Source organism: Enhydra lutris, unplaced genomic scaffold (assembly GCF_002288905.1).
Source record: "Enhydra lutris kenyoni isolate GAN:26980312 unplaced genomic scaffold, ASM228890v2 scaffoldscaffold37, whole genome shotgun sequence".
Classification (NCBI taxonomy): Eukaryota; Metazoa; Chordata; class Mammalia; order Carnivora; family Mustelidae; genus Enhydra; species Enhydra lutris.
Window position 1 is genome coordinate 14021464 of NW_019154121.1, and position 52808 is coordinate 14074271.

General features: G+C 37.3%; 1 protein-coding gene across 2 annotated transcripts; it reads right to left on the bottom strand.

The window, feature by feature from the left end:
• Window positions 1-5514: 5514 nt before the first annotated feature.
• LOC111154531 (Hikeshi, heat shock protein nuclear import factor) lies at window positions 5515-45822 on the bottom strand. Of its 2 annotated transcripts, none has more exons than XM_022514191.1 (5): window positions 45592-45822; window positions 41351-41588; window positions 13777-13928; window positions 6340-6398; window positions 5515-5594 (listed from the first exon to the last, which is right to left on the bottom strand). In XM_022514191.1, the coding sequence occupies exons 1-5, from the start codon at window positions 45619-45621 to the stop codon at window positions 5540-5542; spliced, it is 534 nt and encodes a 177-aa protein (XP_022369899.1). In that variant the 5' UTR covers window positions 45622-45822; the 3' UTR covers window positions 5515-5539. The 2 variants fall into 2 exon arrangements, with proteins under 2 accessions (XP_022369899.1, XP_022369898.1); XM_022514190.1 differs by having other exon boundaries at window positions 6340-6458.
• Window positions 45823-52808: the final 6986 nt, after the last annotated feature.

A 52808-nucleotide genomic window follows, 5' to 3' on the forward strand; every position in this document is an offset into this window, starting at 1 on the left:
AATCATGTATCTGACAAGGGATTTGTGTCCAGAATATATAACTCAACAGTAAGAAAGCAAATAATCCAATTTTAAAATGGGCAAGGAATTTGAATTTTTTTTTCAAAGAACATAAACAAATGGCCAATAAGCACAGGAAATACTCAACACCATTAGTCATTAGAAAATTGCAAATCAAAACCAAAATGAGATACCACTTCACACCCACTAGAATGGCCACAATCAAGAGATAATAACATTGTTGACAGGATGTAGAGATATCAAAATCCTTTTACATTGCTCATGGGAATGTAAAATGGTACAAATGCTCTGAAAAAAGGTCCTTTAAAAAAGGTCCTCTTTAAAAAGTTAAACAAAGTTACCATATAATCCAGTAACTCCACTCTTTTTTTTTTTTTTTTTACTCCACTCCTCCATACCCAAGAGAAATGAAAGCATAAATCCACATAAGAACTATAGATGAGGGCACCTGGATGACTCAACTGGTTAAGTGTCTGCGCTCAGGTTCCAATCTCAGGGTCCTGGGATCCAGCCTCATCTCAGGCTCTCTGCTCAGTGGGAAGCCTGCTTCTCCCTCTGCTGCTGCCCACTCTGTGTGCTTGCTCTCTCTCTTGAATAAATAAAATCTTAGAAAAGGAAAAAAACTTGGTAGATCAATGTTCATAGCAGCACTGTTCATAGCCAAAAAGTGGAAGGGAGGGGGACATGGTAGGGAATGTCCATCAATTGACATATGGATTATATGTGTATATTCATACAGTGGAGTAACATCAGCAATATAAAGGAAATAAATACTGACATACTATAACATGGATGTATCTACTGATGGGTATGGAACTTCTAAGGAAATTGAAAATGTTCTAAAATTAGATTGATGGTGGTTGCACAAATATGTGAATATACTATAAAACACTGAATTGCATACTTTGAGTGAATCTGATGGTACATGAATTATATCTCAATAAAGCTTTTTTAAAATAGGCAAATGCTGAAAGTAGATGTGTCCACAAAAGTACAGAAATAGAAGACAGAGAATGAAAAATTATTTTATCATTCTAACACGTAGCTATAAATCTAAAAATGAAAATGTCTTACAACTATGGAGCTAAGAAGACAGCCACTCTCTTTTCAACAAAATCATCTGCTGTCAGTTTTCAAATAATTCTTCAAGTATTTGCGTTTTGCAGATTTAAGTACAAGAACCAGAAAGTAATGTTAAAGTAGACCCTTTAGTAGAGGCATTTGAAATCTAAAATCAACATTTACAAGATGGACACGTTCCAGATTCATACATGACAACTGATAATTACATTTAGAAGACAATGCTCTCATTAAGTACATGTCATCAAATCTATGAAAATACGAAACACGGTTTGCTTTCTCATTACTTAAAATTCTGATTAAGTTGTTTACCATCCTTTTACTTGTTCAAGTGACTTAGAAGCATTTTAAAAAAACAGATCCATGGGGCACAGATGGTAAACGGTGTTACTTTTTCCTAGTATACTGAATATAGATATTGGCTGAGATTATTTCTTGCCTTTGGATATTTTTGATTCATGTTCATATCTTGTCTCCTCTGACATCTCTTTATGATTTTGCCCTTCCCAAATTGAGGCATAATAAGATTGTTAAGATGTCCTTTTTGTCTGAAATCTTTGGGTTTCCTTCACTTTACAGAAGAATAGGAAAAATTAAGTTTATTTTACATTCTCCAAATTTTAATTAATTCAAAACTATTGTTAGGAGCTTTTAAAAATCAAAAAGAAAAAAAACTTGGAAAATCAAAAGTTCAGCCTGCCTAGATTAAATTATGCATAAGTAAAACGTGTTAATAAAAATGTTTCAATGTTTCTTATTCCATTCAAGCTGCTATAACAAAATACCAGAGTTTAGGTAGCTTATTATCAACAAAAATTTGTTTTTCACAGTTCTGGAGGCTGGAAGCCCAAGATCAAGTGCTCAGTGTGGTCAGATGAAGGCCCTCTTGCAGGTCACAGACTTTTCTACATATCCTCACACAGTGGATGGGGCATAGGAGCTCTTTGGGATCTCTCTTATAAGGGCATTAATCTCATGACCTAAGCACTTGACAAAGGCCCGAATACCATCACACTGGGCATTAGGATTTCAACATATAAATTTTGCAAGAACATACACATTCAGACCATAGCAAATGACTGTGTACATTTCAGGTAAAAAGAAATACACTCTGCTTACATAAAGACTAATACAATAACTGTCTCCAAAAAATATATACGTTATGGGATAAATTACAGACCTAGAAAACTGTCACTGTCCACAATACCTTTGTCATCTAATAATAATTTATAATAATCTTACAATTGTGCTATACCTCAACAGTGAATTCAACTCTCCTCCTCTACAAAAACATCAATGTTGGTAACATCCTCAATCTTTGGCAAATATAGTCTTCTGGAAGAGACATCAGAGAAATGAAAATTGCCTTCAATGAAAAATAAGCTTATCAGATACTGTAACTAGCATGGCAGTGAAAGTCCAAGACAATGACTCCTGGATTCATGTTTCCCAACTAAATGACAAATATCTTCTCCAAACAGCTGGACCACCACTCTTGTCAGGAGACTTTCAGCCAGTGATTCTCAGGGATTCTCCAGAAGCCATTATCTTTTTTTTCTTCCAAATTTTTATTTAAATTCCAGTTAGTTAACATAGAGTGTAAAATTGGTTTCAGGAGCAGAATTTAGTGATTCATCACTTACAGATAAGACTCAGTGCTCATAAGTGTCCTCCTTACAGAAGCCATTATCTTTGAAGCTAATCAAACCCACAGGTCCAGCGGATAACAACAGAAAATGAACTGCCTCTGCCCAAGGCCAAAGACATGATTAATTTTTTTTTAAAGATTTTTTATTTATTTGACAGAGAAAGATCACAGGTAGGCAGAGAGGCAGGCAGAGAGAGAGAGAGAGAGAGAAGCAGGCTCCCTGCTGAGCAAAGAGCCCGATATGGGGCTCAATCCCAGGACCCTGAGATCATGACCTGAGCCGAAGGCAGCAGCTTAACCCACTGAGCCACCCAGGCGCCCCCATGATTAATTTTCTGATACCTTTGCTCTTTACCCCGTTTTTGTTTATTATAGCGTGGCACCTCCTAGAGATAACCCTAAAGGTTTCTCAGTATGTTCTTACATATCTGTATCATTAAAAGATTTTATTCTTAATCCTGTATGGTCTTTTTTGGTCACCTTAAGAAATGCAAAACTTTTCCATTTTCTCAGACCACAGCTACCCTTTGAAACTGTCAAATTCCACTATAAAAGATGTAATTATCTATCCCTTTAAACTCCTGAGATCAATTTCCTCCTAAATATCTCTTCTGATATTTGAATTTTCCTCTTCATCAGTAGCCCCAGCCTTCATTCGTGTAAAAACTGAAAAGTTTTCTCCAAGTCAACAAAATGCTTCTACTATAATCATAACAGCATTGTCACCAGAACCAGATTCACCAGGGAAGAGAACGAATGCCAGAGCTATTCTCACTGCACTAGTCATTTTCTCCAAAGGTCTCCCAAACTTCTAGGCCGGAACTAAACTCCACCGGCAATGTGCTCAGCTCAAGGAAACAAGTGCTGGCTCACTTCGGTCGTAGTATCATTTATATTCCTAGCATTACCTGTAACTCACCAGGGATTACTTAGGTCTACTTCAGGCTTTTGCCTGCCTCCTAAACCCAAACCTATCTTGCGCACAGAGTAATTGTTAAGAAGCTTTCAGATATTTAAAGCCCGTTTCTATTCCCGGTAGCATGTTTCCTTGGGAAGGATAACCAGAGACTTCCAAACGAAGCAGGAATTGGCTACATACACAGGAGAATTCTCAAAAGTGTTAATTCTTGAATACAACTAGAAAAGGTGGTTCAAATTTTGACGCATGCTGTGTAAGCCCAACAAACCAGTTTAAATTCACTACCCAGGACTGTCATGGCAATGACACAGTCTTCTATTTCCTCTTGGCAAGCCAAAGGGCAGTTCACATTTATTATATTATATATAAAGGTCTATAAAAATCACTTGACGGGTACAATAGTCTTTGACCAAGCTAAAGTCTTTCACGGACTCTAGAGAATAGACTCACCTGGACTTTGGGATATGTTTTTGTAGCTTGGGTTTTGTAACCTAGGCTCCTGGTGTTGCATTCTAGTTGAATACTCATTTTGCTTGAAAATTTTATTACAGTTGGTAGATGCTTTCTGTTCTGAGCCTTAAATCCTGTTGTATAGCCACTGTCAAGTCACATGATTCAACAACAGTCAACAATTACTAACATGAAGACCTAAGACTATGTTAGAACTACCACTGGATACTTGATATATAATTATAACCCAGTGAAGAGCAATACTAACCTGGCTTGACCACAACTCCAAAAAATAATGGTCAATCCTTCAACACAGACTGAAGAAAGACCAGAAGAGAATTGAGAAGTGAAAAAGAAACTACAATTTGCAAAAACATACAGCTTGCAAAATGCCAAAGTCTACCAAACTTTGACAACACAACAAATTGCCTAAGCTCAAACTCTTAATGCTAGCTCAATCAGATTTGTTTCAAGATAAAACCATAAATTGATGTAATGATATTCTGCATAGGCTCATGTGTTTTAATGATATTAACTGCACCAGCAACTCTCTAATTTCCAAATTTTCACCAATCCTTGCCAAAATGTTTTAAAACTAACCAGAGGCCCCAAACTCCTATATGTACCCTTCCTTTATGATACCCCACAGTTCCTCTGGTATTTGTACTCTCTTGGTGCAGCAAGCCAATGAGCCTAGCTTTGCTTACTTGGTTTTTTTGGTCAATGAATGTCACTAGTATAAATAAGTCAAAGACTCCCTTCTGAATGAGACACAATGGCTTCAACTTAATAAGCAAATGTACTAAATCCTATATTCTACACACAAATGCCTCAGAACATTACCACATTACCAGAATTAAATAAAACCTCATCAGTATTTAGCCATGGCAATTTTGTCAAACAAGTAATTATGTATGAATTTGCAGATATAAAACTGACAGCCAACCTGTGTTAATGGAAAAACTTGTAATCTTAAGAAATACAAACTGAAAATCTTTCTGTACATAAAAATGTATATTTGATATGTTTTTCAAAAAGTCCCCCAAATTTTGATATAGCTGATTTTAAGTTAATTACTCTAGCAAACCACTATAATACTAAACGAAATATTATGAATGCAATGGCATTTGGCACATTATTGTGAATATGCTTTATTTTTAAGTAAAAAATGAATCCTAGCCAAAACAAAGTGTTTTGCCTCTGAATATTTTAAGCTTAAGGGAGAAAAACTCATTAATAAGGAACATATTTTCATTTTTCCATGTTTTTAATTTTTTATGAAGATTTTCATTAAGCTTCAGTCAATAAGCAGTTTTTAAACTTTGGCTTCATGATCCTTTTGACTTTGTACTTTTAAATGGAGGCATTTCTCTTCAAAACATGACAAATTTCAGAATCCATTAAAAATTATTTTATTCAAATTATGTTTTCCAAAAGAGAGGGTTCTGTGCTAGTCGTCTTTGAAAGTTTTCATACCTACAAAAGAAAAAAACGTATTTTTACAAGAAAATTCTATCTTTCATAGTCTACCAAATGACTTATCAAAAAGCAAACAACGAAGTATCACTTCTAAAAAGCTAAGATAAAAAATAAAAAAGCTAAAAAGTTAATCTCATAGATGAGTAGATGAGAGAAATTTGCTCAAGGTCACATACCTACATTTTAACAAAGCTCAAACCTAATACCTTCCAGAGCTATCCAAGCTACACCATGCTACCACTGCTCAACAAATTCTCATGTATCGCCCACCACTGGGATATTCAACGTGACAAGAATACCTATAAAACAGAATCATGGGAAAGCTAACCATTTATGTACAGGGTGCAGTAAAAATCATCCTGACGCCTTATGCATATTTACTTCAGACCAAGACTTTCTAAACTTACCAAAAAATTGCTTTGTATTTCAAGACTCATATATGGTTACTAATAAATAAAAATATTTTAAAATTTACAGCCTTAATTGTGGTCTCTACACATAGGCAGTTGTATTTTCTTGTCTTTATAAATTCAAAATAGCTACTACATAACAAGACTATTTAGGGTAAGAACATTCCCTGATGTGAACTCCATAATATACTTTTTAATGGCATGCCACTGTTAATGTATGCTGATGTTCACAATAGAAGAGTATGTTTAAATGTCAAAGAAATACATTTACCAGCAAAAAATATGCATGGTTACTAAAAGCCTTAATATTAGAGATACAAAATGTCCCATACCATTTCAAAACCACATTTGCTGGAATGAACATTTCAGATGGACTTGGTGTCATCTGGGCCTGAGAGACAGCAAATGATGAAGCAAAATTATAGAAGTTGTCCAACATCTTTTGTGTGAACTGGAAAGTAAATAATGAATAGATTAATGAGTTATATTGAATATTCCACTTACACCTTAGTATTTTTAATTTAAAATGTTCCTGCAGTGTACTTGGTTTTAAGTACTGTGAGTTTTAAACAGTCTAATGCTGTAAGTTAAAGAAAGTCATAAAACAACACTGTGGCATAAAATCTTAACAACCTGCCTTTAGTACTGTCTTCATATCTCAAAGAATTTCTGTGGTTTTTAAATTTTAATTTCCTAAGATATTCATTTGGGGGGGGGGAAGGAAGAAAATGTTTTTCCTTCAAATACTCTCTTTTTTCTCTCCCTCACCATCTACTATGCCCCTCTCCTTAAATCCCAGCCTACTTTCTCATATAAAATAGTAAGAAGTCTTTTTCTTGCCAGAAAGATAAAAGCCTAAATACAAGGAGAGGAAATGCCTTATTAGCTTTTATCTTTTTGCTTAATAATATCAAGGCAGTTTAATCCAGGAGGCTTAAGTTACTTGGACTAAAATCCAGAGTTCAGTAAAATCACTAACTAAAAAATCAGTATCAGAAAGAACAAAAATCAACAGCAACCCTTAACAGTAACAACAAAATTTTAAAATGCAACTTTTTATTTAAAAGATTTAATTCAGGGTCGCCTGGGTGGCTCAGTTGGTTGGACGACTGCCTTTGGCTCAGGTCATGATCCTGGAGTCCCAGGATCGAGTCCCACATCAGGCTCCCGGCTCCATGGGCAGTCTGCTTCTCCCTCTGACCTTCTCCTCGCTCATGCTCTCTCTCACTGTCTGTCTCTCAAATAAATAAATAAAATCTTTAAAAAAAAAAAAAAAAGATTTAATTCAGAGGGACACCTGGGTGGCTCAGTCAGTTTAGTGACCTGAGTGTCTAAGCTCAGGTCATGATCCCAGGGTCCTGTGATTGAGCTCCGCATCAGGCTCCTTACTCAGCAGAGAGCCTGCTTCTCCCTCTGCCTGCTGTTTCCCCTGTTTGTGCGCTCTTGCTCTCTCTGACAAATAAATAAAAATCTTTTAAAAGATCCAACTCAGAATAAAAACAAAATCTGTAAATACCTAGGAAAATATTTCAAGACTGTCTTGAGAGATAGGAAAGAAAACAAACTAAAGGATCTATACACCACATTCAGTGAAAAGATACATGTTCACAGATGGGAAGACATGCATAATGGAAGCAATTCTCCCCAAATTAAACCTCTAAGACCTCGGGGCGCCTGGGTGGCTTGGTGGCTTAAAGCCTCTGTCTTCGGCTCAGGTCATGATCCCAGGGTCCTGGGATGGAGCCCAGGGTCCTGAGATGGAGCCCTGCATCTGGCTCTCTGCTCAGCAGGGAGCCTGCTTTCCCCCTCTCTCTGCCTGCCTTTCTGCCTACTTGTGATCTCTGTCAAATACATAAATAAAATCTTTAAAAAAAAAAATAAAGCAACTATAAGACCAATGTTATTTCCAACAAAATCCAATAAAGTTTTTCATAAAACTCAGTAAGCTGATACTAAAATTAGTATGCAGAATACATAAGCTTATGTTCATAAGTAAGAGGAGGGACTTAGGCCTAGCAGATATTAGTAAGACTTTTACTGGCAAAGGGACAGGCAAACTAATTGGAATAGAACAGAGAAACCAGAAACAAGTCTAAACATATGACAACATGATATATAACAAAGATGCTATTAACTCAGAGTTTAAAAAAGAAAAAAGACTAGCTTTCAATTAAAGCTTTAGTACCTATGAGAACATAACACCTTCACACATTAGGATAACATAGGAACGACTTAGCCAATGCAAAAATAATAATAATGATAATAATAAAAGAAACAACTGATTGTCTACACAAAAATATAATGTCTGCATGCAAAAGATATCAAAAACAACATTAAAAGACAAGCAACATGCTAGGAGAATTATAACATCTAGAACAGAAGACTATTACCCAGAATACATAAAGGCCTCTTCCCAGAAAGTTAAAATTAAGAAGTGTCAAAAAATACAATAGAAAATTGGGCAAAATATATAAATGGTCAATTCCAATTAAAAAAAAAAATACAAATGAGGTCAAGATGAGAAAAGATGCTCAACTTCACCAGTCACCAAGAAATACAAACCAAAACAACAGTGACATTCAAATTTCACCCAGCAGTTTGGCAAAAATTTAAGGTCTTAAATATTAGTGAGAATATCTATTAATAGGGAAATGAAAAAACTGTCTCATTCATACAATGACATACTATACAACTATACAAGTCAATTAAAATAGACTAGATTTATTCCATGTATCAAGACAGGTAAGTCTTAAAAATAATGCTGAGTGAACAATACCAAGTTGTAGAAATCTGTACAGTATACCATTTATAATCATTTTAAAAACATGCAAAGGGGTAGTAAGTCAACAAGAATGGAAAATAGAAGAAAAAAAAAGACTGCAACAGAGAAGAGAAATGAAAAGAATTTCTACAATAATGGTTAAAGAAAAGAATACCTTGACTACAGTTATGCAAAAGACCCAGAAAATAATCAATCCACAGAAGAACAAAGAAGAGTTTCAAGAGCGATGTTTCCAAAACAAATTTAAAATTGCTTTTTAAAAATATACTGAACAGGAATTTATATTGTGGATATAGCAATCGACACAAAGGAAAAAAATGAAGCATTTATTAACCAAGGAAAATAAAAAGTCATTCTAGAAAGGAAATGTAACCATAGTACTACACCTGGTTCAGTTCTGAAAAATATTTACCTGATCATAATACTGAAAACTCTAAATATTAATTTAGTGAAAATCTATAATAAGAAGGTGTGGGGACATCTGGCTGGCTCAGTCAGTAGATCATGCAACTCCAGGTTGTGAGCTCAAGCATCACAATGGGTGTAGAGATTACTTAAAAATAAAACCTTTTAGGGGCACCTCGGTGGCACAGTCAGTCAGGTGTCCGAGTCTCGGTTTCAGCTCAGGTTGTGACCTTGGGATCATGGCACCGAGCTCCCTATCAGGCTCTGCCCTAGGCCTGCTTGAGATTCTGTCTCTCTTTTCCCTCTCCCTCCCTATCATTCTCTCTCTAAAATAAATAAATAAATCTTTTAAAAAAATAATACCTTTAAAAAAAAAGGTAGGGAGAAAAGACAACTCTGAATTCTGGAAAGCAGAGGAGTGAGAGCACTAAATCACATTAGGTATGGGGAAGTCGATGGAAAACACCTATAGCAAATAAACTGGTTGAAAAGAGATTAAGCAAGTTTCTTCTGAAACATGGAAGTAAATACAAGAAGAAATAGGTAAAGAAAAAAAAGTGGGAGAGGCTGAAGGTGACTGCTTTTGAGGAACAGAGTAAGAGCAGAATATAAGAAGTATTAACAGGACAACTGTTCTGCATGTAAAACCATCTGATGTTTTAAGCCATGTACATGTACTATTAGTAAAAACTAAATGAAGTAATAAGAGTAACTAAGAGTATATATTAGAAACATGTTTTAACAAATAATGCCATACATATTTTGTGGATACTTATGAATGTTTCTTTTAAAAGTACTAACACAGGATGGCAAAGATAATTTGGTTAGAAGAGTAGCTAACTGGGGAAGAACTAGGAAGAAGAGAAACATGCCAGCAAGCTGTATCAGAAATACCTTTTGTTTTCTTTTTCATTAGTAGCAAATATGGCAAATATCAATTAAATCTAGGTAGAAGACATTCAGAAGTCTTCATATATACTGCATTATAAAGCGAGCTCTACAAGGACAGCTATTATGTTGTCTAGCTATTTGTATCTGTTCATGCTTAGAAAATTCCTGGCACGCAGTAGGCATACAATAAATACTGGAGGAATGTACTTTCCTACATATGTAAAATATTTCATAATAAAATGTTTCATAAAAATATGTATGATTTTAAAAGCTCAAATATCTTACATATATATAGAATAAAAAGTCTCCTTGCCCGTTTCCAGGGATAACATCACTTTGGTATGCATTTTTCAGACATTTTTCTAACACAGTCTATATGGGATACTACTAACTCCTGCTTTACAACTTGCTTTTTCAGCATAGCAGTTTATTTTTTTAATTACTGGGAAGAAAAAAGAATTAAGACCCAGACTCTGTCATTCTTAACTCACCCTGTTCTCAAGAAATCATGTGAGAAGTCTGACTTTAAATTCATGGCCACAACCCTCAAGAGTATGGGGCCCAGCAAACTCATAAGGGGTTCCCTAGTCCATTCACCCTTCTCCTCTCCTAGAGGACTTGGTTAATAATCCTTTTCTTTAAATTTCCAATACTCCTTTCCCCTCAATCTTAGCTAATGACCTTGTTTCCGGTTTCACTGAGCAAAGTGAAGGTATCAAGAGAAAACGTGCACAAGTTCTCATCACATTTAACAACCCTCCTGCACCTGTATTCATATAGCCATGCGTACTATGCATACTATGCATTATCCAATCTAATGTGCTCTCATTTCTATTCAAGGAGTTCAGCAACTCTCTCCACTCTCCTGCAACATCAGCTTTAATGCTTCATTCTCATCAAACATGATGTAATTATCTCCCATTAAAAACAGTAAAAACAAAAAAAATAGTAAAAACAAAAAAATCCTTGTCCCACTGCCCCCTCAAGCAACCAAACCATTTATCTGCTACCCTCTATAACCACACTCATCAAGAGTCATCTATATTCACTGTTCCCACTTCCTCCTCTCCAACTCACTCCAAACTCCCCTTCTACTCTCTAAACTCTTTTCTAATTTTTTAATGACTTCCATCTTGCTGAGTCCACTGGATACTTCTTAGCCCTCATCTTAACTCATCAGCAGTGTGATACTATTGAGGCTTCTTGCTTCTTAAAAACCAGGCTTTGCTTGGCTTCCAAAACATCACTTTCTGGGTCTCCTTCTACTTCAGGCTGCTCTTTTTGTCTTCATCTCTTCAGCTTCTCAAATTTGAAATGGCCCCAGAGCTCAGTCAATAGCCAATTTTTCCATTTAATTACTTCCCTAGTAATCATACACCCTTCAAAACTTTGGATATTATCATTACACTGATGACTCTCACATTTTTATCCATATCCCAGAACTCTTTCTTGAACTCTACACTTGTCATCTCCAGCTGGATATCTAACAGGTATCCCATAGTACAACCAAAAATCCAACTCCTGATTCCACTCCCAGCCCATACTTGCTCTTTTCATAATATTCCTGTGTTCAAATTCCTCAAGCCAATATCCTTGGGCTATAATTGATGTCTCTCTTTAATCTCAGACCTTTCATGTGATCCACATCATGAAACACTACTGGCTCCATCTTCACATTAGTTCCAGAAATCAATTACAGGCATACCTCAGACATATTGCAGTTCAGTTCCAGACCACTGCAATAAAGTGAGTCAAATGAATTTTTTGGTTTCCTAGTGCACATAAAAGTTCTGTTTACACTATACTGTAGTCTACTAGGTGTGTAAATAGCATTATGTCTTTAAAAATGTACATACCTTCATTAAAAAATACTTTATTGCTAAAAAATGCTAAACATCATCTGAGCGTTCAGCAAGTCGTAATCTTTTTGCTGGTAGAGCATCTTGCCTTGATGTTGATGGCTGCTGACTGATCAGGGTGGTAGTTTCTGAAGGTTGGGGTGGCTGTGGCAATTTCTTAAAATAAGACAACAATGAAGTTTGCCTCATGGATTGACTCCTCCTTTTACTTGAACCCTTAAAGGCCATTGTAGGATAATTAATTGGCCTAATTTCAATATTGTTGTGTCTCAGGAAATAGGGAGGCCCAAGAAGAGGGAGAAAAACGCAGAACAGTTGGTAGGTGAAGCAATCAGAAAACACACTTATCGATTAAGTTCTTCATCTTATATGGGCTGTTTGTGGTGCCCCAAAAGAATTACAATAGTACTAAAGATCACTGATGACAGATCACCGTTACAAATACAATGAAAGAGTTTGAAATGTTCCAAGAATTACCAAAACATGACAAAGAGATACAAAGTGGGCAAATGCTGCTGGAAAAATGGCACCAACAGATCTGCTCCATGCAGGGTTGCCACAAACCTTCATTAGGTGAAAAACACAATACCAGCAACGCGCAATAAAGTGAAGCGCAATAAACGAGGTATGCCAGTACTTTTAATTACCTTCACTTCCACCTCCCCAAACTTCCCTGGTTCAAGTCATCATCATCTGTCATCTAATGTTCACAAGAGCCTCCTAACTGACTTCTTTCTTCCCACAACAGTGTCTACCCAAAATGCGAAAGTGATCCTTTAGAAATAGAAGTTAGATCCCATTACTCTTCTGCTCAAAACTCTTATTTCTTCTCTTCCAAACAGAATTTGAGTCAAAGTTCTTATAGGGGACCCTGGGTGACTCAGTCAGTTAAATGTCTGCCTTTGGCTCAGGTCATGATCCCAGGGTCCTGGGATCAAGCCCGGCATTTGGCTCCCTGCTTAGTGGGAAGGCTGCTTGTCTCTCTCCCTTTGCCCCTCCCTCCTGCTTTCATGTGTACATGCTCTCTCTCTCTCGTAAATAAATAAAATCTTTTTAAAAAATTAATCAGAATCCTTATAAAGGCCAATGAGGTACCATATGATTTTATCCTGCAGCCCCCTCCCCAATTATCTCCCATCTCTCACCCTTGCTCACTCGACTCCAATCACAAAGACCTTCATATTACTCTTCAGATTTCTACCTTAGAGACTCTGCATTAGCTACACCTCTACCTCCATTATTCTCCTGTTCAGGCCTTTGCCTTAAAGAGGTTAAAAGTCAACCATCATGGAATTATGTCACTTTAAGCTCCATGAAGACAAGGATCTTGCTTATCTGGTTCACAACTGTATACCCACAGCCTAGCATACTAGCTGGGAGGGAATAAGAAAAAGCTAATATTTAATCCCATTTTTAAATCACTTTGAGCTATTTCACCAGCATAAAAACAAGTCTCATCAAAGCATTTACAAATTTTAAAATACCTATAGAAGAAAGCAGGCAAACTTAAATTATCCATGGAAGCCAATAACTTACACCATACATGTTTACCTTCTTTTTTACATGTTTTCAACCACCAGGTTAGTTTTTAAAGTACAGAATTTGGAGGGCACCTGGGTGGCTCAGCTGGTAAGGTGTTTACCTTCAACTCAGGTCATGATCCCAGGGTCCTGAGATTAGACCTCTATCAGGCTCCCTGCTCAGGGGGAGCCTGTTTCCTGCCCCTCCCCCCTGCTCATGCTCTCTCTCTCAAATAAATAAATAAAAATCTTAAAAAAATATATAGAATTTGGTTTAAAAACTTTTTTGGAAGATAATGTGTACTGCGTTACCTGAGTGAATGAGTCAACTGAGGATACAGCAGCATTGCCTACTGGAGTCTGCTGAGCCAAACTGTCCAATAATTCCACTGAAATTCCAATCTGAGCAACAGATGGAGTCCGGACAATATTCATGGCTCCAAAAGGGTGTTGGCTTCCTTCTCCTGAAAAAAATTAACATGTACCACAAATTTCAAATTTAACTTGTAGCCATAAAAATTCCTTTGTTAAGTATGTGGAAAACCTCTGATCTACATTCACTAAAAAATTGTTATATGAACATTTGTCTCTTTTCAAAAAAATGTAAAAGGCTAGTTTTTATCACATTAACAAAGAATAAGAAAACTAAAATTTTCCCCACCAGAAAAACAGCTGTTACTTTTCAAAAACATATTATAATTAATGTAGGTAGAAACAGAAAGTAACAGAATAAGAAAAATAAATAAGCATTAATTACATTTAAAAATTCTCAAAGCTAACTCCAAAGAAAGGATATTTTTAAAGATTTTTTAAACTAGTTTTAGCATTTTCTCATTATTCCACTGAAGAAAGATCTTAAATTACTACTATTACTGATAAATGACATGTCATATTTTACTAAATGTCATGAATCACCCCATATAACACCTGATGCTATCAAACAGGCAAGAAAAAAGCTTATCACAGAAAATAGTAACTTTTTCCCTTTAAAAATCAGTGTGGGGGCGCCTGGGTGGCTCGTGGGTTAAAGCCTCTGCCTTCGGCTCAGGTCATGATCCCAGGGTCCTGGGATTGAGCCCCGCATCAGGCTCTCTGCTCAGCGGGGAGCCTGCTTCCCTTTCTCTCTCTGCCCACCTCTCTGCCTACTTGTGATCTCTGTCAAATAAATAAATCCCCAAAAAAATAAAATAAAATAAAAATCAGTGTGTCATTAAGTATACACCTGAGCCTGTAAATGCCATCTAATTTCTATGGGGAAAATAGAAGCCAATTTCTTTAGTCTACATAAGACTATCAGAAAAGTTAGTCTAAAGGAAAAAAAAAATTATAAAATAGATTTTTGGTTATCTGCTGTTTTCATAGGACTATAAAATGTTTAACCAAATACAGAAGAACAAAAACACATATTCCTAATAACTAGAATACACCTTACAAATATCAAAACTCTCCTTAAATTTTCAAGCATATGAATAAAAACTATTTATTCTTCTGTGATTTAAAAATACACACACACCTGTCACTAAATAGGACTGGTTTAAAATAATTTTAGTATTTTTAAATTAATGGTTTTATTATATTTTATATTTCCATGTATTTATGAATTTTCTAGATTTGTTACTTCTATCATTGTGTTTAGAGAACATACTTTGTATGATTTCAGTCTTTAAATATACTGAGACTTGTTTTACAGTAACCTAACATACGGTCTATCCAAGAAAATGCTCCATGTGCATTTGAGAAGAATGTGTTCTGCTGTTGTTGGGTAGAAAGTTCTATGTAAGTCTGTTAGGTCTGGGTGGTTTATAGTGTTCAAGTCTTCTATTCTTTTTTTTTTTTTTTTAAAGATTGTGTTTATTTATCTGATACAGAGAGACAGAGCAAGAGAGGGAACACAAGCAGGGGTAGTGAGAGAGGGAAAAGCAGGCTCCCTGCCAGACAGGGAGCCCTAGGCAGAGCTCAATCCCAGGACCCAGGGATCACCTGAGCCAAAGGCAGAAACTTAACAACTGAGCCACCAGGTGCCCCTCAAGTCTTCTATTTCCTTGATGACCTTCTGTCCAGTCATTCTATCCATTAATGAAAGTAGGGAATTGAAGTTTCCAACAATTATTGTTCAACTATTTTCTCCCTTCAATTCTGCCAAGTTTTGCTTCATGTATTTTGAGGTTCTGTTGGTAGGTGCAAACAAGTTTATAACTGTTATTAACTTTCCGATAGATTGACCCTTTTATCATTATATAATGTCTTTATTGCACATAATAATTTTTGTCATACATCTATTTAGTCTGACTTTAGTCCATCCACTCAAGCTCTTTTAGTTACTGTTTGTATGTATCTTTTTCCATCCTTTTTCTTTTTTTTTTTTTTTAAGAATTTATTTATTTATTTGACAGAGATCACAAGTAGGCAGAGTGGCAGGCAGAGAGAGAGAGGAGGAAGCAGGCTCCCCACTGGGCAGAGAGCCCGATGCGGGACTCGATCCCCAGGACCCTGAGATCATGACCTGAGCCGAAGGCAGCGGCTTAACCCACTGAGCCACCCAGGTGCCCCCCATCCTTTACTTTCAACTATTTTGTGTCTCAATCAATAGTTGGATTATGTTTTTTTATCCATTCTGCAAGTTTCTGCCTTTTAATTGGAGAATTTAGTTTTGTGTTAAATAGACACTTGCTAGTGTACCATTTTAATTCTACCATTTCTTTTACTATAGATTTTTTGTTTTCCCCTTAATGGCTATAGTAGGGATTAGTATAAATTTCTTAATTATAACAACCTAGTTTGGATTAATGCCAACTTAGTATCAGTAGTAGACAAAAACTTTGCTATGTAATTTCTCTCCCTATGTGTTGTCATAAATTATTTCTTTATACATAGCATGCCCATAAACATAGGTTTACAGTTTCCATTTTTTAAGGTTTTGTTTGAGAGAGAGCAGAGCCAGTGAGCGAGAGGGAGAGAGCAGGAATGGGGGGAGGAGCAGAGGGAGAAGCAGACTCCCCACTGCGCAAGCAGGGAGCCCATTGCCGGGCTTGATCCCAGGATCCTGGCATCATGACTTGAGCCAAAGGCAGACACTTAACCAACTGAGCCACCCAGGCACCCTACAGTTTCCATTTTACAAAGTTGTTTTTTACATCAAATAGGGAGGGAAAGAGTTATAAACAAAATGTACAATACTGATTTTTATGATTAACTAGTTACCTTTACCTGTATTCCTTTTGCCTTCATGGGAATTCAAATACTATCTCATACCCTCTCTTTTCAGTCTGAAGAGCTGTCTTTAGTCTCTCTTATAGGCTAAGTCTTGGAGTAATGATTTTCACAGTTCATCTGACAATGTCTTCATTTTTTTTTTTAAGATTTGAGAGAGACAGAGCACACACACACGTGGCAGGAGGGGCAGAGAGAGGGAAAGAGAACCTCAAGCAGACTCCGAGCTAAGCATGGAGCTCAATGCAGGGCTGGATCTCATGACCCTGAGATCATGACCTGAGCCAAAATCAAGAATCAGACGTTTAAGTGACTGAGCCACCCACGAACCCTTCTTCATTTCTGATGGACACTTTCAAAAGAATTCTTGACTGTTTTTCTTTCAGTGCTTTATACCATCCCACTGTTTTTGGACTCCGCTGTTAATGGAAACCAGCTGTTAATCTTACTAAGAATCTTGTCATTTGATGAGTTGCTTCTCTTGCCATTTTCTCTTTATGATATGTTTTGGTATGGAGTTTATCCTACGTGGAGTTTACTTAAATTCTTAAGTGTGTAATGTTTCTCATCAAATTCAGAAAGCTTCAGAAAACTTTCTTCAAGTACTCTTTCCACCCCATCTCTCTCCTCCTTCTGGGACTGCTAATGTGCATATGTTGGTATACTTGACGGTGTCTGAGAGACTGTTCATGTTTCTTCTTTTGCTTTCAGCTTTTCAAGTTGAAAAGTTCACGTTCTTCAAGTTCACGGATTCTTTCATCAACCTACTCAAATCTATTGAAAACCTGTAGTGAACTCCATTTGCTACTGTACTTTTCAGCTCTATCACTTATATTTAGTTCCTTTTTATAATTTCTCTATTAATATTTTCTATTTGATGGCATGTTATTCTCCTGGTTTCCTTTAACTCTCAGTAAATGCAATGTTAAACATTTCCTAGGGACAGATTCTGTTCATTTCTTCTCTGAAAGGGCCATATATTCTTATTTCTTTGCATACTTCCTTTTTGTTGAAAACAGGATGCTGAATATTGTAATTCAACAAATCTAGAAATCAGGTTCCCCCCCCTCAGGGTTTATTGTTAATATTTGTTGTTTCCTCAATAACTTCTAAACCAATACTGCAAAGTCTGTATTTTTTGTCATGTGCAACAAGTGAGTGACATTTCTATTGGCTTAGTGGTCAGCTGGTGATTAGAAAGGTATTTCCTTGGGATGCCTGGGTGGCTCAGTTGGTTAAGCAGCTGCCTTCAGCTCGGGTCATGATCCCAGCGTTCTGGGATCGAGTCCCGCATCGGGCTCCTTGCTCATCGGGGGGCCTGCTTCTCCCTCTGCCTCTGCCTGCCATTCTGTCTGCCTGTGCTTGCTCTCTCTCCCTCTCTCTCTCTCTGACAAATAATTAAAAAAAAAAAAAAAAAAAAAGAAAGGTATTTCCTTAAAAGCGTGGAACCCAAAAATTCTCCCAGTCTTTGCAGATGGGTTCTATGTTTGGGACATCCCTTTAATACTAGCCAGGTAGTTTTTCAACTCTGCATTAGCCTTCACTTCCTGCTTATGTAAGCCCCAAAGTTAACCAGAAGTGAAAACTTAGAACCTTTTTAGCTCTTTTCTGAGCATGTGCACAGCCCTAACCGTGTACTGTCTTTGAGGTTTCCAAAAATTTCCAGGTCCAAGAACTCAAAGCCCTTATTCCCCAAAGTATCTTATGCCAGGGTACCTGGGTGGCTCAGTTGGTTAGACATCTGCCTTCAGCTCGAGTCATGATCTCAGGGTCCTGGGATCAAGTCCCACATTGGGCTCCCTGCTCAGTGATGGGTTTGCTTCTCCCTCTGCCCCTCCCCCCTGCTCATGTACTCTCTCTCCCCCTCTCAAATAAATAAATAATCTTAAAAAAAAAAAAAAAAAAAAAAAACACAAGGTATTTTATTCCCAGCCTTTCCTCCCAAGCTTTGTAGTCAGCCTATTTTTGCCTCATTCGTTGTCAGTGCATCAGGCAGCAATGACAGGTATTTTTGCAGGTAAATATTTTTGACAAATACTCCCAGACTGTCAACTCTACTGAGATAAAGTAAAGTCTTTTCAATTACTCTTCAAGGGAGTGTGCTTCTCCCTCTCTTTGACCCTTCCCCTTCAAACTCCCTTCCACCCAGCTCATGCTCACTCACTCTTGCTCACGCTTTCTCAAAATTTTTTTTTAAGTGTGCCAACCTCTGCTCTAAGTAATTCCATCACTCTTCCATTTTCTTATTATTTCAAACTTTTTTTTTCTTTTTTTGCATGGTTGAGAGCAATTAATGAGTAATGATGAAATAATTCCTTGGATGAAAAAGCAAAATGTTTCACAATATAGGAAAAACAAGATTACCAGTATCATCAAATGCATTTTAGATTTGTAAGATGGTCCGGCAGATTCATATAGTAATTGCAAGATAGAATGACTTTTTAAAAATATACAAGCAAATGTGGTCTCTATTCTTTATAAGACTTCTACAACGGAATAAAACTAAAAAACTAAAAGGAAATCCACTGGTAAAGATACTGTATGTGTTCATGGCAACAGAGATGACTAAAGAAAACACTATGACAAAAATAAGTAATTCACTATAAAGTGGCATTTGAACATGACATATGCAAAAAAGCTACATAAAACAGCTTAACTATGCCTGCATAAAAGGCTTCTTGGTATTAAATTAGAAATCAAATATATATTTCTAAAACCTCTTTACTTCATTTCTATTGATAGCATGACAAGCCCGGAATTACATTTTTCACTCATGCATAGTTCAAGAGCAACGTAACTACCAAAGGTTTATCAACAATAAATATTTTAAACCAGATAAAGCTGCTAATGTATCTGACATTACAATATTTCTTGAATTTGAATGTCTAAAATGTATTTAAACAAGCAATATTTCCCAAGTATCTAAGTCCATCACTGTGCTCTATACATTCTAAAGAATACACAGTAAAAGATACAAACAGTCCCTACTCTCAAGGAGCTTACATTCTAATGGGAAAAGTAACAGTTAAACTTTCTGAGTAGTTTTTATTTTCTTCATAAGATCTTTCCTAGATCTTTCTATGATTTTACAAAAACATACTAACTATTCCTTGAGTACAAACTATATGCCAAGCACTATTATACATTTTGCATTTGTTATTTCTAATGCTTGTAACAAACATTTGCACTATAGGTATGAAATCCATTTTACCTGAAATTCCAAGGTGAAATAACTTAATCAAGACTACACAGCTAGTAACTGAGATTCAAAATGAGTCTATCAAGCTCTAAAGCTGAAGCTTATTCATGATCCTACCTGTTTATACCAAATTCCATGATATGAACTCTTCACTGATTTTTATGCATTACTTACTTCACAATAAGCCACTCAAGAAAGCAAGCCAAGAAATGTCAGGAAGTAAATGGTTCCTTCCCATTCTGGCTCACTAGCTCTATTTTCATGTGAATAGGCTGAGTAGCATCTTGAACTCTTGTTGTCCTTCCTAATTCCTTTGACAAGCTCAACCCAATTTTAAAACAAAAACTAGAATAAGTTCAAAAATTTCTTCCTGGCAACTGAGTTACATGAAATTATATCATGTGCACAGAAAGCCTAAGTGATGACATTAAAATATGGCGGCAAGCCCAAAAAGAAAAGAGCAGAAGTATATAGAAGAAATTCAAATGATGATTTATAAGAAACTCTAATTTTAACATTTCTTAACCCACTGAGCCACCCAGGTGCCCTTAATTTTACCATTTCTTAAAAATTCTTCTTGGGTGGGGCGCCTGGGTGGCTCAGTGGGTTAAAGCCTCTGCCTTCGGCTCAGGTCATGATCTCAGAGTCCTGGGATCAAACCCCACATCGGGCTCTCTGCTCAGCAGGGAGCCTGCTTCCTCCTCTCTGCCTGCCTCTCTGCCTCCTTGTAATCTCTGTCTGTCAAATAAATAAATAAAATCTTTAAAAAAAAATTTTTTTTTTAATTTAAAAAAAAAATTTTTTTTAATTTAAAAAAAATTTTTTTTTTAATTTAAAAAAAAATTCTTCTTGGGTGCTAAGCCTTTTTATATGGTTATTTTTAATGTCACTGTCATAACAAAGAAAGGCTGCGTAACTATGCCAGATTTAAAGACTAAAGACAATTAAATGTAATGCACAATCCTAACAATCCTAACAATCCTAGATGGAGGGAATAATGCCTGTTACTAATGGCATTATTAAGAAAATTGGCAAAATTTTAATGTATATTGTATATTAGACAAGAGTATTATATTAATACTAAGTTTGCTGAATTTGATAATGATACTATGATTAGATACGAGAATATCTTTGTTCAAGGAAACATACTCTGATGTAGTTAGGAGTCATGGAGCATAACGTCTACAACTTATTCTCAAAGTTTCAGGAAAAAATACACACACACACACACACACACACACACACACACACACACACACTTATAGATCTCAGAGAATAATAAATAAAATGTAGCAAAATTGATGAATGTGGGAGAATTTAAGAATTCTTCATACTATTCTTGTCATTTTTCTCTAATTTTAAAATTATTTCTGGGGCGCCTGGGTGGCTCAGTGGGTTAAAGCCTCTGCCTTCAGCTCGGGTCATGGTCTCAGGGTCCTGGGATCGAGCCCCGCGTCGGGCTCTCTGCTCTGTGGGGAGCCTGCTTCCTCCTCTCTCTCTGCCTGCCTGTCTGCCTACTTGTGATCTCTGTATGTCAAATAAATAAATAATATCTTTAAAAAAAATTATTTCTAAGTAAGTAAATAAAATTATTTCAAAATAAAGTTGTGTTAAAGAGAATTTTTTGATATTTGAATAGGGATACTTCTAGAATTTCATTCCAAACTAACAATACCTCAAAGTAGGGCCAGGGTAAGAAAAAAAAAGAAGAAAGAAAAGAAAGATAGGGGGAGAAGGAAAGAAAGAGGATAAAACCCTACCATAAGGTGCCCAATTTACTCTGAAGGCCTGAAACATTAAATTACCTTTTTCCCTAACAAGAGTATTCAGTATTCTATTTTATTCATATAAATATATGATCTCTCTTCTTTAGACCACAGGGGATTTGAACAACTATTTCTTATTCTTCTATTAAGTACAATCATATGTTAAAGTGCTACAAACACAATAAAAAATACTTGTCAAGTTCCATTTAAGTTTTTATTATATCTGACCTAATGTCCTACTCCCCCACCTGCTCTTCCAATCTGGGCCTCTTCTGTTTCCCATTCTCCATATAATTCTCCACTGCAGATGTCACTGGAACTCTCCCTGACTGAGGCATTGAACCATTTCCTCATTGTCTCGTGAAACACTTTAAAAATAGTTAACCTACAGAGAAAAGGAAGGTTTTAAGTTGAACTCTGTGTGTATGAGAGTACGTGGATGTGTCTAAACAAACTCTTCAAATAGATATGAACTCCATAAATATTTACCTTTGACAGACATATGTATATAACTGTGCATAAATATGCATAATACAAGTTCTTTCAGTTACATATTTTTGGTAAGAAAAACTGTTTTCACCTTCTAAATTTGGAATCAAAATTTTAAACCTTTATTTAAACACTGTACTCATGTTCCCTAAATACTGTGAACCAAAATTTCTTAAAGTTAACATTACATGGCATCTCATTATTCACACTTGTTACAGGTTTTAACAGATGTTTAAACCATTATAAATGGACACAAGCACATACTATGTGAATGCTGAGTTTTCTTAGTCATCTTACAATTTAAGGATCCTATTAAGGCTACGCTTTCAGAATTCAAGTAAAACAATTTAAGAAAAAAAATTCTAATAAGCACTGTAAAATCTGACAATATTAATATAGAACTAGAAAGAAATACTTCAGTATATGTGGAAAATGGGATTTCCAATGAAATGGACACACATCAAAAACAAAAATTAAAACAGCCTATCTCTCAAAAGACTACACTGAGAAAATTAAAGATGAAGTCTACTGAAAAATTTTCCAATATTACATTATATGCTAACTAGAATTTTTTTTTTTAAATCTGGAGGGAAAAAAAAAAAAAAAACTTCCCAGTGTAACCTGGACTTAATCATGAAATACTTTTCTCAACCAGATTAAGTCCAAGCAAAGGTGAGTAAATAATCCTGTTTACCTCTGCTATTCAACTCTGAAAAATGTGAAAATTCTGAACTCTGGGGGAAATGTACAGAGTATTTACAATAGACCTTTGGGTTTCCAATTATCCAGATCTGACTCACATGCTATTAAGAGCTGCAATGTTGGGGATGCCTGGGTGGCTCAGTTGGTTAAGCGCCTGCCTTCGGCTCAGGTCATGATCCCAGGGTCCTGGGACTGAATTCCGCATCAGGCTCACTGCTCGGAGGGAGACTGCTTCTCTCTATTCCTGCCACTCGGCCCTGTTCCTGTTTTCTCTCTCTGACAAATAAATAAATCTATCTTAAAAAAAAAAAAAAAAAAAAGTTGCAATGTTGAACTATGGTATGAAGATGATAAAAATGGGAGATAAATATCTTTAATTCAAAACAAACCACCAAGGGGCACCTGAGTGGCTCAATCATTTAAGCATCTGACTTGGTCTCAGGTCCTGATCTCATGGGTTGAGGGATAGAGCCCCGCTCAGCAGGAGTCTTCTTGGATATTCTCTCCCTCTGCCCCTTCCTCTCCCGCAATCCCTGCCCAAGAAAATAAAATCTTAAAAAAAAAAAAAAATCACCAAAATATGATTTTTGCCATATGGTTTTTATCATTATATTCAGAATTTCACTAATTAGACCAATATAGCAGGGAAAACTGGAGATAAAGCCCTATAAAAATGGCCAGATCCAGTTTCATAGTTGTCAAATTATCTATAATTTATATATATAATATCTATTAGATATAGATATAACATCTATGTTTACTTTGTTAATATTAATTTATGGTACACTGTGAAAAGTTAACAACCCATATCATAATCCCTAAAGGAAGCACAAAGAAACTAATACACATAGGGGCACCTGGATGGCTCAGTCAGTTAAGCGTCTGCCTTCAGCTCAGGTCATGATCTTGGGGTCCTGGGACTAAGCCCATGTAGTGCTCCTTGCTCAGTGGGGAGTCTCTCCTTCTCCCTCTGCTCTTCCCTGCCTCTCATGCTATCTCCACCCCCCCCACAATAAATAAATAAAATCTTAAAAAAAGAAACTAATACACCTTTGCAAAAAACCAACATAAGAAATATGAATTTTTTTTTGGGCACCTGGGTGGCTCAGTGGGTTAAGCCGCTGCCTTCAGCTCAGGTCATGATCCCAGGGTCCTGGGATCGAGTCCCACATCGGGCTCTCTGCTCTGCAGGGAGCCTGCTTCCCTTCCTCTCTCTCTGCCTGCCTCTCTGCCTACTTGTGATCTCTGTCTGTCAAATAAATAAATAAAATTAAAAAAAATATATATGAATTTTTTTTTAAAAAAAGGCCAAAAAAAACTCCAAAGAGCAAGGTAAAAATTTAAACCTAGCATATGTGTAACATTAAATATTAATGGACTAAGCATCTCATTTTTTAAAAGATTTTATTTATTATTATTTATTTGACAGAGAGAAACAGCAAGAGAGAGGGAACACAAGCAGGAGGAGTGGGAGAGGGAGAAGCAGGATCTTTGTAGAGCAGGGAGCCCTATGCAGGGCTTGATCCCAGGACCCTGGGATCATGACCTGACCCGAAGACAGATGCTTAATGACTGAATCACCCAGGTGCCCTATAAGCATCTCATTTTAAAGGCAGAGAATGTAAGAACAAGTTTTCAAAAAGCAGCACCTAACTATGTGTTTACATGTGAATACTAACCATGAGAAAGCCAGAAAAGTTATATAAATTTTAGACAAAACAGACTTCAAGACAGTAGCATTACTAGAGATAAAGGGTATTTTATATATATAAGAGCCAATTCACCAATCTTACACAGTCATAAAACAGAAGAAGAGAGAACAACTGTTATACCTTTTATTCCTTTCTCTTGTCTTGCTGCACTCTTTACTGCCTGTATTTAACATGGTGGGTAAAGGCCTGGGCAATGCAGCAAGGCAATAAAAAGAAATAAAAGGTGTCAAAATTGGAAAGAAAGAAATAAAAACTCTTTTTCAAAGGTATCGTCTATACAGAAAATCCTGGGCAGCACTAGAATAAGGGAATTTAGCAAGACAGTCAATATATGTTACCCTTTCCTTCCCCCTTCAGGATACAAAGTCAACGTACAAAAATCAGTTGTGTGACAACGTGAAACGCTGTTGAGTATGAGGAGCAACAGAACTCATTCCTTGTTGGTGGGAATGTAAACAGATAAAGCCACTTTGGAAGAGAGGTTAGCAGTCTCTTACAAAACTAAACACACTCTTACCATAAGATCCAGCAATCATGCTCTTCGGTATTCATGAAAAGAGATGGAAACTTCAATGCAAATAAAAACCTACACATGGATGTTTAAAGCACCTTATTCATAACTGCCAAAAATTGAAAGCACCAAGATGTCCCTCAGTAGATAAATGAATAAACTATGGTACATCCAAACCATGGAGTACCGTTCAGTACTACAAAGAAATGAGCTATTAAGTGAAGAAGCCAATCTGAAAAGGCTATATACTGTACTGATGCCAACTACATGACATTGAGGAAAAGGCAAAATCAGAGACACAATAAAAATTCAGTGGCTTCCCAAGATTGGGGGTTAGGGGGAGTGTAAGATGGCAGAGAAGAATAAGCAGATTTTCAAGGCAGTGAAATGTGTGAAAGTATAACTGTAGATACAGGTCATTAAACATTTATCCAAACCCAAAGAATGTACAACACCAAGAGCGAACCCTAAGGTAAACTGGACCTTGAGTGATTATGATGATTATGATTTGTCTGTGTAAGTTCATCCTTGGTTTTTGAAAAACAAACAAACAAACAAACAACAACAACAACAACAACATTCTGATGAATGATGTTGAAACGGGGTAGGCTACATCTGTGTGGGGACAGGGGTATATGGGAAATCGGTGTACCTTCCTCTCAATTCTGTTATAAACCCAGAACTGCTCTAAAAAATAAAGTCTTTTAAAAAAAAGTCAGCTGTACTTCCATATACTAGCAATAAAACAACTGAAAATTTACAGATGTTGAGGCTCATGGAAAAAAAGCCAAAATGCCCAACAAGGAATAAGTAATAATAAATAATCAAACCATAACTTATCAACAAAATATAATACTATACTATCACTTAAAACATGTCAAAAAAAAAAAAACAAACCACCATATCCTCTACATCAGTGTTTCTGAGAGCCTTTTAACTCATGTCACCTTATCCCTTTAAAGAAACATAAAAATTTCATCTTGTTACCAGTCCAGCCCATCTGAAGATCAGAATATGTCTGTTTCTCACTTTACTTGGTTACTAGGGGAAAAAGAATGGAAAAGAAGGAAAAACTAAATATTTAATACTTTTGGAACACATCAAAATTTCAAAACCCATTATGAAATAACATTAAATAAAAATGGCACAAAACAGTAGTTACAGGCATATGAACTATATACACGTAAGACAACGGAAATTTGAATGTATTTTTCTCCCTAAGTTTACTTTGGGAGGAGAAAGGACTTAATTTTGCTTAGAATAGTGAACTAAAAACCTGAGTATCTAGGGGCGCCTGGGTGGCTCAGTGGTTAAAGCCTCTGCCTTCGGCTCAGGTCATGATCCCAGGACTGGGATCGAGCCTCACATCGGGCTCTCTGCTCAGCGGGGAGCCTGCCTCCTCCTCCTCTCTCTCTCTCTCTGCCTGTCTCTCTGCCTACTTGTGATCTGTCAAATAAATTAAAAAAAAAATCTTAAAAACCTGAGTATCTAGATCCTAATTCCTCCTCTGTTTTAGAAACACTATATAATTTCTAAATCTCAAAAATTTCAACAGCAAAATTAAGTAATTGTTTTTTAAGCAGGCTCCATGCCCAGTGTGGAGCCCAATGAGGAGCTTGAATTCACAACCCCGAGATTAAGACCTAAACTGAGATCAAGAGTCAGATGCTGGGGCGCCTGGGTGGCTCAGTGGGTTAAGCCGCTGCCTTCGGCTCAGGTCATGATCCCAGGTCCTGGGTTCAAGCCCCACATCGGGCTTTCTGCACAGCAGGGAGCCTGCTTCCTCCTCTCTCTCTGCCTGCCTCTCTGCCTACTTGTGATTTCTCTCTGTCAAATAAATAAATAAAAATCTTTAAAAAAAAAAAAAAAGTCAGATGCTTACTGATTAAGCCACCTAGACGCCCCAGATTAAATTATTTTTTTTTCAGATTATTTTTAAAGCCTTCCATTCTAATACCCCATGGCTTACTCTGTTACTATACTTGGCCAGGATATGTTCCCTTAGTTTTTTTATGTAGTACCCAGTACACTGTACCTTTATTATGACTTTCTAAAAACTGCCATGAAAATTATGATCCATTATCCACATTCAGTTCCCTTTCTCCAGGCCTCCTATCCCATTTGTTTTAAAGGCCATTCTAATCCAGGAATTCAGTTCCACTTCTAGGAGTTTCTTCTACAGAAATACAGTGCTAGAAAATATGTACAAAGATATGTGTAAGAATATATATTGTAGCAGTGGTAGTAAAACTTCTTAAAACAATGGAAACAACCCATATTTCCATCAACTGAGAATTAAACAAACAATGGTATTGCCATGCAACACTCAACTATTTCAAAGAAGTTTATCTACACATAATACATAAAAGTTAACAGACTCTCTTCTCTGAGCAAAATATTGTAACTTCTCCGAAATCCAGCCTCTTAAATACCAGACACTAATAATACCCTCTTCTAGGTTTTCACGTGCATCAGCTATTTAAACACATCAAAGCCTAGTACAATGCACTGCACAAGCCGATATTCGGTATTCGGTATATGTTACCCTTTCCTTTATCCTTCAATCATTATAAAATCTTCCTAACTGGATTCTCTGGCTCTAATCTTAACAGATTCTCCAAGCCATTCTGGACAATAATTTTCCTAAAACATCATTTTAAATAGTATCACTCTCTTGCTCAAACACTTGCCTACCAGGAAAAATTTTTAACCATCACACAACAGCTCCATTTAACTTTTAAAACCTTTTAAAACCCTCCATAGCTCTCAAATAGGAGCTTATCACACCGCCCTTAAAAGTCTGCCTCCTCACTGCCATTTAGAGACACAATACACATTACCTTTATGACTCTGATCATTTCCAAATGCAATTCTCATCCTCCCACTGCCAGCCCATCCAAATCTATTCATACTTCAAATACATACTGCAGACTAATCTTCCACAAAGCCACTTTAAAATTATCTCAGTTTACTAATCTGTTCCCTTGGAATACTGTCTTGGAGTAATTTTAATATTCACACATGCGCGCGCACACACACACATCATCGACTTTGACACTCTGCTAAGAGTGAAGTCAATTTGCAGTAATTAGTTGAGAATGGGATAAACAACAAGGTCTAAACTATATAAGCAGGTACTTTTCTGTAATTCATTTAATAGAAATGCTTAAAATAACTCCCGGTAGATTTCCCAAGCTTTCACAACATAAACAGACAAGCTGAAAATTATGGTATAGAATTACTGACAATATAGTCCCTACCCTGTACTTTTATCTCTGTGACCTACCTATTTATAACTGGAAGTATGTACCTCTTAATCCCTTTTATCCGTTTTGCATATCCCTCCACCCACCTCCTCTCTGGTAACCACCAGTTTGTTCTCTATATCTAAGAAACCATTTCGTTTGTTCAGTTGTGTGCTTTTTTTAAGATTCCACATACTAGTGAAATCATATTGTATTTGTCTTTCTCAATCTTATTTCACTTAGCAAAATACCCTCTAGGTTCATCCATGTTGTCACAAATGGCAAGATCTCTTTTTTTTTAATAGCTGAGCATTACTCCATTGTGTATGTGTACACACACACATCTTTATCTATTTGGACACTTGGGTTGCTTCCATAAGAAGCTTTAGATGAAAAGTACAGCACAGGGAATATAGTCAGTAATGTTGTAGTAACACTGTATGGTGACAGATGTTAATTGCACTTATGGTGAGCACTGAGTAGTGTGTAGAATTGTCAAATCACTAAGTTATACACCTAAAACTAGTATAGTATTCAATAAAAAGAAAAAAAAGAATATAAGACAGTCCCTGAAAAAGGAATTGAGAGCTACAGTGTGAAATGCGAAAAAGGAGCAGCAGCTATCTTAAGCCTAGACATCTATAGAGTTTGAAGGGGAAAGGGGCAAAGATTGATTCAACCCCTAAGACGAGTGAACAGTCTAGATTAGTTAGAACACTACTTCATTTGATGTTATGCTTTGGTTTGATTTACAGTGTTTGGTTTCTGTTCATCAGGGAACTTCTGTTCACAATCTGAAATATTTTATTCAGTCAGTGTTGCTGGTGGGATGGGGGGCATGATTAAAGAGACAGAAGGAGGTGCCAAAGAGAAACAATAATAGAAAAAATAACACTAGGAAATGCTTTTAAGTTTATATTGCACATATATAACCAATAGTTCATTGACCCCTCAAAGCAATATATGGAAACAGGGAAAAAAATCATGGTATAGGGGTGCCTGGGTGGCTCAGTGGGTTAAGCCTCTGCCTTCAGCTCAGGTCATGATCCCAGGGTCCTGAGATCGAGCCCCACACTGGGTTACCTGCTCAGTGGGGAGGCTGCTTCTCCCGCCCCCCACATCTGCCTGCCTGTTTGTGATCTCTCTGTCAAATAAATAAAATCTTTAAAAATAAAAAAATCATGGTATAGCAAAAGACTTTTAGTATCTATAGCTACCCACTTTTAATATAAGTTCCATAAAACAAGTTTTGATTTTGTTAATATTCCTTTGTGTTAATTTGAGTGGACATATACTTCCTACTAAAGAGTAGAATCTCTTTACACAGAACTCCCAGTATTTCATAATTTTTACTAATTGTTTGGTTAAATATGTCTTCCACATTATGAAGACCAAGGATAGGACCCGAAGACAAAATTTCAATAGACTCATTTAAATAAGCTTCTTAAATTCTCCAATTCTTCAACCACCAACCTGTATCTCCTAAGCCTGTGTTTTTTTTTTCAGGATTTCTGTAACACATGTAGGTAGGAATGAAAGGAGGAAGAAAGAAAAGGAAGAATCTTTTTGTTTCTTAATACCAAACCCTTCGTTTCATATTTTCAAGTTTAGTCCTACCCTAATTGTTAACCATCATCCCCAGATTGTTCCAGCATCAGCTTAAAAATGTATTCACCATATAACTAACTCCTTTCAGGTTCCAAAAGCCACAAAGAACCTTCTCTCAATCAAAATAAAACTCTCAGTAACTGACTTCAAGAGTCCCTATCAACCACGATTCTCCCAAAAGAGCTGTCTTAATCTTCCCCAACCAAAACTTTCTTTGAAAGTAATCTTTCATCATCTAGCAGAGAACTGCTAAAACACTGCCAAAAGTTCTTAAAATGAAATGTTTCACTTGAACTAATTTTCTACCCTCCTTGCTTCCATACAATTCTACTTCTTCTCAGTTCAATCACAACTGCCCAGAGTTGCTTCAATAAGTCGCTCTCCCACCCTCAGGTGCTCCATAGCTAGGTTTGCCCAACATAGTAAAACTTACATCCTTAGGCTTGAAAGGGCATCTCAAAGGTTCAAAAAATATACACCCATTAAAAGTCAACCTATTCCTATACTTTAATATTACACTATTCTCTAATATTAACATTTACATATATAAAGTAAGAATTCTAATACTTTAGGATTGACAAGAGTCCAAGATGGCAGAGGAGTGGGAGACCTTGATTTCATCTGGTCCCAGGAATTCAGCTAGACAGCGTATCAAACCATTCTGAACACCTGCGAACTCAACCAGAGACTGAAGAAAAGAATAGCTGCAACTCTATGAACAGAAAAGAAACTACATTCCACAAGGTAGGAAGTACAGAGAAGTGAATCCGAGGCGATATACAGGAAGACAGACTGCGAAGCTGGGGGGAAGAACCTTCGCTGGGACACCATGGTCTCAGAACCCTCAGGGTCATAGGAAGACTGGGAGTGCCTGAGTGCCACAGAACTCCCAGGTATCAGAGCAGGGAAGCTGGCTGTGAAGAGCGAGCTGAGGAGTGGGCCTCAGCACGGGATTGCCAAAAACTGTGACCCGCAGCAGTCCGACCACTGCTCTTCGAGCAAGAACCCAGCAAGCAGCAGAACCGCAAAGACTCCCCTTCCTCTCCCAGGAGGAACGGAGTGGGTGCGCACAAGAATCTGCTGGGTTTGGAGACTCCAAACTGGGTCCTGTGTCTGAGAGAAACACTCAGTCACAGGCTGGGTGAGCACAGAGTGTGGGCGGAGACCACAGAGACCAGAGTAACTGAACTGCTTTTCTCTGAGGGCACACTGCAGAGTGGGACCCCAAGCTATCAGCTCCGGGCCAGAGATTGGGAGGCCATCAATTTCATTCTCATCCTCTAAATCTGCTCAGGAAGCCTTCAGGGAACAAAAGAAACATAGAGCAAATCCAAGCAGATTACTTAGCCTGACCCCTGGCAAGGGCAGTGCAATTTCACCAGGAGCAAAGACATCTGAGAATCAACCCAACATGCCCCTCCCCCAGAAGATCATCAAGAACACCCAGCCAAGATCAAATACCGATCAATAAGAACTGCAAAACTCCAGCACTAGAGGATTACAGCACACAGAATTCATGGCTTTTCAAAATATGGAAAGAGCCCACATGTCCATCGACAGATAAATGGATGCAAAAGAGGTGGGTGGGTGGGTGGGGTGTGTGTGTGTGTGTGTGTGTGTGTGTGTACACATACATACATACACAATGGAATATAATGCAGCCATCAAAAAATGAAATCTTGGGGCGCCTGGGTGGCTCAGTGGGTTAAAGCCTCTGCCTTCGGCTCAGGTCATGATCCCAGAGTCCTGGGATCGAGCCCCGCATCGGGCTCTCTGCTCAGCAGGGAGCCTGCTTCCCTTCCTCTCTCTCTGCCTGTCTCTCTGCCTACTTGTGATCTCTGTCAAATAAATAAATAAAATTAAAAAAAAAAAAAATGAAATCTTGCCATCTGCAATGACGTGGATAGAACTAGAGGTATTACACTAAGTGAAATAAGTCAATCAGAGAAAGACAACTATCATATGATCTCACTGATATGTGGACTTTAAGAAACAAGGCAGAGGGTCATTAAGGGAAGAGAGGGAAAAATCAAATAAGACAAAACCAGAAAAGGAGACAAACCATATGAGACTCTTAATAATCTCAGGAAACAAACTGAGGGTTGCTGGAGTGGAGGGGGTGGGAGGAATGGGGTAGCTGGGTGACAGACATTGGCGGGTACGTGTAGTGATGAGCGCTGGGTGTTTTGTAAGACTGATGAATCACAGACCTGTACCTGTGAATCAAATAATACATTATATGTTAATTTAAAAGAAGAGTAATTAGGGGCACCTGGGTGGCTCAGTGGGTTAAGCCTCTGCCTTCGGCTCAGGTCATGATCTCAGGGTCCTGGGATCGAGCCCCGCATCGGGCTCTCTGCTCAGCTGGGAGCCTGCTTCCCCCTCTCTCTCTCTGCCTGCCTCTCTGCCTACTTGTGATCTCTATCTCTCTCTGTGTCAAATAAATAAATAAAATCTTAAAAAAAAAAAAAAGAGTAATTAAAGAAATAAGAATTCTGATATTTAGGCATCCAAAAAGTGCTTTTCCAAACTTAGTACTAAAAAACCAACCAAAACATTTAATATTTTATCATTTGCTTAATGCTGATATGCACTAAGTCTCTAAACATTTTAAGCTGCTTTATTTTTCTTTAATAAAACATTGTGCTTTACCCATCATAAATATTGCCTTGAAAATGTTTTAATGGATAAAATTATCAATAGTCATAATGGAAATGATGACAAATCATTTATTTTTAAAAAGGCAGGAGAATATAGAACTAATATTATCATAATGGAAATATATCCACTTTCTTGTACTGAATCAGGTATTACTCTGGGATTGAGTTTTAGACTGTTTTACCTAACTCCACACAACAGAAAACATATCTCACTGAGTTATTATTGTTCCAGTTACAGCAATTGGATTAACCCATTTTGGACAGCTGAATATCCTCCAAATTCAATGAAATAACACATTGAGGAAATATCTGGGTTCTTACGACCCCAAATGCCAATCTCATCCCAAGCTCCAACCCATTTGGGTATATCACAAGAGAAAAGGGAAAAGAAAGCCAAAGGCAATATGAAAAGGATAGAAGAAATCACTCTTCACTATTCCCAAAACCATGTCCTACAAGGAATAATAGTGACGGTCACAAATGAAAAAAAAAACCACAGTATGTTGGCAAAATTGGGGCAAAGAGAAGAGAGAAAAATGTGGGCATTAAATTGACAAGATAATTGGTATGTCCCCAAAATAAACAGTGTGTCCTGGTCTACTGGCTGATGGCTAAAATTTATCTTAATCAATGCCTAAGAGTCTGCGTACAAAATAAATCTCCACTCTACAACTATGCAAACAGTTAACAGTTAGCTGGCTACTAGCCTATTGCTATACAAACAAAACCTACCACTTTGTATTTGAGGCACTGCTATCATGCTCAGAGGCTCCTCAAATCCAAACCAAAAATATCACCTCTCGGGACGCCTGGGTGGCTCAGTTGGTTAAGCAGCTGCCTTCGGCTCAGGTCATGATCCCAGCGTCCTGGGATCGAGTCCCACATCGGGCTCCTTGCTCGTCAGGGAGCCTGCTTCTCCCTCTGCCTCTGCCTGCCATTCTGTCTGCCTGTGCTCGCTCTCTCTCCCTCTCTCTCTCTGACAAATAAATAAATAAAAAATCTTTAAAAAAAAAAAAATATCACCTCTCTTCCCCTCAATTAGCTGCTCCTCTTCCTATATTGCTAAATATTTACCAGCACCCATCTTATCTTCTAGCATGTCTTCAAACTAGTAATTTATTGTTTAAAAAAAAAATAGTATCTATTTCCATCTCTTTATCTTTTTAAATCAATATATAAATATTCATTTATATATGTTTATATTTTAAAATGGAGTACTCTGGGAGCCCACAAATGAATACCAAAGTGAACATGCTTGATAATAGATGCAGAAAAATGTGCCATTACTTTGTCTTTTCAACAAATGGTTTTAGAACAGCTGGCTATCCACTTGAAAGCAAAAAACTGAACTCCAATCTGAACCTTGCACTAAATACAAAATTGATTCAAACTGGATCCCAGATAGAAGCATAAAATCTGACACTAAAAAGGAAGAGAAAACCTTGTTGACCTTGAATTAGGCAAAGATTTCTTAGGCTTAGTACCAAACGCATAATCCATAAAAGAATAAATTGAAAAACTGTCGACTTTATCAAAATTAAAAACTTCTGCTCTATCACAGATACTGTTACGAGAAAAGACTAGTCAAAGACTGGGAAAAAACATTTTCAAATAACATATCTAATAAAGAACTTGTATCAAGAATATATACAGAACTCTTGGGGCACCTGGGTGGCTCAGTGGGTTGAGCCTCTGCCTTCGGCTCAGGTCATGATCTCAGGGTCCTGGGATCGAGCCCCACATCGGGCTCTCTGCTCAGCAGGGAGCCTGCTTCCCCCTCTCTCTGTGCCTGCCTCTCCGCCTACCTGTGATCTCTGTCAAATAAATTAAAAAAAAAAAAAAAAAAGAATATATACAGAACTCTCAAAACTCAATAATGAAACAACCCAGTAAAAAAAAAAAGACAAAAGACTTAAACAGACATTTCAACAAGGAACATATAGATATGCAAATAACCACATGAAAAAAATGCTCAACATCCTTAGTCACTAGGGAAATGCAAATTTAAAACACAGTGTATATCTCTACACACCTATCAGAATGCATAAAACTGACCAAACTAAGCGTTCGCAAGGATGTGGAGAAACTAGAACTTTCAAACACAGCTGGTTGAATGTAAAATGGAACATCCATATTGGAAAATAAAACTGACAAATACAAGTTTGTCATTTTTTTAAAAAGTTCAACATACAAGTACCATATGATCCAGCCATTCCACTCCTACCCAAGAGAAAGGGGGGCATGTGTCCACACAAAGACTTGCATAGAAATGTTTACACAATCAGTTTTATTTTTATGAATCAAAACCCCTACACAATCCAAATATCCATCAATAGGTGAATGGATGAACAAACAGTGGTACGTTCATACAATGGAATACTACCCAGAAATAAAAAGGAATGAACTACTGATAAGTACTACAACATGATGATTCTACGAGACAGACCCTACTGAATTGAACATGATGATTCTAAAAATAGTAACTCAGCTGAATGAAAAAAGCTAGGCAAAAAAGCACACTGTATGTTTTCATTTATATAAAACTCCAGAAACACAAACTATTTTTTAGTGAAACAAACTAGATCAGTAGTTGCCTAGGGTAGGAGAGGAGACAAGAGGAAGGATTACAACAGAACACTAGGAAACTTCAGGGGTGATAAGTTCATTATCTTCAGTATGGAGTTTCACAGGTGTGTATACATATATATAATTCATCAAACTGCACCTTTCAAATATGTGCAATTTATTTTATGTTAACTGTATCTCAATAAATTATTAAAATTGTTAATAAAAAGTAAATTTTCTGTTCTTTAGAAGATTTCTTAAGAAAGGATAAAAATTACAAAATACCAGCATTTGCCTAAAAAAGAAAATGAAAAATTAATATTAGGGGCACTGAGCAGCCCAGCAGGTGCAGCATACAACTTGATGCTGGAGTTCTAAATTTAAGCCCCACATTGGATGTAGAGATTACTTTAAAAAAAATCTTAGGGGTGCTGGGGTGGCTCAGTCAGTTAAGTGTCTATCTTCAGCTCAGGTCTTGATCCCAGGGTCCTGGGATGGAGCCCCGTGTGGGTCTCTCTGATTAGTGGGGAGTCTGATTCTCCCTCTCATTCTTGCTGTGTTCTCCCTCTCTCTGTCTCAAATAAATAAATAAAATCCTTAAAAAAATTTTTTTAATTAGGTCCAGTGGATTCTGAGGGTATACAAATAGTTAAAACACATCAAATGTAAACAAATATATGCAGACATATCTCCAAGATTTTATAATCCTTCAAAAAGAACCTTATTACTTTAGGGGAATGTTAGGAAATCAACTCTTTTCTGAACCTTGGTATATGAAGACGAACAATCAAGCATTATCATGCCTTTCCTATGACCCTACCTCTGGGTGACCAATAGTATATTCAAGAGTCTCTTTATAGCTAATAAATGAAATAACAATTAGAATGTGATCATTAAAACCCCTACTGAATTAACAAATATAGGCATGGCATATATATGGCTGCTAATTTCACAAAAAGAGACAAATATATATATATTTCCTGATCAGAGAACATACCATTACCTATAATAATCCCACCAATTTTTTTTTTTTCCAAAATAAACTCAAATGAAGTCTGACCAAATCTCAAAGTCCAACTAATTTACTGGAAATAGAACAGAGAATAGACTATACTTTTAATTTTTATGAAAGATAACTTGAGACATCAATCAGTTGCAATGTTGACTGAAAGTACTTACAACTTTAAAATACATAAACAAAAAATTCAGATTACTGGAAATCTGAACACTAATTAGACATTCAATTCCCTACTAAGGAATTATTGTTTGCTTTTTGATGTGATAACAACATTATAGTTACATTTTGAAAAGCAGAGAGGGGTGCCTGGGTGGCTCAGTAGGTTAAAGCCTCTGTCTTCAGCTCAGGTCATAATCTCAGAGTCCCCATCGGGCTCTCTGCTCAGCAGGGAGCCTCCTTCCTCCTCTCTCTCTGCCTGTCTCTCTGCCTACTTGTGATCTCTGTCTGTTAAATAAATAACATCTTTTAAAAAAAAGGTTTTGTCTTTTAAAGACACTAATGTATTTATGAATTACATGTTATGATTCTGGAATCTGTTTCCAAATAAAACAAGAAGGGAGAAGTGAATAGGAATATAAAAGAAGTACAACTGGCATGCTCAGGTCATGATCTCAGGGTCGTGAGCCCTGCCTTGGGCTCCACAATAGCTCAAAGTTTCTTGGGATTCTCTCTCCCTCTGCCCCTCCCCTGCTTGTGCATATGCTCGCTCTCTCTAAAATAAATAAATAGGGGAGCCTGGGCAGCTCAGTCAATTAAGCCTCTGCCTTTGGCTCAGGTCATAATCTCAGAGTCCTGGGATGGAGTCCCACATTGGGCTCTCTGCTTCTTCCTCTCCCTCTGCCCCTCCCCAATGTACTTTCTCTCTCTCTCTCCCTAATAAAATCTTTTAAAAAGTAATAAATAAATAAAATTGAGAGAAATAAAATGTTTTTAAAAAATTGCACTATCCATGAGTTGGTCATTTTGAGTGATGAGTAGAGAACGGTTCAATATTCCATTTGGTCTGCTTTTGTATATACTTGAATTTTGTATAATGAAAAGTAATAAAAAATAAGATACCTTGTTTTATTTACTTTGTAACTATTTTATGTACATCAATATAAAAATCCTAAATAAATAAAATTGGCATGGGTCAACTTTCTTCTCTTATATTGTCCTTGTCCTTTCTGATATGAAGAGTGTATTAGTTTAGAAATATAATCTGGGTAACCGTCTTCTACTCTCTATAAGTTTAGATAAGATATGAACAATTTGTTTCATAGAAGTTTAGGTGAACTTTGTTAAACCATCTGGGCCTGACAGCTACACGATGAAGGGAGGATTCCTACACACAATAACATTTTATCTTTTGACTTTTAATTACACAGCACCATAGGCTGCATACTGATTATTTGCCATTTACTGCAACTTGCTTCATGACTTGGTATGTGGTCAAATTTCATAAATGTTCTGTGTACTTAAAAATGTATGATTGGGGCGCCTGGGTGGCTCAGTGGCTTAAAGCCTCTGCCTTTGGCTCAGGTCATGATTCCAGGTCCTGGGATCGAGCCCTGCATCAGGTTCTCCGCTGAATGGGGAGCCTGCTTCCCTCCTCTCTCTGCCTGCCTCTCTGCCCACTTGTGATCTCTGTCAAATAAACAAATAAAAAATCTTAAAAAAAAAATGTATATGATCTAGGGCGCCCGGGTGGCTCAGTTGGTTGAGTGTCTGTCTTCAGCTCAGATCATGATCCCAGGGTCCTGGATCGGGTCCTGCATCAGGTTCCCTGCTCAGCAGTTCCTTGCTTCTCCCTCTGCCTGCTGCTTCCCCTGCTTGTATGCTGTCTCTCTCTCGCTGTCAAATAAATAAAAATCTTAAAAAATAAATGTTTAAAAAATGTGTATGATCTAATAATTAGGTGCAGGTTCTCTAAATGTCCATTGGCTCAAACTTGTTAACTCTTTTATCCAAATTCCATTTTACTAATATTTACTTAAGTGTATTACCAAGAGGTAAATAAAATATTAATAGCATTTGTCATTCTAAATGTCAATTTTAAATATATGTTGAAGTTATATATACACACAAAGTCATGACTTATCTTTTCCCAGAAATACTTGTTTTCCCAATGGATTATCTGAATGAATTTCTCAATCCCTGTTAATGTTTTTGTCTTAGTCTAAATTTTCTTAAAACTAATATACCTATAACAGCTATTTTTTGGTTGCTTATGTTAAAATGTTTTAGACCCTTACTCATAAGCAACAATGTAATTATTCATTTGCTCCCTTTTAAAGAAATCCTATCCTGGAGTTTTCTCTGCCAAGTGTATTCTGTTTACATTTCTCCTGATAACTGATATAGTTGAAGTTACTTTCACCATTTTATTTTATTTTTAATATACTATGCCTATATACTATGACTTTACTTTTCCTTTTTTTTTTTTAACTCTTCCTTAAACTTTTAAGATTACCTGAAAGTAGAATCAGTATCACTATTCTCTTTCTAAATACTAAGACCTCAGAAAGCTTTAACTCTGATCAGTACCATTCCTGAATTATGCATTATTTTCTAGTACAATATTTAATTCTTGTGCATTTAAGTTATTTATTGTGTGCATTTATTTGTTGTGTTTCTTTATAAAGCAGGTAGCCAGATTAGGATACATGTTGACTTTTTTTTTTTTTTTCTTTTTTTGAGAGAGAGAGAGCACAAGAAGGTGGAGAGGAAGAAGCAGGCTCCCCTCAAGGAGGAGCTCAATCCCAGAACCCTGAAATCATGACCTGAGCCAAAGGCAGACGCTTCATCAACTGAGCCACCCAGGTGTCCCATGTTTACCAATTCTTTAACTTTGCATCTTGCATGCTCTTCTATATCCTTGGTTCAATTTCCTTTTACAAAGTATAACTACCATCAGTAGTTCTTTCAGTAATGGTCTATGAGCAGTAAACTTCCCATCTCCATCTGCAAAAGATATTTATTTCTCCATCACCTTTTATTTTTCCTTGAAGATATTAATCTATTGGTTTTGACCTCTATTCATCCTCATGATATAACTGCCATCAAGTTATAATTGAGTTGTCTTTCTCTCTGGCTCCTTTATTACTCTCTTTTCACTAGAATGTATTGAATTGTCCATTTATATTCCTTCTACTTATAGATTGATTGCTTATTTTTTTATTTTTAGGCACAGTCACATAAAAGAGAAAACATGATCTGAGAATGACTATTTTCCTAATTCTCCCAAAGATTATTCAAAACTAACTCCATACTAAATGTGTGAGACATTAATTCATTACATGCAGTGGATGCCCTAGGGTAGTGGTTCTCAAACTTGAGCACGCAAAACACCTGGGGAACTGGACTCCACCGACAGTTTCTGATTCAGTAGGTCTGGCGTCTTGCCATGAATCTGCATTTCTAACAAGTTCCCAGGGGATGCTAATGCTAATTCTGGTGGTCGCTTTAAGAATCACTGTTGTGGGGCACCTGGGTGGCTCAGCTGGTTGTGTCTGCCCTCCGATCAGGTCATGATCCGGCTCAAGTCATGATGTGGGTCCTAGGATCAAGCCCAGAGTCAGGCTCCCTGCTCAGTGGGGAGTCTTCTCCCTCTCCCCCTGCTCTATCTCCAGTTGTGCTTGCTCTCTCTTCCTCTTTTTCTCTCTCAAATAAATAAATTAAATCTTTAAAAAAAAAAAAAAAAAAAAAAAAAAGAAACACTCTCTCAGGGATTAGTGATAATTACCTCATGGAATCCCATGCTGATAAGGACCACAGGGATTTGTCCTGCTTCTTAAATCTAGAGATTAGTATTTCTCATCAAGTTGAAACAGAATTTAGCTTTAAATACTGCTCTCTCCTGTTTCTTCTTCTAGAATTCCAACTACATAACATAACAAAGCTTAACAGTCCATCATCCAGCCGGAACTGCTTCAGTTCATTCTTCACACAGCTCTGAGGCTAAAATCAAAACTTGTTCATATCACCTCCGCTATCCAAAACTGTTGTTTAGTGGCTCCTCTACACCCATACGAGCAGTTCTTTATGAGGAAGGATACATGGATGGGCTTTAGAGGACATGCAAACTTTTGAGTATTTACATTGTTACACTTATTTTTTTAAAATACCATCTAATAAGTCTGTGAAATCACTCAGATAAGTACATTAAAAATCACTAACTTAAATTCAAATGATTGGTATGGCACATAAAGCTCTTCCTGATCCATGCCTGCCTAACCCACCCTTACACCATCCTATGCAGGCCATGCTTTCAAAATTTCTTCACGGTACACATACCACCTCCACCTAGAAAAGAATGCCCAATAGGCCTCTTCACGGGGCTAATTAACTTCTCTTCCCAAGAGGTCCAATATCACCTCCTCCAGGAAACCTCAACCCACTTGAGTTAGTTGCTCCCCTTTCTATTCTCTCTCAGCATCTTGTACAAACATCCACTATGACCTTTCACCCTTCGAATTAGTGGTCTACAAAACTATCTTCCTTTATCAGCATCAGTTATCTCCAGCAAGAACTTAATCTTTATCTTTAAATCCTCATAGTAGATACAGTATCCTGTCTGTTTTCACGTAGATTTTCAAGGGAACCAGAGATTCAATGGCAGTAAATGGCCATCTATCTAGTTTTGTCTCACATTTCTCCACAAAACACTTCAAAGTATCAAAGCAAGGATTATGCCCCTATAGGTCTGAAGCCTGCACTGTCAATACAACCAAGAGAAAAACAGCAGAGGGATAATCAAATCTAAGAGTTCAAAAACACTGGAGGGGTAATCAAATCTGTTCAAAAACCTTCATTTAAAAAAAAAAAGGGGGCTCTCATTTTAATTCCTATACAAGTCTACTTGCTTTATATGATTATCTAATACACAGATGTGCATATTACAAATTCTGAGAAGATTCCTTGTTATTATTTGTTAAAACACATAATAAAATCCCTTTACAAAAGTATACAAAATCCCTAAAGTAAATGGCTCTTTCCAGGGACAGAGGGTGGAAATGTGAGGAGCCAAGGAGGTCTTTTGCTTATTACTTTTCAGGTCTATCAGTTTATATCAGTTTACCATCTGAACTTTTTTTTAAATAATGTATCACTTTAGAAACCAGTAAAACAATGAAAAGTTTAAAAAATAAAAAGAGCTACATCCTATGTATGCTATTAAGAAAAGAGCTTAATTATGTAACCATTTTAATATTATTTCTTACCAGATTTAAGACCTGAAATTTTGAAGATGGCACTTGGTTTCCCATTTGTGACAAATCCTAGGAGTTGCCATACAGGCATTCCGTTTGAATCAGGATAGGAAAAGTAGACAGATCCTCCCATTCCCTCAGGAAATGGGATTGTTCCCAGCATAAAAACCACAACATGGTTGATACTTTCATAATCAGGCAAGTCAAAAACAAATTTATCCTCTGCCACTTGCTGTGCAGCTGTTTGCACCTAGAAAATAAGAGACGTGTCTTAGTTTAATAGTTTGAGGAGTTTCTACAACCCTTATAGTATTTCTGTAAACTGTTATCAAGTCAATTATATATATTATAGTCAATTATAATGATTAAACCCAGGATAACTTTGGGTTAATCTGATAGTCTATACGGAATTTCCAAATATTTCAGTGTTAAATTTAAAAAAGAAAATCCAAATATATATATATTTTTTTTTCAGCCTTAAAATAATCATTTAATGAATGTAATCTTTAAAAAAAGAACTAAATTATTTCAGAAGTGCCCTGAAAAGAATTTACTTACATAAGTAAATCACTATGGCTTCAGAATATTAAAGAAATTAAAGGTTGTTCAAAATACCACACCACCAAAGCTTTATCCTCTAGTATGCGAAGTACAAGAAATTAAAATGGGTAGGCAATACAGAAAGAATTAATTAATCCTCATTTGCAGATTCCCTATTTAATCTGCCTACTCACTAAAATTTATTTGTATGCACAAAATCAATATTCATTGCACTTTGGTAGTCGTTCATGGGCATGTTCACGTGCAGAGCAGCAAAAATTTTAGGTTGCCTAATGTACATGTTCCCAGCTGAGATGGAGAAAAGTTAGCTGTGCCTTCTTTCTTTCGGCTCTCATAGTGTAAACAAATGTGTTTTTCTGCAGTCAATTTAGTGTCATGTTTGGTTGTATTTTGTGCTTTTTGTTGGTGATTCCGATGTTTAAAATGGCCAAGCTGAAATGCTGGCTAGTAGTCCTAATTCTGAAACGGTTGTTATGTGCCTTACTGAGAAAATATGTAAGTCTCATTCAGAAATGAGTTATGGGGACGCCTGGGTGGCTCAGTTGGCTAAGCAGCTGCCTTCGGCTCAGGTCATGATCCCAGGGTCCTGGGATCAAGTCCCACATCGGGCTCCTTGCTCGTCAGGGACCCTGCTTCTCCCTCTGCCTCTGCCTGCCATTCTGTCTGCCTGTGCTCGCTCTCTCCCCCTCTCTCTCTGACAAATAAATAAATAAAATCTTTAAAAAAAAAAAAAAAAGAAATGAGTTATGATGTTATTGGCTGTTAAGTTCAATGTTAATGAATCAACAAAACATATTAAATAAGATGTACTTAAACAGAAACATACAGAAAACAAGGTTGTGTACTGACAGGCTAATAAAAACTGTCATCAGAGGCTTGAAAAAAACCTAACTCTGTATTTCCCCTAAGAGCAATGATTCAGTATTTACTAACTGAGGAACTGATTATTCACACTGACTTCACAGAACCAAACTACTATGAATAACGAGAATCAACTGTATATAAGAAGCAAAAATCCTACTTTGAATGTGCTAAGTGGGAACCTGTGAAAGTTTCCTCTTGACTCATTTCATAATCTAATTTTCTGTTCTAGAATTGAATGTCAGTTTCTAGATTAAGATCTTATCTTATTTTGAAGTTTGAGAAGTTTGAGAAATCTACTTCCAAAGAGAAAATTCTTTATTCCACTCTCAGAAAATTACTGATTATTGCTGTATCACATCCATTAGCAAAAATGAAGTATTACTTCTGAGGGCACTCAGGTCAAAAGGCTGTCAAGAGTTTACATCACACAGTTTTCTGGTTTTCTTTTTAATTGCTATTGCCACTCCATTCACCAAAACACCAAATCTGAATTTCTACCAGTATTTTAAGGCTCTAAATGGTCAAATCTTATTACCTAGAATGCAATTTCTTTTCCTTCGCTAATAGTTGTTGTTACTAAAATGCTTACTTTTTTCTTTTATAATACCGTAGCTATTACTACAAAGAAACTTAAAGAATTTATAGCTATGTATTATCAATAAATATGAATTGTCCTAAATTTATTCCCAAGAGACCAAGAATGAATGTTCTTAAAATCAAGTTCTGCTTCTCTCTTCTGAAGTTTTCCAACCTCATTAAAAACTGTCCACTTTATGGGGCGCTTGGGTGGCTCAGAGGGTTAAAGCCTCTGCCTTCGGCTCAGATCATGATCCCAGAGTCCTGGGATCCAGCCACATCGGGCTCTCTGCTTTTCGGAGAGCTTACTTTCTCCTCTCTCTCTGCCTGCCTCTCTGCCTACTTGTGATCTGTCAAATAAATAAATAAAATCTTAAAAAAAAAAAACCACAAAACTGTCCACTTTAAATAGAGAATAAAACAAAAGAAAAACATAAATGTAAAACCAAACTGCCTATATTAGTATTAAATTCAGTTTCACCAGTTTTGGGCATGCACATAATCCTAAAAACACATAAAATGATGGTATTTACAAGCCATGAAATAACCATTAGGCAAAATAAATATCAGTTAAATGTCAAGTCTACCAAGCACCAGACATTCTATATATCTGTATTATGACACACTAATACTTAACCTTAGGGAAAAAGATAACTTTTATTTAAGAAAAAATTTTCAAGGAATTAAACTGAGGAATTAAACTCATAACATTAGATGACTGGACTTTTCTAGTTAGAGAATAAGGAAGTTAAGTTTTGGATATCTCCAGGTCTATCTGCCCTTCATTTTGAACATGTTCTCTGATTAAAAGAGTCCAGACACCTCCTAAAAGTCTTATCTTTAAAGAACCTCTACTGGCTATCTATCACAGAGGTTAGGTGTTAGGTAAGTAGCCACAGGTATTGCTGTAATTAAATTTTCTTCCAAATTAGTTAACAACATGGGATACATGGAATCCATGTGGCCTTTTCTTTAAAAAAACGCACACAGGGGCACCTGGCTGGCTCAGTTGTAAAATACAAGACTCCTGATCTTGGGGTCGTGAGCTCAATACCCACGTTGGGCACAGAGATTACTTAAAAATAAATAAATAAAGTAAAATAAAACACACACACACACACACACACACACACACACACACACAAATTTTAAATGTCATTCATTGATGACACTCACTCATTTGAGTACCACACTTATCCCTGGCTGGTCTTTTCATTTTCCCTGCTAACAGCAGGAGCAATCCAAAGTTATCTCACCAATATTATCAATTACCAATTACCACCATCACCAAAGCGGTCTCCCAGTCATTCAAGAGACAAACAGAATCTGAGGCTAGTAGTCTCCAATTTATCTTTCTGGTTTCTTAAAACTGTGTACAGAATACATTACCAGAAGTTGATGAAAAATTTAATTCAACAAATGGGCTGCAAAATTTAACAAAGCAGGGAGCAAAAAGAAAGAAAACGAACTCTGGGTGAAAGGAGTTAAGTTTAAAAGGGATTTCTGGATGGTTTCTAAAGAGGCAAGCAAGAATCATCCTCTAAATCATTTCTAAACAATTCCAGGTGCTGATCCCATTTAACTCCAATAATCTGGCAAGGCTGATTATTATCTCTTCTGACCAACAAAGATTTTCGCAGCTCATACCCTTCTGGGGTATCTCGGCCATGACTCACACTTAAGTTTAGGCGTTTCTATCAGCCAACTTCCGATTACTTTAAGCATATTTTTTACTGGGGTCCTTCCAAAAGGACCCCGAATGTATACAACTGCCCCAGCACCTTAACCTTTTAGAAACAGTACGTTACACACGAGATTCAAATGCCAGGTTTACCTCTTAAGTTACTGCTTGAGCTAGCTCAGGCAAGTATTTAAACTGACGATTAAGCTTAAATTCCTCAACTACAAAATAAGAATTATAATAACCATCTCACGAGTAAGGTTAAATCTGAGTTGCTAAATAAGCGCTACCTAGAAGGCTCAAACTATCAGAAACGGACAAAAGGCGAGCACCGCCTGCGTATATAGATAATGCACACTCGATAAAGAGTAGCTAATGTGGCTACTATTCAAATGACTGAAAAGAGCCGAGAGATTACCCCAGCACCCACTCTCCACCCTCACATTTAGCTGGAAAGTACACGTTGGGGGGGGTTCCCCCACCTCTCCTGCACCCGAGCACCTTCCCCTTCCCGGGGCCTCGCCCTCGGGCGTCCTGCCCCTTTTCTGATACCACCCGGCCCCATCCTCACCAGCCTCCCAGCCACCAAGCAGCCAAACATGGCGGCGACTCCGCTCAGCCGCCAGGGACCCGAAGCCGGCGACTACAAGTCTTGGGGCTACTGCCCTAGTTGAGCACAAGAACCTTCCAGAACATGCAGGAGGACGCTTGCCCCTCCGCTACATAGCCACCAGGCCAGCGGCAGGAACGCCTTCTGGCCCCACGACCTCTGACTCTACTTCTTAACCAGCACGCTTCTCAGGTAGCGAGTACTTCCGGGGCTTACACCAGCCTCCCCACCTAAGGGAGAAAGTCAGGCCGGAGCCAGAACAAGACTACAAGTCCCATATTGCCCTGCGCCGGCTCCCGGGAGGAGAGTCAGGAGGACTTTCCTTTCCGGATTGACTCTCCACCCCACAGATTTTCAAATTCGATGCCAGTACGTGTTTATCACATTTGTGTAATATTTTAAAAATTATAGTGCGCTTTACGATAATCACTTCTCTAGGTCCTGGCAAAAACCTTACGAGGTATGCAAAGAAATTGCCTAGAATGACCAGTTCCCTGTCTTTACCCAGCACGAAATGTTGGAGCTTGAATCCAAGTCCTGATCCAAATCCAGGGCTCTTTCTCCTACACAATGTCTCAAAGCACTAATTTTTAACCAGCCATTTATTACTTACTGACAACTTTATTGTAGTTCTTTTCAGCTTCACTTAACTCCCCCATTTATTTTCTGTAAAACTGTAAGCAAGATACTATAATAACTTTATAAATTTGTGGTTTAATGTTCCCATTTGTAAAATAAAAATAATAATTGTACCTATCTTATAGGGTTGCTGAGAGGATAAAATGAATTAGTATATATAAAACAGAATAGAGTGGCAGCAGTTAATTTATGGGAGTTTTAAATGTCTTACTTTTCTATATGTATTTGCAGTAAAGGTTCATAGGAAATAAAAAGCAATAGCCCAAAGAAACTGACATCAATTACTAATTGACACCAATATTCACTCTCCTTTCACAGCTTTATCTTCTTAGATAGAAAGGTAGGATATCCCCTCCCCAAGGGTCTCTGTCTTGCACCAGTCATCAATCAGCAGGTCTGTCCTTCCAAACCCAAATTATATATGGAGGATCAAAAAGTTTGTAACAATCCTCTGGCCTCCACTCTGGTTTCATAAACTGCGACCATTTATATTCTTTCAGATGTTCCTTTTAGATATCCAAGCCAAAGGTGAAGAGATAGAAGATGTTTCTATTGATGTCTCCAACTTTCTACCTAAAAAGTCCTAGAACCTTCAAAATAGAAAGACATTTATGATAACATCACTTCATGAGAGGCAGATACACTGCCTGTGTTCAGAGCTCATCTCTGTCATTTATTAACAATATAATCTTGGGTTAACCTAACACTCCCATTTCTCCATTTCCGCATTTGTAAAATGGGATAATAGTAACTGCATCACAAGGTTGTTATGAAGGTTCTTGCATGAAAAGTTCTAAATACTAGCCAGAATATGGCTTAATAAAATGTTAGCATTTACCATTATTAACCTCTCCTGACAGATTTTCTATGTCTTCGTAGAAATAAAAATATTGAAATAAAAAATAAATATATTGGTCTCTGCCCCTTGTTCCTGACACAGGGCACTGAAACCCTTGTAAATTCCCAAGTGGTAAGAGCACTAGGAACAACTTTTGTTCTAATGAGTTGACTCTGGGTAGACTCCTGGTTGGCGGCTGGTCACCAGAAAGACTTAAGCCAGGATTAGAGGCTAGGAATTTTCAGCCCCACCTCCCCCATTCTCCAGAGAAGGAAGAAGGATTAGAAATGGAGTTAATACTTGATCATGTGAGGAAACCTCCATAAAACGCCAATAGTAAGGAGGGTGATCACCCCAATTCCTTAAGGACATTAGCTCCTGCACGTGGGACCCTCCCAGACCTTGTCCTTTGTATTTCTCCATCTGCTGTTAATCTGTATCCTTTATCACATCCTTTTACAAACTGGTAAACATAAATAAGTGTTTCCCTGATGTCCGTGAGCTGTTCTAGCAAATAATAGAATCCAAGGAGGAGGAGGTCATGGGAACCTCCAGTTTGTAGCCATGTCAGACAGAAGTTGTGGGTAACCTGGACCTATTACTTGCAATTGGCATCTGAAGTCTGGGGCAGTCTCGACAGACTGAGTCTTGTGGGACTTAACCTATGGGATCTGGTGTTATCTCTAGGTAGTACTGGGATTGAGTTAATTGTTAGGACACCCAGCTTATATCACAGAATTGTTTGGTGTGGGGGAAAGAAAATAAAAACCCACACATTTGGTGTCAGAGGTGTTGTGAGTGTGGTAGTAGTGTGAAAGTGGAGGAGAAACACAAAAGAAAGACCAGGTTTTTTTCTACACATACTCTTACTATGCATTTGATTGTCTGAACAACTCATACTTATGCACTTGTCTTATCTTTCTATAATAGACACTCGGCAACCTCCCCCTTGACTCAAAATATTTTTTTAAGATTTTATTTATTTGAGGGAGAGGGGCGCCTGGGTGGCTCAGTGGGTTAAAGCCTCTGCCTTTGGCTCAGGTCATGATCTCAGGGTCCTGGGATCGAGCCCCGCATCGGGCTCTCTGCTCAGCAGGGAGCCTGCTTCCTCCTCTCTCTCTGCCTACTTGTAATCTCTGTCTGTCAAATAAATAAATAAAAACTTTAAAAAAAATTTTTTTAAATTATTTGAGGGAGAGAAAGTGAGCGAATGAGAGAGCATGAGCAGAAGGAGGTGCAGAGGGAGAGGGAGAAGCAGACTCCATGCTGAGCAGGGGACCTGACGCATGACCTGAGCCGAAGGCAGATGCTTAACCAACTGAGCTGCCCAAGTGCCCCAAAAAATTTTCTTCAGGAATTTTTCCATGATCTACCTGATTCTTAGTCACACATTATTTTACACAACAATTTTATTTATTGGTTTGAGAGCTGGCTAGCTTAGAAATATTTTTATGAACTAAAGTTGCTATTTATTAATTATGCCAGTCTTTGTTATGAGGGATTTCAGCTTTTTCTTCATTTTGCTGGTGAATTTCTAGTTCTAACGTTGGACAAAGAATTAGAAGCAGTGAATTTAATACCTTTTCTCCAGATTATAAAATCCAGCCTTCTATTCACTAAACTCCATTATTTCTACATACAATTCTTTGCAACTAAAGAGGGCTGAAATAGGGGCACCTGGGTGGCTAAGTTGCTTAAGCATCTGACTTCAGCTCAGTTCATGGTCTTGGGGTCCTGGTCTAGAAGCCAGCATCAGGCTCCCCACTCAGTGGGGAGTCCGCTTGTCCCTCTCCCAGAGCCCCTCTCTCTGCTTATGCTCTCTCTCTATTTCAAATAAATAAATAAAATCTAAAAAAAAAATGACAACTCACAGAATGGGAGAAAATATTTGCAAATTATATATCTGGTAATGGAGTCATAAACAAAATACAGAAGGAATTCTTACTGCTCAAAAATTTTTTTAAAAGCAATTTTAAAATGGACAAAGGATTTTTATTAGTTTCCTAGGGCTGCCAGAACAAATTACCAATCACTGAGTGGCTCTTTTTATCTTGCAAAACTGAAACTATGCCTATTAAACAATTTCCATATTCCCTTTCCCCACAGACTTCTTTAGGTGATGAAGATGAGCTAAAATTGACAGTAGTGATAGTTGCTCATGTACTGAGTATACTAAAAACCGTTGAATTATACATCTTAAATAGGTAAATTATATGGTATGCGAATTATATTTCAATTAAACTGTTTAAAATTAGTACTATTTATAATAGCATCAAAAAAAATTTTTTTAGCATCAAAAAATTTTTATGTAAAAGTGCCTATGAGCAAATGGGCCATCCTGGAATGGGAGAGAGGAATTATAGAAAAGCCTTCCCACTCCTAGCTCCTCAATACTGCCTTCAAGGCTCATATCCCCCAGATAGAAGACTGGAGGAATAGCCTTCTCAGGAAAAACTGAACACTCCAGAGATACAATTATCTTGAAATCTTTGTTGAAAAAACTGACAGGCTGCCTAATCCTTCTGTAGTGAAACATTCCACTTAATGGCTCTCCCCATATTTTTTGCTTATAAATAGAACATGCCACTAAGAATCATCAGACATTTGAGGAAAATCACTATCAAGTAAGAGAGTGACTGGGGAGAAGGGTTGGGGGATGGGGTAACTGGGTGATGGACATTGGGAAGGGTATGTGTTGTAATGAGCACTGGGTATTATATAAGACTGATGAATCACAGACCTGTACCCCAGAAACAAATAATACATTATATTAATTGATTGAATTTAAATTAAAAAAAAGAGAGTGACCAAAGTAAACAAATGGGGGGGGGAAGGAATTTAGTAAATACAAAACAATACAAGATGCAGAAAAAAATTAATAAAACTCTATGCTATTATCCAGGGAGAGAGAGAGAAAGAAACAGAGAGATTGTACCATTAAAATAAAATTAGAATGCTATAAAAGCAGAAGATCAAAGAGCAAGAAAGAACCCATGAAATTTAAAAGTATGAGAACTGAAGAGACAGTTTTTAGTTTTGTTGTAGGATAAGGTCAAGAAACTATCTCAGAGAAGAAAGCAAAAAAAAGAAATGGAAATCAGGAGAGAATAAAATAAGAAGTTCAGTACAGGAGGTTCAATATGGGAATTCCTGGGAGAATAAAGAAAACAGCAGACAGTAAATTATCAAAGAAATACTATTTTAAGAAATTTCCTGGGGCATCTGGCTGGCTCAGTTGAAAGAACATGCAACCCTTGATCTTGGGTTCCTGAGTTTGAGCCCCACCTTGGGTATAACAAATACTTAAAAATGTAAACAAATAAAGAAACTTAAAAAAAAATCCTGGGGGCACCTGGGTGGCTCAGTGGGTTAAAGCCTCTGCCTTCAGCTCAGGTCATGATCCCAGGGTCCTGGGATCGAGCCCCTCATCGGGCTCTCTGCTCAGCAGGGAGCCTGCTTCTCCTCTCTCTGCCTGCCTCTCTGCCTACTTGTGATCTCTGTCTGTCAAGTAAATAAATAAAAAATCTTAAAAAAAAAAAAAAAGTCCTGAACTGAAGGACATGGGTCTCCAGAAAGAAGAGGCTCACTGAATACACAGCAATACAAATCAAGACCCACCAAGGCTCACCCTTATTAATTTTTAGAATACACAAACTAGATTCCATAAAGCTAAAAGGGAAAGTTACATACAATGGTTGGGAGCCAAAGTGAATTGACCTCTGTATGGCAATAGTGAAAATCAGAAGAAAAAAAAAGTGCCTTCAAAATTCTGAGCATAAATTATTTCCTGTCTCAAATTCAATATCCAGTCAAATTTCCACTGAAGTAAAGGATAGAATAGGTATTTTCAGACCTGCAAAGTTAAAAAAAAAAAGCACAAAACTTACTTCCTACTCTCAGGAAATTACTGGATGTGCTCCTCCCAATGAAAACCAAAAGAGGGGCACCTAGTGGCTCAGTTGGTTAGGCATCTGACTCTTGATCTTAGCTCAGGTCTAGATCTCAGGGTCATGAGTTCAAGCCCCATGTTGGGCATCATGCTGGGCATAGAGCCTACTTAATTAAAAAAAAAAAAAAAAGGACAATAAAGACAAAGACATGAAATGAGATTCGGAGTACAGGATAGTCAACTAAAGGGAGTGATAAAGAGAATTTCAAAGGTGATGGCAAAAAGAAGTCCCAGGATATAGGCAGAGAGCTACAATCCAGGGATTCTCTAGAGGGATTTGTTTTTTCAGGGGGAAAAAAATGGAATAGATTACTATTTGATAGTTTTGACATGAAAAATGATACAGAGAGATGTATTATGGAGCTCATGGATGAATGAAGACTTAGCCTCAGTCAGATAGTCAAACTAAAATGGAAAAAGGAGCCATTATTTTTTATACATAATTTTTTATTTTTTTATTAACATATAATGTATTATTAGCCCCAGAGGTACAGGTCTGTGAATTGCCAGGTTTACACACTTCACAGCACTCACCATAGCACATACCCTCCCCAATGTCCATAACCCAACCACCCTCTCCCTACCCCCCTCCCCTCAGCAACCCTCAGTTTGTTTTGCAAGATTAAGAGTCTCTTATGGTTTGTCTCCCTCCCAATCCCATCTTCTTTCATTTTTTCCTTCCCTATCCCCCAAACACCCCACATTACTTCTCAAATTCTTCATATAAGGGGGATCATATGATGATTGTCTTTCTCTGATTGACTTATTTCGCTCACCATAATACCCTCTAGTTCTATCTGCATTGTTGCAAAAGGCAAGATTTCACTTCTTTTGGTGGCTGCATAGTATTCTATTGTGTATATTTATACCACATCTTCTTTATCCATTCATCTGTTAATGGACCTCTAGGTTCTTTCCATACTTTGGCTATTGTGGACATTGCTGCTATAAACATTTGGGTGCATGTGCCCTTTCGGATCACTACATTTGTATCTTTAGGGTGAATACCCAGTAGTGCTATTGTTGGGTCGTAGGGTAGCTCTATTTTCAACTTTTTGAGGAATCTCCTTGCTGGTTTCCAGAGTGGTTGCACCAGCTTTCATTCCCACCAACACTCCCTCTTCGCATCCTCGCCAGCATGTCATTTCCTGACTTGTTAATTTTAGCCCCTCTGACTGGTGTAAGGTGGTATCTCATTGTGGTTTTTTTATTTGTATTTCCCTGATGCCAAGTGATGTGGAGCACTTTTTCATGTGTCTGTTGGCCATCTGGATGTCTTCTTTGCAGAAACATCTGTTCATGTCCTCTGCCCATTTCTTGATTGGATTATTTGTTCTTTGGGTGTTGAGTTTGAGAAGTTCTTTATAGATTTTGGATATTAGCCCTTTATCTGATATGTCGTTTGCAAATATCTTCCCCCATTCTGTCAGTTGTCTTTTGGTTTTGTTAACTGTTTCCTTCGCTGTGCAAAAGCTTTTGATCTTGATGAAGCCCCAATAGTTCATTTTTTGCCCTTGCTTCCCTTGCCTTTCGTGATGTTCCTAGGAAGAAGTTGCTGTGGCTGAGGTCGAAGAGGTGGCTGCCTGTGTTCTCCTCAAGGATTTTGAGGGATTCCTGTCTCACATTGAAGTTCTTCATCCATTTTGAGTCTATTTTATGTGTGGTGTAAGGAAATGGTCCAGTTTCATTCTTCTGCATGTGGCTGTCCAATTTTCCCAACACCATTTGTTGAAGAGACTGTCTTTTTTCCAC

Excerpts from the sequence above, each read along its gene's own strand:
- LOC111154531 (XM_022514190.1), bottom strand. The coding sequence starts at position 45,621 with ATGTTTGGCTGCTTGGTGGCTGGGAGGCTG. Across the intron at positions 41,589-45,591 it reads GCTTGGTGGCTGGGAGGCTG|GTGCAAACAGCTGCACAGCA; the intron begins GTGAGGATGGGG and ends CTTATTTTCTAG. Across the intron at positions 6,459-13,776 it reads CAGTTGACTCATTCACTCAG|TTCACACAAAAGATGTTGGA; the intron begins GTAACGCAGTAC and ends TTTACTTTCCAG.